The sequence below is a fragment of the Mustelus asterias genome, unplaced genomic scaffold (genome assembly GCF_964213995.1).
Source record: "Mustelus asterias unplaced genomic scaffold, sMusAst1.hap1.1 HAP1_SCAFFOLD_2557, whole genome shotgun sequence".
Taxonomy (NCBI): Eukaryota; Metazoa; Chordata; class Chondrichthyes; order Carcharhiniformes; family Triakidae; genus Mustelus; species Mustelus asterias.
In genome coordinates, this window is record NW_027592502.1 from 1 (window position 1) to 52,560 (window position 52,560).

The window sequence follows — 52,560 nt, forward strand, 5'->3', positions numbered from 1 at the left end:
CCTTGGCCAAATTCACATTGCAAATCCTATGATGCAGGCTGACATCATAAAGTACCTTGGACATTCTGCCCTGGATTCTAACATTCAGTGAGCGGTTAGACTGTGGAATTCGTCCCTTCTCCGAAAGCACTGGGGGCTGGGTCACTGAATTTATTCAACACTGAGGTTTCCTGTCGACAACAGAGACAACCGTTGTGGAGGACAGATAGGGCAGTGAGGTTGGGGCGATAAACAAATCTGCCAAGTCCATGTTGAATGGCGGGTCAGGCTCTTAGGGCGCAGGGGCATATCCCTGCCTCTATCCCATGCTCCTATGATTCGGCGTGTTCGTTGTTCCCCTTAACAACTCGATACCCGGATCACAGGATTCAATCAATCCTGAAGAAGGAATTAGGTTCGTGAAGAATCGCTGACTCAAATGTAATAACGGAGCTTTGCTTTGGTGCGCGGAATTGGGGAGGCGTTGGGGAGAGCTCAAGGGACAAAGTGAGTTGCAGAGGTTAGAAGTTTGAAATATTGGCGAGGAAAAATAATGAGGAACCAGATTCGAGTTCAAAAATCGGGTTGAAGCCCAGGAAATGAAGATTTTGCTTTTCCTGTGAAACATTTGCCAGTGCTCACACTCGTGCAAATTCCTGACCGGATGTTCAGGTGCGAAATTATCCCCAGCCTGTTGAATACTACATTAAGCACAATGATTCTGGAGTTGCACGTTCCCTGAACCGAAATATATTCCCGCCTGATTATTAACCAGCGAATTTAGGATTTAGAGCAAGTTTTTAGAGCAATCAAATGCAAAACAAATAACAGGCCAGGTGCCCTTGGGATTTATGTGTTTACGTCAGTTCAATCCAGAGAGCGGCGCGATTGCACGGGCCGAGGTTAGCATTGTTTTGCTGTAAGTAGCATCACATTGTCAATCCATTGTCGAGCAGTTTTCAGATATATCGGGGCAGCAGCTTTTTGTTAATGCTCGTCAGCTGACTGTCTGTGAATTGCTGATTAAAAGCCTTCACTAAAATGGGCAGAAAGTTGGGGATCGGGTTATTGAGTAACAGACTCTTGCTGCTTTACAGCACAGAAAGAGGCCGTTTGGCCCATCTTGTCTCTGCCGGCCATCAAGCACCTATTTATTCTTTTTTGACTTTCCAGCAATTGGCCTGTAGCCACCTCTGCTATGGCGTTTCAATAGTTCGTCTAAATGCCGAAATGTTGAGAGTTCCCCCGCCTCATCCACCCTTTCATGCAGTGAGTTTCCAGATTACCATCACCCTCTGGATGAAAACAGTTCTTCTCAAATCCCCCCTCAAGTTCCTTCTCCTTTTGTAGAATATTTCCTCTCCTTTTTATTGAACCCTCTACGAGGGGAAACATTTCATCCTATCAACCCAAACTATATCCTCCATCTGTGCTAATATGTTTCCTCAAGATCATATCAATAACTTCTTCAATCAACAATGCAACTCCACCATCTCTTCCTCTGGCGTTCCTTCCTAAACACCAACTACACCTCAATGCTTATTTCCCATTCTTGGTCACCTGGAGCATTGAGTCTGCAATATGAAATATATCATCTATCCGCATAGCGAATTCTTCCATGATATTTGGGTTGCTCCGCGCGTTCAGGTACAACACCTTAAGGTAAGCATTTTAACTTTTCTTGTCCCGTTCCTACATTTTTTACTGTGCCCTTATCTGTCTCTGGCTCTTGATTTATCTGCCTCTCACTGTTATTATTCTTGCTGTATTTTCCACTTGTTCTTGCTGACCCAACCTCTGAATAGTCACATAGGTTCCCATCCCCCTGCCAAATTGATTTAAAGCCTGGCCAATGACTCTATCAAGTACCTTCCAAGGTCAGCAGTCGCAGTCCTGCCCCGATGTAATCGATGTCTTTATCTAAAATGATCAGAGGGTAAAAATGAATTGAAAATGAACTTGTGTGTAATTTATAAGGAGCTCATTATGAGAAAGTATGGCATGGAGGGATTATGATTTCATCATAACTTCTTGTGGGTCAGAAAATAATGTCTGACATTCGGGGCACCCGAACTACGGAGTCATCTGAAGATGTCCTCACCTGGGCCCAGAGGTGCTCAGATGAGCATTCCAGGCTAATATCCCGGGATGTTCAATTTTGATGTTTTCCCTCTCAAGTCTCTGGTGGATTTGCGCTCTGCTGGGATAGATATTGAGTAATTTCATTCCAAAACGTGTAGGCGGCAGACAAGAATAGTAACAAAATATTGAAATTAACTACTTGCAATATTACTGTTCAGAGCTAAGGCTTAACAAACAGAAATATCGCATGTAACGAAATAGGGACCATCTCCAGGGCATTCCAATCATTACTCTACTGTTAGTTGGTAAAATAATTTATGAAGGAAACTGCACATATTCAAGACTGTCTAAATGAGGTAATATGATAGAAACCTGATACCGAGATAAATCGAGCCAAGATGCAAATACATTCCGTTTATGGAGATAGAATTGTAGCGAAATAGAATGAAAAATCTAATGGTTAAAAGCAAAGGCTTATTTTAACACGTATTTCAACATATTTCCTCCCTTCTGATGTTTGAACCCAATAAAGGAACAATGCTCTTTGCACATTGCTCTCTCTGGACGTTTATAGCCAAATAATAAAGACATTATATAGTGAGTAATAAAATAAGGAAAACATCAAATCTAACAACTGCATACTGTTTCTCTGTGGGGCTGAAAGTGCCGGGGGAGGTATCACTGTCAACAGGCACGCAAAATGACTGATTTTGTTTAATTTGATCAGTGAGTTATCAGAATAAGTTAATATAAATGAAAATATGAGTGATTCAGATCCAGCACTAAATTAGGGAGAAATGTGATGAGGAATTGTACTGAGCAGGCTGAAGTTCATGTTTATGACTCTGCTGTGTGGCAACCATTATCAAATTTTAACCTAGCGACATTGTGAAATATTTGACTTTCTGGTGCAGTCCTTATTCCTTGCCATTTGAAGCCCTCTGTGAAATTGGATAAGAAGTTTCTGAATCCTGTCACCAATTGAAACAGATTCACTGTAGTTAATGCTGAAAATGTCCGTTATTTTGAACATCGCTTAAATTTGGTGATTGAAAGGAAGTATGTTCCAAAACGAGAGTTTAGTTTTTCCTATCATCGGCCGTCTGAACCCAATAAATGTACATTGTTCTTTGAACCTTGTTCTCTCTAGAGTTGCCTCATTAAATAATAGATAAGTGATACAGTGGATAATAACATCTAACAACTGCTGACTATTTATCTGTGGGTCTTAAAGATTCTGTGGAAAATACTCTCTGTTATTCAGGCACACAGAACGAATGACTTCGTTTAAATTGATTCCGGATTTATTGAAATGATTCAGTAAGATTATACTGTTTAATTCAGACCCAGCTGGCATTAAGAGAAAGGTGTGGTGAGGAGTTGCACTGATCAGGCTGAAGGTCGTATTTATGACTGTGTGTAACTGACCTTCACCCAGGGTGTGTTTGATAAACGGTTGAATCCAATATACTAATTTGTTCAGACTTGCTGGAACCAGGAGCGGGAACGGCTGCTCAAGGTAAGAGCCCAGAATATTGTGACCACCTTTACATTGTTTTAATGTAGGGAATCTGAACAATCTCGAGTTTTGGTGCAGTAGTTCCATAGATTCATAGGTTAGAAAGTTCAAGGAGGTCAGTGTGCCTGTGTTAGCTCTCCGTAAGAACAATCCAGCCAGTCCCTCTGTCCCCTATTTGTCCATGTACCCCCTCATCCTTTCCTTCAATACTTCTTCGTTTCTGTTTAAACAAGGTGAAATGGGATATAAACGCTTCCCAATCCTTCGAGCAATGAGAACAGTTTATCTGTAGTTAATATTAAACTGTTCAGTGTTTGTAACATCTCGCGAAACCTTCTGTCGACCCCTCTTTTACATGTGCTGACAGTAATCATGCAACTGAGTTACTTTATCCATGGATGATTTTCCTATTTTTTTCTTTATTCTCTGTGAACCTCACAGCTTCACTCAATATTCCTACTTCAAGCCGAAACAAAGTTTCATAAATTTTCATCGTAACCTCCTGGGTCTGAGCATGTCAAGTCTGGCATGCAGTGTGGGGCCTCACATCCTGACTGTGAGATATCCAAAGATGTTCCTACAACAGGCCAGAGGTCCTTTAGTCAGGGTTGCACGACATTGCCCGAGAAGTTCAATTCTGAGGGCTCCCAGCAACTCTCCTGCGATAATACTGCCACTCCCTCTGGCGGATCTGTTCTCTCATGTGACACACACTGAGTGATTCCATTCCAAAAAATGAAACCAGCAGACAAAGCCAATTACCAAATATTGAGGCTGATTAGGTGCTATATTTCTGATCACATCTCAGGCTGTAAACAAAAAAAAAGCGCAGGTAACCAACTGGAGACGATTCTAAGACATTCTCCTCATTAATCTACTGAAGCTGGGAGAATAATCTATGATGGAAAATGCACAAGTTCAGGACAGTGGAATATGATAGGAGCCTGGGGACCGAGATTAATGGATCAACAATATCAATAAATAGCATTTACACGGATAGAATTGCAGCAAAATGGAGTGAAAATCTCGCGATTGAAAGCAAATATATTTCAGCGGTCGAGCTCAGTGTTTCCTATCCCCTAGTGTCTGAACCCCATAAAGCAACCATGTTTGAACTTTGAACTTTGCTCTCTTTGAAAGTTTATAGTCCAATAATAAAGACGTTACACAGTAGGTAATAAAAAGAGAAAAAAAACATCACAGCCAATAAATGTAGACTGTGTGTCTAAAAGAGCAGGGGAAATGTAATCACTATCAACAGGGAACAAAATGAACACCCTTGTCAAAATTGATCAGTGAATAATCAGAATAATTCAATTAAAATGATACGCCATTTAATTCGGATCCAGCTCTAAATAAAATTACAATGTGTTCATGGTTTGTGCTGATCAGGCTGAAGGTCTTGTTTATGACTGTAATATGTAATTAATCTTTACCCAGGGTGTGTTCGATAATCTGCTGTAAGCAGTACACTAATTTATCAGGACTCTCTGGAACCAGATTCAAGAACCGCAGCATAAGGTAAGAACCCAGAATATACTAACAACTATTACAGAGATTTAAGAAACATGAGCCTTTGTGGCATTTTACAGAGTGGTCCAGTAGATTTATTGAATGGTTAACAGCACTGAAGAACGTCAGCGAGCCTGTGCCGGACAGTGCAAGATCAATCCATCTGGCCCAAATATCCCGCCTTCCTTGTCACCCTGCTTCCTGCAAATCGATTTGTTTTCTTTGGAAGATATCGGCGAAATTGAGACAAAGATTTTTAATTCTTCCAGCAATAGTTACAGTTTCTCTTTACTTCGTCTAAACCGCTCAGAACTTTAAACATCTTTTGAAAACATTTCTCAATGCTGTTCTCCATGTTGCTATACTTACCAATGTAACTGAAGATCGCCATTTCTGCTACCATTTTTATCAACATTTTCTTCGCCTCTCTGAACCGGTTATGTTCTTTCTTTAGTACGTGTCCAATGTTCAACTCTTTCTTCCGGCTTAAGGCTGAACCAGTGTTTTAGGTTATCTTCATTCAATTCCGGCTCATACTTTTCGGGCTCTGAGATATCCGAATCGGGCAGAACCCAAAAAAAAGATGCTGGGGACACCACGGCCACGGCGCAGAGTTCCCCCGGTAAAACCTGTGTGACAATTGCCCGAGAAGTTCAATCTTTTATTGAGCCATCGCCCTGTGATGGAACCACCAGACAGTGTGATGTAAATTACGAACTTCCGATTGTTCAGACTGCCTTAAGTAGTCATCACTTAGACAAATTTAGAAGAATTAAATCCACTTCACACTTCGATGTAACTATATTACTGAGGCATCTATCGGTAACATGGTGATCGATAGATCGATAGATCCACAGGCCACCCATCAATATCGAATAACCCAATAGGAACAACGGACTGCCTTCTTGAAACCCCCACCCTCCTATCTGACTACTCATTGGCAATACATGGCATCCTGTCTTACCACCATGACGCTCTATGTTATTCCACACCTAACTTCCGAACATTTTGACTGTCCCTTCGATCCCCTCTGGCCAAACTCCCCTCGATCCCCTCTGGCCAAACTCCCCTCGATCCCCTCTGGCCAAACTCCCCTCGATCCCCTCTGGCCAAACTCCCCTCGATCCCCTCTGGCCAAACTCCCCTCGATCCCCTCTGGCCAAACTCCCCTCGATCCCCTCTGGCCAAACTCCCCTCGATCCCCTCTGGCCAAACTCCCCTCGATCCCCTCTGGCCAAACTCCCCTCGATCCCCTCTGGCCAAACTCCCCTCGATCCCCTCTGGCCAAACCCACATAACATCAGTTGCCCTCCCCCTGTCCCGACTTCAACACCACCAACATTCCACGGGATCCCACGGAAAACCACCTGATCTACAGAACACCTCTGACTGTGTCTTCCGTGCGGCCCCACCAGACCACGCCTGCCTACCCAGACCCTACGACGTGAGCTATTATGAGCCCCTCGAGTAAACCGCACCTCCCTTCCTCAGGACTACACAGTTATTACCCCCTAGTCAACTCGTCGCTGACTAAATGCCAGTGAGCTCCATTCACTTCTGACCACTATACCCACTGATCATCCAGACCATCTGAACATCCCATTGCAGCCCGCCTCCCCACTGACCACCCTCCAAACACTTGACTGCCCTACTGACTGGCCCGGCTGACAATCTGACCGATCTTCACCAAGTAACGAAGCCATTTAAAATATGACACCCCATAGCAACTTTTTTCACCATCTGACAACACCACGCTGAACACCTCCTATCCAAGCCTTCCACTGACCATCCCCCTGACCTCCCGTCCCCCTGGCAACTTCCTTGACCACCCAAAGGCCTAAAATTCCCCATGGGTCCCTCGCTACACTCCAACCCCATTCCCACCACGTGCCCTGTGCACTAACCTCTCGGAGTTCCATGGGACAAAATGATTTCCCTCTGCCACAGGATTAGCCCCTCCATCCAGAATAGGGCAACATACCTACCCCCCTCCCCCCACCAGCTGATGAATACAACGCCGCCTCGCTTGCAGCTCAGTGCACCCACCTACAACCACCCAACGTACCACAGAATTCCAGCCCATCTTCCTCAGCCGGGCCAACATCTCACTGACTATTCTGATAATGATTTTCCAATCATCACTAGAGATAGAGGAGCTAACTGAGGGCTGCAGGAGCGCAAACTTAGGATCATAGAATCATAGAACCCTACAGTGCATAAAAAGGCATTTGGCCCATCGAGTCTGCACCGACCACAATCCCACCCAGGCCCTACCCCCATATTTTTCCCGCTAATCCCTCTATCCTACGCATCTCAGGACACTAAGGGGAAATTTTAGCATGGCCAATCAACCTAACCCCGCACACCTTTGGACTGTGGGAGGAAACCGGAGCACCCGGAGGAAACCCACGCAGACACGAGGAGAATGTCCAAGTTCCACACAGACAGTGACCCAAGCCCGGAATCGAACCCGGGACCCTGGAGCTGTGAAGCAGCAGTGCTAACCACTGTGCTACCGTGCCGCCCCATTCCTTTTTTAAACACTTGAACTTTGTTCAATTGTTTTAAAAAGGTGTCGAGGGAAATGCCAAACAATTATAGGCCAGTTAGCCTTAAATTGGTGATGGGCAAATTATTGGAAATAATCCTGAGTGAGCGGATTAATTGTCATGTCGAAAGGCACGGACTTGTCAGGGATGGTCAACGTGCATTTGTCAAAGGAAGATCTTGCCTCACGAATTTCATTGAATTCTTTGAGGACATGACAAGAAGGGATGATGAAGGTAGTGCTGTGCATGTTGTGTAAATCGAACTTCGCCAGGCGTTTGACAAGGTCCCATACGGCAGATCGGTGAAAAGTGTTAAAACCCATGGGGTACAGTGTAATGTGGCAAATTGGATAAAACGTTCCACAGTGCTCGCTTTTGCGACCCCTTACAGTTTGTGTTACAGATTAACGATGTGGAAATGAACGTGGCGGATCGATTTGGAAATTTGCAGATGGCAAAAAGATTGGCAGTAGTGAATAGTGTAGAGGGTAGCTATAATTTCGAAATGATATAGATGGCTTGGTGGAGTAGGCGGTGAAGTGGCAGACGCATTTTAAAATGCAATTAGGGAGGTAAATCAGTTTTAGAGAATACACAATAAATGGGAATATATTAAGAGGAGTAGATGAGGTGAATGATCATGGTGTACAAGTACACTGGTGCCGAAATGCAGCAGTTCAAGTAGACAAGGTTGTAAAGAAGGCATAGGGAATGTTCTCCTTCATTGCCAGAGGTATGGAATACAAAAGTAAGGATGTAATGCTGGAATTGGACAAAATACTGATGAGGCCACAACTGAAATATAGCGTGCAGTTCTTGTCACCATATTACAGTAAGAACGTAATTGCTCTGGAATGAATGTAGAGGAGGTTTACCAGAATGTTGCCAGGGCTAGAACACTTGCTATGAGGAGAGATTAAACCGATTGTGATTATTTTCCTTGGAAAGTAGTAAACTAAACCCAAAAATGACCTGAGCTCGGACACATGATTGGGATCTGGAGCTTTTTCCTCCACAAATGATGAACGCTGCACTCTGATTTTGTGGCCTAGATATTCCACACTTTGTGTCTAGAAAATGCACCTGCTATGTTTCTGATGCAATGCTGCCTCTGAAGACTTCTAACACTTGATTCAGGGTGCTGAGGTGTTCCTCCTCAGTTTTCCCTGTAATTAGATGTCATGAAAATGAACTGCGACAGGAGGAAAACTTTGTCACAGATTATCCATTGTTCCCAGCACGGTTTGAAAACAGAAACTCCAGGCCTCCAGGTAATCACGTGTACGCACAGTATCATCATTTTTATGAACAGGGATATTTAATGCTCCCCAACCGAATGCACTCATCGAGTGTCTGCAAAGACTTGGAATCAAACTCTTCCCCCACTTTACCTTTCATGGTGTAGGGCCCTGTCCTGTACTTGAAAAAGCGAGGAGGATAGCCTGTGGATCAACGAGCACCTTCACTATAGAGCCACGCAATGTGCCCAGTTCATCAGAATATTTCTGAATGGCATCCTCTGTCACCTTTGTGTGCTTTATTTCATCCCAGTTCTACAGAATTTCACTGAGCCAGCCATGCCCTATAGATAAGGCTCCTTCCCTTTCACCACAAAAACTAGAGGACGCAACCTCAAAATAAGGGGGAGTCAGTTCAGGACAGAGTTGAGGAGGAACTTCTTCTCTCAGAGGGTAGTGAATCTCTGGAATTCACTGCCCATTGAAGCAGTGGAGGCTACCTCGTTAAATATGTTTAAGTCACAGGTAGATAGATTTCTGATCAATATGGGAATTAAGGATTATGGGGAGCGGGCGGGTAAGTGGAACTAAACCACTCTCAGATCAGCCATGATCTTATTGAATGGCGGGGCAGGCTCGAGGGGCTAGATGGCCTACTCCTGCTCCTATTTCTTATGTTCTTATGTATTAGTAAAGATCTCAACGCCCTGCTTCTGATTTTAATATTTACACCTGATCCTGACATTGATGTTATCCTCATTACAGAGTCTCCGAATCAGGCAAGGCCTGTCAATATCATGGCTGAAGGTTCAAACAGGGGAGAATATCCAACAGCTTCATCAAAAATGAGAATGGACACAGGTAGGATCACAAAAATACAAATATAATTTCTATCCTGTCTGCAGCTCAAACAGGGACTGAGTGGAAAGTGGGAGAGAGTGACCATCTAGAGCAGGTTTATCCAAGGTTCGGCCCGAGGGGGCTGCGTGTGACCCGCAAAGTTCCTCTACGTGGTCCCAGAGAAAGTTTCCAAATTGTTGTTAAGAAGCTGAGTTTCAATTCAGGATTCTGCTTGGAGCTGATTCTCCAATCAGAGGTAATTTCTCTCTCCCATTGCTGCTGATTTGTCGACTATTATACTGTGAATGGGAGAAACAAACCACGATTGGTGGTGCAGTGAACAGCGTGCTGAAGGCTAGTGTGAGAAAGAAGCAAAGGCATCTCTGGGTGGGGCAAACTGCAGTGGGACTGGATCTCCCCAACATTCGCTGCGAATAGACTGACCAGTGAGTGGGAGTGAGGCATTGATTGGTGGGGTGGGGAAGGTGGGAGTGAGGCACTGAGTGGAGGGGTGTGGGGGAGTGAGAGACTGAGGGGGGTGTGTGGGGGTGTGTAGGGGGTGTGAGTGCACTCTGTGCACTGTTTCAGAGCACATTTCCACTCCGTCTGACAAAGGAGCAGCGCTCCGAAAGCTTATGGTATTTGCTACCAAATATACCTGTTGGACTTTAACCTGGTGTTGTGAGACTTCTTCCTTTGGGCAAGCCAGTTCTGGATCCACAGGGCAGCAGCCCCTTGGATCCCATACCCTCTCACTTTTTCTAGAAGGCTTGCATGGGGGACCTTATCGAACGCCTTGCTAAAATCCATATAAACCACATCTACCGCTTTCCCTTCGTCAATGTGTTTAGTCACATTTTTGAAGAACTCCACCAGGCTCAGAAGGAATGATCTGCCTTTGACAAAGCCATGCTGAGTATTCTTGAGCATACTAAACCTCTCTAAATGCTCATAAGTCTTGTCCCTCAGGATCTTCTCCATCAGCTTACCAACCACTGAGGTTAGACTCACCGGTCGGTAATTTCCTGGGCTATCCCTCGTCCCCTTCTTGAAAATAGGAACCACATCCACAATACTCAAATCCTCCGGCACCTCTCCCATCTCCATCGACAATGCAAAGATCATTGCCAGAGGCTCTGCAATCTCTTCCCTCGCCTCCCACAGTAACCTGGGGTACATCCCATCCGGATCCGGCAACTTATCTATCTTGATGCCATTCAAAGATTCCAGCACAACCTCTTTGTTAAAGTCCACATGCTCAATCATTTCAGTCCACCGCAAGCCCGCAGTACATCCACCCAGGTCCTTCTCCTCCGTGAAAACCGAGGCAAAATACTCATTCAGCACCTCTGCCATTTCTACTGGTTCTGTACAGACTTTCCCGCCTTCACCTTTTATCGGCCCTATTCCCTCACGTCTCATCCTTTTACTCTTCACATATTTATAGAACGCCTTAGGGTTTTCCTTAATCCTACCTGCCAAGGCCTTCTCGTGACCCCTTCTGGCTCTCCTAATTTCCTTCTTTAGTCCCTTCCTACAAGCCGTATACTCATCTAGATCTGGAGATTGTTTTTGACCAGGGTAATCAAACATCCAGATTTTCTGCACTGTCCTATTTTTGAGCCCTGTATCTCTGGGTTGTCTCCTGCCAGGATGCTCTTTGTCCTGTAATTTTGTGTTTCCAATTCTGCACATGCGCTGTGTGTATTCGCACAGGCACAGCCTTTCTGGCTCTGACCCATCAAGAAGCAACCTGCCCCAGCAATTACAGGTTTGGTAGCCGCTCCCCTGCCCATTCCAATGCCAGAGGTATTTCCTTACCTCAGGGTTGGTCACCGTGACTTTGACTTGAAACTGAACTGGATTAGCCATGTAAATACAGGAGCAGTCAGATGTGGAGCATTCTTTGGAGAGTAAGTCATCTCCTGTCTCACCAAAGTCTACAATGTACAAGGCACAACTGGAAAATTTGCAATTTGTTTACTGTGGCTCCATGAACACTCGAAGCTCTACATCACCCAGGACAAAGTAGCTCAATTGATTGACACCACCCATCCATCACCTCATTCTCTTTGCCACCGATGCAAGTGATAGCAATATGCATCATTTACAGGGTGCATTTCATCACCTCACCGAGGCTCCTTCAACAACACTTTCCAAGCCCGAGACCTCTGCCACCCTAGAAGGACAAGGGCAGCAGATACATGGGGATACCATCATCTGGAAGTTGCCCTTTAATCCACACACCATTCTTACTTGGAACAATATTGCTGCTGCTTCACTTTTCCTGTATAGAAGTCTTGATATTCCCTACCCAGCAGTACTGTGTATATAGACAGCATGTAAATTGCAGCAGTTCAAGACGGTGTCTCACCAGCTTTCCAAAAACAATTAAGGATAGACAACAAATTCCGGCCTTGCCTGGAACCCTCACACCCAGTGAGCAATTTAAAAAATGTTGATTTTATATTTGAAATTGATGGACTCTTGTTAACCAAGGGTGGGTATGGATTTGGGGCAAAGATGATTGTTGTCAGGTCAAATATGCTTTCACTGAATGTTTCTGTGTTCCCAGAAGATGTTTGATAATGTGGCTCACAGGAGGCTTTAGTTGCTCTCTGTAAAGGGAAGTGTAACAACATGAATAGGAATTCATTGACAGAAATGTGTTTATTTTTCTCCATTTGTGTTTACAGATCCAAACTCCACAATTCCTCAGTTGCTGACAAAGTGTGATGATTACCAACTGTTCAAATTGACAAAATTCTACCGGGACAGACTAGAACAGGCGATGGAAGGAGGAGTGGATGGAGTCAGCTTAACGTTAACGTATGAGAGGATTTTCACCGGACAAGAGCATCGGGTAAGAGGGAGGGATAGAACAAAGAACAGTACTGCACAGGAACAGGCCCTTCGGCCCTCCAGGCCTACGCCGATCATGATATCTGCCGACACTAAAACAATATGCTCTTCGAGTCCAAATCCTTCCATTCCCATCCTATTCATGTATTCATCTAGATGCCCCTTAAATGCCGCTATCATACCTGCTCCCACCACCTCCCCGGGCAGCACGTTCCAGACATTCACCACCCTCTGTGTTAAAAAAAAACATCCCTCGCACAACTCCTCTGAACCTTTCCCTATACACCTTAAACCGGTGTCCCAAGTACTTGGCTTTTCTACCCGAGGAAAGAGCATCTGACTATACACTCTGTCAATGCCACTCATAATCTTGTAAACCTCGATCAGGTCACTCCTCAACCTCCGTCGTTCCAATGAGAGCAAACCGGGTTCATAGCTAATACCCTCCAGACCAGGCAACATCCTGGTAAACCTCTTCTCTACCCTCTCCAAAACATCCACATCCTTCTGGTAGTGTGGTGATCAGAATTGTACACAATATTCTAAATGAGGCCTAACTGAGGTTCTGTACAGCTGCAGCATGACCTGTCAATTTCTAAACTCAATGCCCTGACTGATGAAGACAAGCATGCCGTTTGCCTTCTTGACTACGTTGCCACTTTCAGTGATTGGTGGACATGAACGCCCAGATCTCTCTCCCTCTCAATACTCCGAAGGATTCTACCATTTGCTATATAATTCCTACCTGCTGGATCTTCCAAAATGAATTACCTCACATTTGTCCGGAATAAACTCCATCTGCCATTTCTCCACCCAAGTCTCCAAACGGTCTAGATTCATAGAATGAGTTACAGAATCCCTACAATACAGGAGGAGGCTATTCGGCCTATCGAGTCTGTACCAACCACAATGCCACCCAGGCACTATTCCCGTAACCCTATACGTTTACTTTGCTAATCCCCCTGACACGAGGGTCAATTTTAACATGGCCAATCAACCTAACCCGCACATCTTTGGACTGTGGGAGGAAACCGGAGCACCCGAAGGAAACCCACGCAGATCTAAGGAGAAAGTGAAAACTGCATCCAGACAGTGACCCAGGCTGTAATCATAGAATCATAGAGACGCAACACTGCAGAAAGAGGCCATCTGGCCCATCGAGTCTGCACCGACCACAATCCCACCCAGGCCCTACCCCCATATCCCGACATATTATCCCGCTAATCCCTCTAACCTACGCATCTCAGGACACTAAGGACAATTTTAGCATGGCCAATCAACCTAACTCGCACATATTTGGACTGTGGGAGGAAACCAGAGCACCCGGAGGGTCCCCACGCAGAAAAGAGGAGAATGTCCAAACTCCACACAGACAGTGACCCGAGCCGGGAATCGAACCTGGGTCCCTGCAGCAGTGAAGCAGCAGTGCTAACCACTGTGCTACCGTGCCACCCGGGAATCGAACCCAGGTCCCTGCAGCAGGGAAGCAGCAGTGCTAACCACTGTGCTACCGTGCCACCCGGGAATCGAACCCAGGTCCCTGCAGCAGTGAAGCAGCAGTGCCAACCACTGTGCTACCGTGCCACCCGGGAATCGAACCCATGTCCCTGCAGCAGGGATGCAGCAGTGCTAACCACTGTGCTACCGTGCCACCCGGGAATCGAACCTGGGTTCCTGGAGCTGTGAGGCAGCAGCAATATTCTATATTAAATGAGTTAATGAATTTGAAACTTTCCTTTGTAAACTCCAGTCTGAAATTCTCCATTGCTCTGACTCTGCACAGCCACTTCTTCAACATGTTTATCTCTCAACTATCTAACTCATCAATCCTCCCTACTGAGCTTTTATGACAGAAATAATTTGACAAATAACATTCTGTTTCTGACACTTGAGTTAATGAGTAGAAATGATTCAATGATTAGATTTTTCAGCATTATTATTGCTTCATTCTCCTGACGTAAATCAGCAGTCGGTGTTTGGATTAGTCAAATGTTAATTCATCAGCCAATTTTCATTTCAGGTTTTCCATTCTTCTATTTAACTAACGTAACAATCAGAATCATCCTGCCCTTGGCACCTGAGTTCTGACTCGCCACTGTTTTATTTACATACCGAGAGCAGGAGTCGGCTGTTCCGCCCCGCTGTTTAACAACATTGTGGCCGATTTGATAGTGAGCTCAAATCTGCATCTTGCCGATCCCTTATAAACTATCACCCCCCTTGCTTACCAAGAGTCCTTTTAACTCCGTCTTAGAATTGGTCCATGGCCTTTTCAGAAAGAGAGTTCCAAAGACGTATGACCTTTTCCTGGGGGAAAAAATGCCTCATCACCTCAGGATTTCGGAGTAAATCACAATGTGACGCAGCAGGAATTGAGAGAATAAAATGGATCATATTGTCAATCAATAACCAACCAGATGTCATGTTGGACTCTGAAGGACAGACAACTAATTATATTAAAATACTGCAGATTCTCAGTGATTCCTCACTCTCCTGGAAATATATTTTTGATTCTACTTTAGTTTATTCTAATTTCTTTATCGTTAATGGCTGGAATGAGGTGTGAAGTGAATTTTCAGTCCATGTTTATTATGGATCAGGACCCGGCCCAGTGACTGATTTCTGAGCTGAAAGCAACTGGGAAATCCCATCACTGAGCAGATCCTTTCCTTCTCATTCTCAGTGTTTATCTTTCACTCTGCGTCTCATTATTCTTCATTACTATTCTTCATAGAAAGTCACTGAGCTCGTGGATAAGGGAAACCGGGCGGACAGTTCCAAACTTCTCCTCAATCTGGTGATGGAAAAAGGATCTCGGGCTCGAAGGGTGATGTGGGAATCCTTTGTGAGAATGCGTCACGGAGTCCCAAAACTGGATAAAATACTGAAAGAAATACAGGAGCTTGGTACGGTAAAATCACACAGCGATTTTAATTTCCCATTTAAACACTGCCGGTGTTACTGATTTGATTTCATGAATTTATTTAAACAGGTTCTGATGCATTCGATGACATGAACATTACACAAGGTTTATCCAAATTGCCCAGACACCTGAAAGGTAAGGGATGAAATTGAGAATGTAAACCATTTCACTTCTGAGAATCAGAATGATTAATTACAGCCTTTGTTTAAGAGGTTGTCAAAAACCTGAGAATCAGAAAGTCAAAGGCTGGGATAACAGGGTTGAACATGATTGGGGTTTGTCATTGATCCTCAACTATGCAGAGATTCAAATTGCAATTCATAGAATTTTTCTTGCATTCTGTTAATACGTTGCTATGGCATCGTTTCACTTAATCAGCTGCTGATTTCTATTATTTCTGATGTCTTATACACTTTACAGAATCTTGCTACACTATGAATCTTATACAAACCTTATGCATGAATGGTCTGGATGGCAATAAAGAGTAGAGCCTTGAGCCAGAAGTTAAGGCTTGTCTACACTGGGGCGGCACGGTGGCAAAGTGGTTAGCACTGCTGCCTCAGAGTGCCAGGGACCTGGGTTCAATTCCGGCCTCAGGTGAATGTCTGTGTGGAGTTTACACGTTCTCCCCGTGTCTATGTGGAACACCTCTGGGTGCTCCGGTTTTCTCTCTCAGTCCGAAGATGCGCAGGTTAGGTGGATTGGCCATAGTAAATGTGTGGGGTTACGGGGATAGGGAGGGATACGGAGGCCTTGGTAAGATGCTGAATTGAAGAGTCGGTGCAGACTTGAATGGGCTCCGTCTGCACTGATGGGATTCTATGGATCTATGGAAATCATTCTAAACAAACACAAACTAAAATACTGAGCAGGAAAATCCCAGAAGGTCCATCAAACAAAGATAACAAGGGTTCAAGCATCATGGCGAAAGACATCTTCCACTGGTGCCTCCCAGTCCAAATCCTGCCACTAACAATGACCACACAATCTTCTTGTAGCAGCAAAAATAGAAATGCCCAGAGTTGATATGGAAAAATGCTGTGTTTAATATTCCCCTCTAATCCCTCAGCTGATTGTTTCCAATCGTGCAGATCACGTTGAACCATTGTTCCTCATATGCACTTCTCTTCCACATGATGCAGTCTCTGTGCCAGACAGGATTCGTCTGGCTCCCTCTTTAGAGTCAGCACAGCTACTCGAAACATCTTACAGAGGCTCATAGTTCTCTGGAGATAACGAAACGCTGAACATCCACTCTATTCCTGCATTTACATAGTTCAAACATGTGTTATCACGTCTCACACAATTTGATGACTGGAATCATCGATCAGAAGTGATTCTATACTCATTCCGACATTGATTAGACCTCTTTCAATTAGAGTTTGTATCTGTACTTCTTCAAAGTAAATAAACCATGTAGCTGAGCTTCGCAAAGTTGTTAACCATTTTTGTAGCTTTCGTCTGTGACTTTTCCACTCTATGTTGAGTGTGAGGTGATTCACTTTGGAAGGAGTAACAGGATTACAGAGTACTGGGCTAATGGTAAGATACTTGGTAGTGTGGATGAGCAGAGAGATGTGCACACTCTCCAGGTGTGATGTGAGCAGGAAAGTGTGCAGGCAAAATCATGTCATAGAAACATAGAAAGTAGGAGCAGGGGTAGACCATTCGGCCCTTCGAACCTGCTTTACCGTTCATTATGATCATGGTTGAACATTCAACTCATTAGCCTGATCCCATCTTCCCTGCAAATTGTTTGATCCCTCTAGCTCCTGGAGGTATAGATAAGTCTTTCTTGAAAACATACAATGTTTCAGCTTCAAGGTTTTTTGTAGTAGTCAATTTCATAGACTCATGACTCTTTGCATTTCTCTGCATTTCAGTCCGAAATAGTCTACCCTGTATCCTCAGACTGTGATCCTCATTCTGGAAATCCCCGCCATCGGGTACATACTACCTACGTCTATCCTGTCTAGTCCTATTAGAATTTAGGTTGCTATGAAATCCCTCCCTTATTCTTCCGAACTCCAGTGAATATAATCCTAACTGACTCAATCTTTCCTCATACGTCCTCATACCAGGAATCAGCCTGGTATACCTTCTCTGCACCCCGGCGGGGGCGGTGCCAGGTCGGCGGGGGCAGGGCCGGGTCAGCGGGGGTGGGGAACTCCCAGGAATCAGCCTGGTATACCTTCTCTGCACCTCCTTTATAGCAAGAACAACCTTCCTCAGATAAGGAGTCCAAAACTGCATGTAATATCCAGGTGTAATCTCACCGAGTCCCTGTAGTTGCAACAAGACATCACTGCTCCTGTGCTCGAATCCTCTTGGTATGAAGCCCAACACACCACTTGCCTTTTTACTGCCTTCTGCACCAGCATGTTTACCTTCAGTGACTGGTGTGCGATGACGCCCAGGTCTCGTTGTGCATCTCCCTTAAATCTATAGCCATTCAGATAGTAATCTGCCTTCCAGTTTTTGCTACCAAAGTGGCTAAGTTCACATTTGTCCACATGATACCGCATCTACCATGCATTTCCCCACTTAATCAGCTTCTCCATATGACATGGAAGCATCTCTGCATCCTTCACACAGCTCACCCACCTGCCCAGTTTTGTGTAGTCTGCACATTTGGAGATATTAGATTTAGTTCCCTCATCTAAATCATTAATATATATCATGAATAAGTGATGTTGTAGTAATTGGTATCAGCCTTTTAATTGATCACAACTTTATCTTTCAAGGAACTAGACCAAGTCACGGAGTTCTCTTAAACAACTGTTTTAATCATCTACTTAGTGAAGTCTCTGGAAAGTCACAGGTCACAGTCTGTAACTAGCCAGAATACAGAATTCCTAAATACAGAAGCAATTATAGCCTCAAATTCAATTCTAGGTAATTAGCATACACCAATCACATTTAGGAGTTACCTCAGTCCGCTCAGTTATTGATTAAGCTCACATCATTCAGAGATTAAAACCAATCACAGTCCCCTTAAGTGACTCGTCTTGGTGCTTATCTGTGAAAACTTTTATAAGAACTTTTTTTTCATAGCAGCTTGTGTGACATTAACCCTTTCAGTGGTGTCCCAGCACCGATCCGTGCGGTATCCCACTAGTCACAGTCTGCTATTTGGAAAAAGACCCAGTTATTGCGACTCTGTTTGCTCCCTGCCAGCTTATTTCCTGTCCATCTCAATACACTGCTCCCAAATCAATGTGTTGAATTTTACAGGCTCATCTCTTACCTGGGACCGTGTCAAAAGCCTTCTGAAAGTCCAAATAAATCACAACCATTTACTCACCTTCGTCACCTCTGCTAGTTGCTTCCAGGAAAAAATTCAAGTAGATTTGCCCGAGCAAGACTTCCACTTCATATATCCATGCTGACTGTCCAATCCTGCCACTGTTTTCAAGTGCTATTAATGAACTATAGCACTTTCCCCACTACCAATAGAATGTTCCAGAAAACTATTCCGTATACACTCCAGGAACTCCTACTCAACGTTATTGTGTCTGATTTCACTAGGCCAGTCTATATGCAGATTAAAATCACCCACAATTACTGATGTTCCTTTAGCACATGCGTCACTAATTTCCCTTTAAATGCCATCCTCAGCCTCATCACTACAGTTTGTGGGTCTATCTACAATCCCCATTAAAGTTTTCATAAGTTCATAAGATATAGGAGCAGAGTTAGGCCATTCCGCCCATCCAGTACGCTCTAACGTTCGATCATGCTCCTTATCCTCATTTTCATGCCTTCTTCCCATAATCCTTCACTCCCTTACCAATTAAAGATCTGTCTAACTCCTTAAATGTACTCACTGTCCCAGCATCCACTGCACTTTCGGGTAGTGAATTCCACAGATTCACAACCCTTTGGGAGAAGGAGTTTCTCCTCAACTTTGTTTTCAATTTGCTGCCCCTCATCCTAAGACTATGACCTCTCATCCGAGAATGCCCCACCAGCAGAAGCATCCACTCCATGTCTACTTTATCAATACCTTTTATCATCTTGAACAGCTCCAATTTGATCTCCCCTCAATCTTATAAATTCCAGAGAGTATAGCTGAATCTATTTTAAATCTCTCTTCATACAACAAACCCCTCATTACTGGAATCAATCTCGTGAACCTCCTCTGAACTGCCTCCAATGCCACGACATCTTTCCTCAAATACGGGGACCAAAACTGTGCACAATACTCCAGGTGCGGCCTCACCAATGCCTTGTATAATTGCAACAACTTCCTTACCTTCATATTCTATTTCATTCACTTTCTTTATTATCTGCTGTACCTGTATGCTAGTTTTCTGTGACTCCGATCCCTCAGCACCGGAACACCCCGAAGTCTCTCCCCATTTAAATACTAAGTCGCCTTCCTATTTTTGTGACCAAAGTGCATGACCTCACACTTTTCCAAGTTAAACTTTTGTAACCTCTGAGCCTTTTCAGCACGACCCATGCGGATTACACATCATCAGAGCTAATATTCTACCTCATTATTTACCCAATTTCCTCTTTAACCAGCAAACCAGCTCTATCATCTTTTCCTTTTTGACTCTCCTTCCTAGATAGTGAACACCACTGGGTGTCCCATCGCTTGTCAATCTGCAGTCATTCCCGACGACATCACACCTGTTTGCATCTATTTGCACGATTAATTCATCCACTTTATTTCAAATTTTCTGTGCGTTAAAGCACAAAGTTTTTTTGTCAATTGTCCCGTTCCCACTGTGTGTTCATTGTGGCACTGTTTGATTTTGGCCCTTGGTTTATCTGCCTATCACTTTTCTTATTCCCCTTACTGTCTTTTTTTAACTGTCCATGAAAAATGTTTGACTCTAGAACGTGGGAGGCAACGTATCATCCAGGAATTTTGTCTGTGACCACAGAAGGGCCTATCTATTTCTCTTACAATTGAATCCCCGATAACGATTGCATTCCCATACTTTTTTCTCCTCCTCTATGCAGCAGGGCCAACCCTGGTGCAACAGATTTGTCTGTTGCTGCTTTCCCCTGAGAGGTCATTTCCAAAGCGGTATACCTGATTTGCAGGGGAGTGGCTACAGGAGATTCCTGCACTGCCTGCCTAGTCCTCCTGATCTGCCTGGTCGTCACCCATTCCCTTCCTGTCTGTTGAGACTTACCTTGCGGTGTCACCACCTGTCCATAAGTGCAATGCTCAATACTTGTGGATGCTCCATAGTGTCCCAGCCGACCTCCAGCTCTAAAACATGGGCTTCCAGCAGCTGGAGACACTTGCTGCACACGTGTGCTTCCTACATGGAACACGAGGAGCGCACCACAGCTTTGAGATCTCCTGCCATGACCTAGCCCTTTACCTTTTGAAAGATATCAAAAATTAAATAATATCAATTACTCTACATCGCTTCTTCCCGGTTCCTTGTTCCTGCATAATGGCAGGGACAAACGAGAAACCACAAAATAAAGACTTTAAAAACCATAAGTGATAAAACCAATAAAAACGTACCCGATCATACTTACCCAATCGGCTGCTTCCCCTGGCCCCGCACCATTTTTGAATCCTGATGTCAACACAGCATCTCCAAACTCCAAGCTAGTGTTCAAATTTCTCACTGCACTCTTTGCTGTATATTTAACCTTCTCTTGATGCTGCTGACTGTCTGTCCCAGTGACCCAGTGTCTTCCTCTCGCACTCTCCTCGAGGTGCTGCTGACTGTCTGTCCCAGTGTCCCACTCTCTCCCTCTTCTTTAGGTGCTGCTGACTGTCCCAGTATTCCAGTGTTCCCCCCTCTCACTCTTCTCTGGGTGCTGTTGAATGTCTGTGCCAGTGTCGTCCTCTACCGCTCTCCTCTAGGTTCTGTTGTCTGTCTCAGTATCCCAGCGTTCTCTTCTCACACTCTCTCCCCTAAGGTCTATTGAATGTCTGTCCCGGTGTCCTCTGCTCTCACTCTCCTATAGCTACTGCTTCTTTATCTAATATTGATTGGTTCTGTGAATGTAACCCAATGTCGTGTTACCTTTAGCTACAGATTCTCAACATTGATCACAGACCTCCAGTGATATGTGTACGCTGGCACTGAGATCTTCTTCTGTCTCTGTGTCTCAATATCTTTCACACAAAGAATCCGTCTGTTCAATATTAGCTCGACCACTATGTATGAGATACATCTATCTTAATATGTTGTTTTGTGAATCTGTGGAATTGGCGACCCTGAAGTGCTGGGGCAGTGAGTAAATTTAAGGAGGAATGAGACATATTTTTAATTGGTAATGGGGAGAAGGCTGGAAAATTGAGATAAGGAGCATTTCAGCCATGATCGAATGGCGAAGCAGACTAGATGGGCTGAATGGCCAATTTCTGCTCCTATATGTTATTAACTTATGAACAATGTGTGCCCACTGCTATCACAGATCTAAACTTTTCTTTATCTCACTGCCTTCTACCATGTAAACCATTGTATTGTCGGCATCTGCAAACTTACTGTAGACATCACGTTAATGCTGCAAGCCCCGAGTTCATATGTTAAACCTTGCTCAGCTCTTGAATATCAGACTGTGAGGAGTAGAGAATCCCGGGCTAACATTTTTAATAAAACTATGGATGTGGAAATCTGTAAAAACAAAAAAAAAGTGTGATAGACTTAGTTTTGGCAGTACCTGGAGAAAGAACGATAGTTAACATTTTGAGTCCAATGTGACTGAGTTCTGAGGGAGCGCCATATGGAATCAAAATGATAATTACTGTCTCCATGGATGCTGATCTTATCCAATATTTTCTGTTCAGATCATTTGTGACATGTCTTCAAGCCAAACTACATCTAGTCCACTAAGTTTTAGTTGCAATATTGAAGACGATTCCTGAAGCAGAGTTTCAAATTTCCACTGATATAACAACATTCTTTGGTGAGGAAACCTATCAACGGCTTTCTAAAAGTCTAGGGTGACAATGTCCACCGTATTTCCATCATTTATGATTCTACTCACTTCCTCAAACTCCAGCAAGTTGGACCTTTTTCAGTTCTTCTGTGAATTTCTAATGGTCTCTTCCCTTTCCCAGTGATCATAAGGAAAACTTTATATTATCCCTTGCAATGTCCACTTGGTTACGGACGTCTGGCTGGTCGACTTGCAGTTCCCGAGCTCTGATTTTCCCCACGTTGGGGCTAAACTTGGAAGTTTATTGTGAATTTCTAATGTTTCATAAAGAATAGCTCTTAATATCCCTTCCAGTATCTTCCCAATAACAGTGGTCAGGCTGAGAGGCCTGTATTTCCGGGGCTCTGATTTGTTCCATTTTGAACTGTAGGGAAAATGGTAAAGAAATGAGGGACATTGGGGGCGATTCTCCCAAAATTGTTCTATGTGCTGAATTGGCGGGAGACTGGTATAAATGACGATTGTTTTTTCAGTGGGAGTACAAACTCTAATCTCCCACAGTCTGTGCAATGCAGAGGTCACAAGCGTGAATCTCATTAAAGGTTTGGGGGGTGGGGCCTATTCACACCAGAGGCTGACAGTTCCTGACCTCTGCGCATGCGCAGTGGCCCCGAGCTGTCAGCCTGCAGTTTGCTGGCCAGCCACGGGACCCTGTAGTGCTGCCCCTTGGGTCCAACGCCCCTAACGGCCCCCCCAACTTCCCAGGCCAGCCCCGACCCTCTCCCGTCCCGGAGCACCGCGATCTTCTCCGGATCTCTCTCTCTCTCTCTCTTACCCACCCCCCCCCCCACCAATGGGAGGTAGACACCCTAATCCCGCCCAGCAGACGCCCCCCACCACCAAAGAAAGCAGACACCCCGCCCATGGAGGCCACCTAGGCCCTGCCCCCTTGGCACTGCCCCATGCCTGGTTCTTAGTGCCAAGGTGCACCATGGGCATGGGCACTTTGCCCATTAGGCAGTGCCGGGAGCACAGTCTGGCCCTGCCACAGTGTCCATACCCAGGGGGGAACAACCTGAACCCACCAAACCCCCTGAGGGGCCCCAATTGCACCCCTCCCTTCACTCCAGCGGGGTCTCCTGTTAGTTCCCTGAAACTGGGGAGCGAATCTGAACGGCACTGGAGTGAAATTGCACTGACGGGAGTGCGAGATGTTGCGGGTCCGAAGGCTTCAGTTCCAGGCCCGCTAATAACTTTAAAATAAGTTTAAAATAGATTAAAATCTCGTACCTGCTGTTCCCACTGGTTTCCAGCGTGGTCCCCACTGTGCTGGATATCCGGCACTCGGAGATGCGTGCGCATCGGGAATGCATGCTTGAATCCCACAAATCGGCCCACAAGCGATTGTCCCGGCCCGCCGCACTAAAGATTTAGAGCGTTGGGATGGGAGAATCGCCCCCAATAATCTTTACCGTATCACAGAACAGATTGAGAGGTCAGACAACCTTTGATAAAAATGATGATACTACAGGTGTTCACACAATTGAACATTAATCTGAAGAATGTCTCTGAGGAAAAGGGAGTATTTAGGCTTAATACAAAATTACTGGTTAGTTTCCTAATGGTCGTTAAAGAGAGCACATTACTCTACTGAAAGGATAATCCCTTAATTCAGGGGTTTCCTTCAAACCCAATGTAAGAACGAAGATAAATACATTTTCAATTTCCCAAAACGAGGTGATAGGAAACAAGAAACATAATTAACCATGAATTATAATTATTGTTAAACAGTTCAAATGAACTGTGAATGTTTCCTGGTTTCATATTACACTTAGTAAAGTAGCTCCTTGTTCTTTTTCTTGTAGCCATCATGGCAGAATGGTTATCAAAACACAGTTAATGTATCTATATGTACAACTGCTGAAACATAGTTATTGATTACTGAAATACACTACATCAAAGGGGTGGGTATTCTTTGAGTTCTCTGTCTGAAGGCAGGTTGGAACCACGGCTGAATGATCTCCGGCACGGATAAGGCAAGGAGTGAGGTCCGGAATTTGCCCCAGATACAACGGGGACCGGACCCCGTGCTGCTGACACAATATGGCCCACAATCTGACCAACTGAGCCAACCGGCTCCCCAGTAACATGGGTGACCAGGCAACAGCCTGATAGAATAGGAGAACTTTCAATGTTCAAAGCTGTTGGTATTCCAATGTTCACACAGTATGAAAGGGAACCTGTTGAAGGAGGGATGCAGTCACAGTGAGACTCCTGAACAATTACAATCTCTCCGTCTCCCATTCATATCCAATATCCCATTTACCATTTCTGCAGCAGATTGGGAACACCGACTCGTTCACAGACTAATGGACTCAAAAATTGTCTATCATGTAACCATGATCCTTGCAGACTCCCAGTGAGGTGTCTGTATTAAGGGCAGGTTGGAAAGCATTAACCATCAGAGAGGAAACATCACCTTCATAAAATGGAAATTTATGGAAATATTAGAGTTAAGTCACGATCTGAAACTTTAATTGAAAATTGGTGCTTGTGAAGCGAGGTTTCCAATAACTTAATTTCAATTCCTGCACAAACCTTGACTGACACTGTAAAGTAAGTCTAACAATTCAGCAAAGATGGTATTTTAATGCAACTAACAGTTCTCTCTGTTCTCATTGAAGATCTCCAACAGAAACACAAGGAGACACTCCGGGTACAAACTGAAACACTGAGAGTGAACACTATCCTCATAAAGGAGAAGGTTAAGATTTTCCAGCTGGTTGATCGATACGCTGAGCTAACGGTGATTTCTACTGTTCGAGATCGGACACTTGTCGAACATGAACTGCTGGCAAGAGGCCGAGACCATGAAGAATGGAGAGAGAAAGATCTCCGGAGAGAACTGGAAAAAATCCGAACTGATCAATTGTTCCAGAGCAGCTTTTCCCAGACGGGCAGTTTGCTGCAAAGAATTAGGAGATTATTCCACCAATCCCATTCAAGATCCAAATCTGGGAGTTCAGCAGCAATGAGTGGAGTGCCGGGAATTGGAAAAACAACAATGGTACAAAAGATTGTTTATGACTGGGCCACTGGGAAAATATACCCACACTTTCAATTTGTTTTCAGTTTTAAATTCCGGGATTTGAACACTATTAACTGTAGAATAAACCTGAGGAATCTGATATTGGATCAGTATCCTTACTTTGGGAATATTCTGGGAGAGCTCTGGAAGAACCCAGAGGGATTACTGTTTATATTCGATGGTTTGGATGAATTCAAGGACAGTATTGATTTTGCTGACAATCGGAGAAATACAAAACCTCAGTCCATGTGCACAGATCCCGAATTCCGGTGTGAAGTGTCTGACATTGTGTACAGTTTAATACAGCACAAGCTGCTCCCTGGATGTTCAGTGTTAGTGACCAGCCGCCCCACTGCATTACATTTATTGGAAAAGGCTGACATCAGTGTCTGGGCTGAAATCCTGGGATTTGTTGGTGATGAACGGAAGGAATATTTCAACAAGTTTTTTGAAGATCAGACGGTGGCAGCAGCTGTTTTCAAACACGTGGAGGAGAACGAGATCCTGTACACCATGTGTTACAACCCTTCCTACTGCTGGATCCTCGGTCTGTCACTGGGTCCCTTCTTTACACAAAGAGACAGGAAACAGCAGCAAGTTCCCAAAACCATCACCCAACTATATTCCTACTATATTTACAACATTCTGAAAAACCATGGCCGAGAGATTGAAAACCCCCGTGATGTGTTACTGAAGCTTGGTGAGATGGCCTTCACAGGAGTCTCCAAGAAGAAGATTGTGTTTAGAAATGGAGATTTGATTGAGTACAATCTACAACCTTCCCAGTTCCTGTCTGGGTTCCTGATGGAACTTTTGGAGAGAGATGATTCTGCCCAGAGTGTGGTTTATACATTCCCACACCTCACCATCCAAGAGTTTGTAGCTGCACTCACACAATTCCTGACTCCAGATCCTGGGGAGATCGTGAAACTCCTCCGTGAAGCCCACAGTGAGGAAGATGGGCGATTTGAGATATTTCTCCGTTTTGTTGCTGGTCTGTCCTCCCCACAGTCAGCTCGACCCCTGGTGGAGTTTCTGGGTCCATTTCTTCATCAAACAACCTGCCGAGTGATTGACTGGGTGAAGGAGAAGGTTGAAGGGCAGATTAGAGACACACAGACTGAAACTGGGAAGAGGAAGCTCCTGAACACATTCTACTACCTGTTTGAGACTCAGAATAAAGCACTGGCTCGGAACACAGTGGGATCTATGGAAAAACTTTCATTTCGCGGATTGCGACTGACCCCGATTGACTGTGCGGTCCTGTCTCATGTCATTGGACTCTGTGATACAATAAAACACCTCGATCTGGAGCGATGCAACATTCAGTGTGAAGGGCTCCAGCGGCTGGGACCCGTTCTGCACAAGTGTCAGGAGTTGAGGTAACTGTTTGGTCTCAGAGCGGATATTTTCATTGTTGAGAAGCCATTTCCTTTGTTCTAATAAAACAGAGGCATGTTCATTCGAGGACATCAAGAGAGAAACAATGTCCAATGGTCACAAAGTGTGGGAGAATGGCACAAAGTAATAATGCTCATTTGAGAGCAGATGCAGATATGATGGGCCGATTGGCCTTCTTCTGAACCTGTAATAAATCTAGATTCTCTGATAAAACTACATCGTTTCAAGAAGGCAGATTCTCGTGGAATAGGCGTGGGCAATAAATGTTGGCATAACCAGCGATGCCCACGTTCCTTGAATGAATAAAAACATTATTGGGATGAATTTTAAATAATTAGAGCTGTAAAGGCCTCCCTCCAAAATCTGAAAAAGGATCATTCCCTCTCCCAACAGAAACCATCTGATTCTGTACGATGCGATACAGAAATTAGTTTCTCTTGTTCGGTACAGCTTACAGTTTGTGTTTAATTATGATCAGGATTATTTTACTGCGCTCTCCCTGTGTTATGTATTACAGTCGGTGTGTGTTATATTGGGACAATGTCCCTTTATAAGTCACGTGATCACTGGTGACATCATCAGTTCGGGTTGCTTTCTGAATGCCTGCGTTGCGCTGCCTCTACTGGCAGCCTCTGTGAACTCCGTCTTGCTTCTTGGATTAACTGGTTGTAACTGAAACTCAGAGCTTCTATCATTCATTGTGGGCCTCTGAATAGAAGCAACCATTTCTTTAAACCTCTATAACTCTTACAACGTCGTAAACCTTAAATTAAAATGTAGGGACAGTTTAAATTGAAACCAAAAACCCGCAAGCAGGCAGCTTTGTTTAACGTGAAGTGAAATTAAAGTTTTGGCCCTTTCTGAGCTCACAAGCACAGAAACACAAATTAAACTTAAACTCATGAATTACTGTGTAACACCCACAAACACAAGTTATTACATAACAGTAAGCCCAAGATGCTGTATTCTTTATTAATTGCTACCTACACTTGCCCTGCCAATGGCAATGATCGATGCACACATGTGTTCAGTCCCTCTGATCCTGCAATCCGTTAACAATTCTACCGATTATTTTATATTGCTTCCTCATGTGCATGTTTCCTGAAAGTATCACCTCACCCGTCTCTGCATTGAACTTAATCTACCATCTATCTGTACACTGCACCATAGTCTGTTTTTCAGTCCCAAGCTCTTCTCACAGTTTACAATGCCTCAAATTGTTCTGTGATCAACAAACTTTGAAATTTTCCTCGAGACTGCAAACCATAGAAACCCTACAGTGCAGGAAGAGGCCATTCGGCCCATCGAGTCTGCACCGACCACAATCCCACCCAGGCCCTACCCCCATATCCCTACATGTTTTACCCTCTAATCCCTGTAACCTACACATCTCAGGACACTAACGAGCAATTTTAGCATGGCCAATCAACCTAACCCGCACATCTTTAGACTGGGAGGAAACCGGAGCACCCGGAGGAAACCCACTCAGACACGAGGAGAATGTGCAAACTCCACACACACAGTGACCCAAGCCGGGAATCGAACCCAGGTCCCTGGAGCTGTGAAGCAGCAGTGCTAACCACTGTGCTACCGTGCCACCCAAACACCTAGATCATTCAGATATATCAGGGAAAAGCAAGGATCCCAATACCAACTGCTTGGGTTCTCCATTACCGACATCCTCCAGCCTTAAAAATATCCATTACTCTTTGTTCATCCAATTTTGTATCCACGTTGCTACTTTCCCATTTATTTTATGAGCTTATGCCACAAGTCTGTTGTGTCACTGCATCAGATGATTTTTGAATATCCATGTACACCACATCAACAGCAGAACCATCATTGACCCTTTCAGTTGCTTCCTCCAGTTCACAGCAATATAAAGCCAGTCGAAAACGGCATTTTTTTTTTTACCAACCAATGAATTTAGTTTCCTCTGTGTCGCTATTAGATTCACCATTTCCCTTTTGAACTCAGTGTGGGTCGACCCAGCGTAATTAAATGATCAACTGACCCTCCAACCCTCAGCTGAGCTGAACACCAGTGCTCCCGTCTGGAGCCACAGACTTGACTCAATTGGATTGACTCACTATTTAAGGTTGTGGTTACAGGCTCCTGGCCCTCTCTTCATCCACTGCAACAAACTGAGATAGCTGGGAATTAAACCTGTATCAACTGCTTAGAAAGCAACTATGCTGACCATTATATCATTGTCATCATTACATCACAGGGGTAAGTTTTTCACTCACAGGATGGTGGGTGCGTGGAATCGGCTGCCGGTAGTGGTGGTGGAAGTGGATTCGATTGAGTCTTTTAAGAGACTTTTGGATAGGTTCATGGAGGTTAGTAAGATAGAGGGTTATCGATGAGCCGAGAATGTAAGGAAATTGTTCGGCGCAACTTGCGGGCCGAAGGGCCTGTTTGTGCTGTAGCTTTTCTATGTTCTAATGTAGTGTTACAGTCACAGCTGGGGTGTAGAGAAAGATCAACTTGGGTGAGGTATCGTATCGTAACTTGAATCTTAACTTGCTAAGTTTCTGACACAAAAATAGATCCAGCTATTTTTCCTGCTGAACATTAATCTGAATTTAATGTGTTTCTCACTTTCTCCATTTAGTCTGGGTCGCAATAAAGTGGGAGATTCAGGAGTGAAACTACTGTCTGCGGCTCTGAGGAATCCAGAATGTAAAATACAGAAACTGCAGTAAGTATCAGACTGTGTGAGATTGTGTTAATAATCAGTGGATGGTCTGACACTGTAAATTATTATCAGTGTCAGTAATCGTGTCATTAATAACCGTTCCACATCATTCCTGTCAGTATTCGTGTTAAACACCACGGATTCGCTCTGATTCCTGAAATCTTTCTCTCTCTGATCTCCAGTTTGGAGAGTAACAGCCTCAGATATTCTCACCTCTGCTCTCAGTACAAACCAGTCAGTGATGTGTCTGAACCTGAGTTACAATAAACTGCGAGATTCAGGAGTGAAAGATTTAACTAATCATTTATAATTATTCTCAAAACCATTCATGAAAATAAAAAAGATGGACAAAACGATTAAATGTTTATAGAATTCCCCGATATGGCTGGTCGCATGTTCAATTCAGTATAATTTGTCATTCAGATTATAGATGTTTATGTCTGTCGGCTTCTCAGTTTGATTAAACATAGAAAACTGCAGTATATCGGTGAGGCAGATTACAAACGACATTGAATTCTGATGAGTTTTATCCCGAGGGATCCACTCTCAAATTTACGTTAAACGGAGCTTAAGGAGCATCTGAAAAGAGAATGCAGAGATGGAGGTGGGGAGGGTTATGAAGAGAATTCCAGAGCTTACAGCCCAGCAGTTCAAGGCACAGCTCAGCTGGCAATGGCAATAATCACAGTGCAGAATAGTCTGAATGATGTCCCTATTAATAATGGACATTGTTTTTAAGAACACAAATAATGATACAAAATATACCATTGCTGTCAGTAGTTTTGTTATTAAAAACACGATCCGCTATGAGTAGACACATACTGAGCTTGGGAGCAAAGTAAGAAGACCATGAAATAAAAGAGACAAAGGCAGCCTGGACATGAAGTTATCTGAGTGACAGGAAATAGGCAGGAGAGGTGATCTCTACTTTTTCATTTATGGGAAGCTGACAGTGGCGTTCCCCAGAAACCAGTACTGTGTTACTACGACTAATTTTCTTTACATATACTGCCAAATGAGACTTGGGTTTATCTAAAGATGAGATGTGAAGCTCCAGCACACGGCCACCAGACCACAGAGCGGACGCAGCATATGATAGACCGAGCTCAATCACACCAAAACCAATGGATCAGATCAGAGATCTGCAGTGTTGCCATATCCAGTCCGAAATAGTGTTACACATGCCACAAATGGTGGATATGCCGCTTACATGAGGTGACACGGTGGCACAGTGGTCAGCACTGCTGCCTCACAGCACCAGGGACCAGGGTTCAATTCCGGCCTTGGGTGACTTGTGTGGAGTTTGCACGTTCTCCCAGTGTCTGTGTGGGTTTCCTCTGGGTACTCCAATTTTCTCCCACAGGCCAAAGATGTGCAGGTTCGGTTGATTGGCTATGCTAAGTTGTCCCTAGGTGTCTCAGGGTGTGTAGGTAAGGGGATTAGTGGACCATATATGTGGAGTTACAGAGATAGGGCCTGGATATGATATTCTTTCAAAGAATTGGTGAAGACTCGATGGGCCAAAGGGCCTCCTTCGACACTGTGGGAATTCTATGATTCTATAAACATGCCACAAGAATTCCATCATTACTGATGAGGGAACCCAGAGCATCAGTGCCATCTTCAGCCAGAAGTGCTGAGTAGAATGATTAATCTCGGCCTCCTCCTGAGGTCCCCAACATTACAGATGACAATTTGATTCACTGCATGTGAGGTAAAGAAATGACTGAAGGCACTGCATACTGCAAACTCTGTCAGCCTGGCTGTACTCCAGCAATGGTACTGAAGAATTGTGCTCCATAACTAGCCATTCCCCTGGCCAAGCTGTTCCAGTACAGCTACAACACTGGATCTACCGGACAATGTGGGAAAAAACAGGGCAAATCCAATCTGATGAATTGCTGCTCCATCAGTCTGCTCTTGAACGTCAGAAAAGTGTCATCCTTCCAGTACCTCATGAACATCACTGCAGGAGTTCCTGAGGGTGATGTCCAAAGCCCAACCACCTTCAATTGCTTTATCAATGTCCTGCCTTCCATTATAATGTCAGTAGTGAGGATGCTCACTAATGATTGCACAATGCTCAGTACTGTTCACAATTCCTCAGAGACTGAAGCAGTCCATGCCCATAAACAGCAAGACCTGAACAAAACAGAAAATGGTGGAAAGGCTCAGCATGTCTGACAGCTTCTGTGGAGAGAGAACAGCTAACCCTTCGAATCTGGATGACTCTTCGACAGAGCTAGCGTCTTAAGCTCTGAAGAACTTTCAGGCTTAACCTGATAAATGGCAAGTAATGTTTCACTGCACAAATGCCAGGCAAGGACCATCTCCAACAGACGGGAATCTAACCATATTCCCTTTACATTGAATGGCAGCACCATCGCTGAATCCTCGACCATCAACATTCTGAGTGGTGGGGGCGCACTGGGACCATTGAACAGACACTGAACTGTAAACACTATGGCTCCAAGGGCAGATCACAGTCTGGGAATTCGGAGATGAGGAACTCGCCTCCTGTCTCCCAAATTTTTGCCCACCATCTCCAAGGCACAAGTCAGCAGTGTGATGGAATCCGCTCATCTTGCTGGATTGTCTGCAGCTTCAAAAACACAGAAGAAGCTCATCCATGGAAAATGAGCCCACTGGATCAGCTGGCCATTCACCAAACTAAACATTGGCTGTCTCTACCACTGACGCACAGTGGCAGTATTTTACCACATACAAGGTGGAATGTAGCAGCTCACCAAGGTTCCTGAGCCAGCATCACCCAAACAGGCACTATCCATCACTGAGATGGCCAAGGATATCAGAAGGATGGGACACCAACCAGCTTCAGATTTCTTTCCAAACCACACACCATTCTGACTTGGAATATATTGCTTTTCCATCACTGATGCGGGATCATAATCCCGGATGTCCCTTCCTAATGGTTTTGTACCAGATGCTCTGCAGAATTTAAGAAGATGGCTCACCACCTCCTTCTCAAAGGCAATTGGGGATGGGCTGCAAGTGTTGGCATTGCCAGTGATACCATCATCCCATGAAAGAATTAATAAAGACAAGCGCTACCCACTGTAGAGGTGGGTAATTGTGCCTGTGTGTAACCCAAACACAGTCACGGAAGAGAGAAAAAACAGCTGCGACAGGACAAATAGTGTGACCATTGCACAGGCCAGAGGAATTCTAAAGATAGATCTGGTGGAACTATTTAATATACTCAGCGAGGGTCTCAAATGTCCAGGTGTTGTGCTGTGTTCCATACAACCTGGATCTAGAGTGGAGAAGCTTTGAAGAAAGTGTGATGCAATACAATGTTGACCAGATGCTTCATGATGAGGAACCCCATGGACCACAGGCCAGGGACATGGGATATGTGTCAGGGAGGATGGAGATTCAGTAATGCAGACATGTTTTCCAAGAACCTTGACTCACACAGCCATTCAGTGTAATAAATCTTCACCATCTCCAGCACTGTTGCTGTTTCTGTGAATGTTTTATAATTTCCCTGGAGCCGTCACGACATGAAACAAAGGTATTGGAATTGTATTGACCTGATTCAGTGCTGTATTTCCCATCTCACATTCCCAGTGAACTGTTAAAGACCCAGTAATATGGTGAAGGATTTTTTTAGTGGTGCTCCATCTCTGAATTTACTCAAAATACAGACATAACAAAGTGACCAGTAATAACAAAGTATAATCCTGTGAAACCCAAGGAAGCAACCCCACCATGACAACCACCGGCATCCCCGCACTTTCCGCTGAGCTGCAGGCAGCATCTTACCTCTCTCCTCTCCTCTGGGAATTTTGATGACCGTGGCCTTTGTCCTCGGATTTCCTGAGTCCTGGAAGGATCCGGCCAACTGCGGGTCCTCTGCACAGATGCTGGAGTTGTCTCTGTCATCATAGCTTCGTGAGGTGCTTGTGTCACAGTCGGAGCAGAAGGGGACCCACTGCCCACACCAGGGGCATCCTGAGAGGAGCTCCCGAATACTGCAGGCAGCCGCTCCTCTATCCATTCAGGGCAAACTGGACCCTCCCTGCTCAGCTGGGGAGGTCCTGGCAGTTACTCCAGCCACATTTTCCCACCCCTCCTGCAGCCCGTGTTCCACAGAGCTCATGGAGGTGGTGAGAACATGCAGGTTCATGTGTATTTCCTGTGGGTGATAGGCTGGATGTGACTCTCCATGAAGATCACCAATCTCTCTGTGGAGGATGCTATTTGTGCTCAGACCTGAGACATGGTAACACTGCTGGCCTGGATTGACTCCTCCATCCTTTGTGTATGGATACACACAGCCTTTGGAAACTCCACCAAATGTTAAAGTATCCTACGCTGCAGCTCCAGTATCTGCTGCATTGTTAAAGACTCCAGTCACATTTCATCTTCCTGAAGCTGACAATGACCTGTCCCCTCGAGAGTGTGAGTGAACTCAGCTATTCCTGCCTCCATCAGCTGCTCGGGTTTGTGTGTGCTCTCCTGTGCTGCCAGATTGTAACCCCTTTGCTAATCGTGAGAGACATTATCTGCTCTGGCGGACGTTATAGAGTATAATGTGACAATCCATCCTCTGACCCCTCCCCATCTTCAGAGCTACACGCCTGTCTCCCGCTCACCGCAGCTGTTGATTTGTGAGAGAGTGAAGAATGTTAGAGGGTAATACACATTCCAACATGTCCTGCAGACTGTTCCTAAACCAGAGCTCAATGTGACCAATGGAAGACACACAAGCACCAGGTTTTGGACTCAGCAGCAGAGTCTCTCCTGTGCCCATCCATTCACTCACTCACTCTCTCTGGATCCACAACCCATCTCACCATCAGCGATTGCCCACCCAGCCTCCAGGTCTCCCAGCTCCAGCACTGCATCTTCCATTGGCATAAGGATGACACAATCCAGACACTGTCACTCTTGGCTCCTTCTCTGATGGGTGAGTATCAATGGAAATTTATGTTCTTGTAGAAGAGGGCACACAGCGTCAAAGACACACACAAACCTGACGCTAATTTAGACTGCCCATCATGGGACCACCAGGATGGTCACTCAGTGTTGGCAGTGCAGCAGCCATCTCTGACTGACTCTTTACTCAGAGAGCGGTTGGGGTGTGGAATGGACTGCCTGCTGTCATAGTGAAGTCGGACACTTTAGGAACTTTCAAGCGGTTATTGGATAGGCAGATGGAGCACACTAGAATGATAGGGAGTGGGATAGCTTGATCTTGGTTTTGGACAAAGCTCGGCACAACATCGTGGGCCGAAGGGTCTGTACTGTGCTGTACTGTTCTATGTCCTATGTTCCATGTAACCCTTCACAGAGAGGCTGACATGTTCCTGAAGATTGATGCTGCTGTCTGGACATTGCCAGTGTCTGGGTGGAGATGGTCTTTCCACAATTTCTCTTTCATCCTTATTCACATATCAGCCTGTAGGCTTAACGCTCACCTTGTCAGAACATATCAGATTATTCATCTTTTGCCTCATTGCAGCCACTGCTCAGACCCTTGGCAGTGTCTATCCAGACTTGCTTGGGTTGATGTGACAGGTCTCCTTCTCCAGTCCTGAGGGAACAGAACCTCCCTCCAAACCGAAATAGCCTTGAGAATTTCCAGGGAAGTGTCAGCGAATTGGGTTGAATCTGCCTTCTGCCATTTCAGCTCTTTGTTCATTAACCAGGGCTCCCTCACTGCTCCCTTCAGAGCCTTTAAAAGCGCTGCTGGCTGCCTTTAAATCTGGTGCTAGGTTTGCCTGAATTGTGCTGTCCCCTGCAGCCAGTGGTTAAGCTCTGCAATGCACAGGGATTTGGGGGAAGGTGGGGGAATGCCACTTAGTGAATTGCTCATTCGGAGAGTCAGTGCAGACACGATGGGCCGAGTGGCCTCCTTCTGCTCTCTAACAATACTGTGATTCTGCCTGTGCTGCCTGAGTGGGCGGATTTCCTGAACCTGTCAGACATTTACTGTGCCCGTTCTGGCTCTGTGTGGAGTTGGTTAGTTCAGTTGGTTCGGTGTCTCCAGCGTGATGTAGAATGACGCTGTTGTTGAGGGTTTGGTTCTCGTACTGGCTGTGGGGTTAATGGAGTCCCAACTCTTTCCATATCCCCACGTTTACTAAGTTGTATCCCTGAAGCGACATGTACCAAATTGTGTCTCTTTCTATTGGAGAGATTTCATTGGGGACTGTGGCTACTAACACTGTCCACACGGCAACATCACCAACTTCCAGTTCAAATATCGATAACATTTTCAACCACTGTCTCCACAGAATTCTTACAGAGCACAATGAGGCCATTTGGCCCATCGTGTCTGCACCAGCTCACCAAATTGACATTCGAAATTCGTGTCATTCTCCAGCCTTTTTGTCGTGTCCATTTTCGTAGCTCATTGCCTATCTTCAAAATATCATCTAATTCCTTTTTGACTGCTTCGATGCAGCTGACCTCCACCACACTTCCCGGCTGTGAATTCCAGACCCGAACCACTGGCAGTGTGAGAAAGGTTTCTGTCGCATCATCTTCAACCCCACCACACACTCCATTCCTGAGCCCCAGTTAGAATACTCACTGTCTCCATCTCCTGGTGTCCCTGTCTAACTGCACTCAGTTAGAATACTCACTGTCTCCATCTCCTGGTGTCTCTGTCTAACTGCACTCAGTTACCCCCCTCACTGTCTCCATCTCCTGGTGTCCCTCTAACTGCACTCAGTTACAATACTCACTGTCTCCATCTCCTGGTGTCTCTGTCTAACTGCACTCAGTTAGAATACTCACTGTCTCCATCTCCTGGTGTCCCTGTCTAACTGCACTCAGTTAGAATACTCACTGTCTCCATCTCCTGGTGTCTCGGTCTAACTGCACTCAGTTAGAATACTCACTGTCTCCATCTCCTGGTGTCCCTGTCTAACTGCACTCAGTTAGAATACTCACTGTCTCCATCTCCTGGTGTCTCTGTCTAACTGCACTCAGTTAGAATACTCACTGTCTCCATCTCCTGGTGTCTGTCTAACTGCACTCAGTTACCTGCCTCACTGTCTCCATCTCCTGGTGTCCCTGTCTAACTGCACTCAGTTACCCCCCTCACTGTCTCCATCTCCTGGTGTCTCTGTCTAACTGCACTCAGTTACCCCCCTCACTGTCTCCATCTCCTGGTGTCTCTGTCTAACTGCACTCAGTTAGAATACTCACTGTCTCCATCTCCTGGTGTCTCTGTCTAACTGCACTCAGTTACCCCCCTCACTGTCTCCATCTCCTGGTGTCTCTGTCTAACTGCACTCAGTTAGAATACTCACTGTCTCCATCTCCTGGTGTCTCTATCTAACTGCACTCAGTTAGAATACTCACTGTCTCCATCTCCTGGTGTCTCTGTCTAACTGCACTCAGTTACCCCCCTCACTGTCTCCATCTCCTGGTGTCTCTGTCTAACTGCACTCAGTTAGAATACTCATTGAATGTCCCGCGCTGTACATTATTATTGGTAATGATATTATCCTTAAAAACACTGGATTTACCCTGATTCCTGTTATTTTTCTCTCTCTGATCTCCAGTCTGTCTGGTAACGATCTCACCGATTCTTCTGCCGAGGACCTGGCCTCTGCTCTCAGTACAAACCGCTCACTGATAGATCTGGATCTGGGTTTCAATAAACTGGGAGATTCAGGAGTGAAACTGCTGTCTGTGCCTCTGAGGAATCCGGACTGTATAATACAGAAACTGTAGTAAGTAGCAGACTGTGTGAGATTGTGTTTATAATAACTGAATATTCAACAATATAATTTCACCACTGGTATTTGTATAAAAAACACTGCCCATTACTATTGGCATCAGTTATGAATAAGGAAAACTGCTTTTCCTCTGACTCCTGTTGCTTCTCTCTCTGATCCCTGAGCAATGGGATGTCAGTCCCACAGATCCTTATGTTGAGGGAGTGGGGGAATAATGTTATGGTTCACCCTCTGAGGTCCAGTCATTGGCAACTGCAAACTGTATTGAATTTCTACCTTCGGGTGTGCTGACTCTCAGAATCCCCAACCTGATCCAATCACATGACTTCATATTATAAGAGCCGACAGCTTTGACAAATCAACAGAAAAGGCAATGAGGGACAATTCGCCTGGGAGCAAAGGTCGCCAGTCACAAATCTGATAGGTTTGTGGTCACAGCACAGCTGAAGTAACGTATATAGTTTTGGTCACCTTATGAACGTATTTTATAAACATTTGAGAAAATGTTGGCTTGAGTCTTTCATGGCATGCCAGGCTTATCTTATGAAAAAATATAGAAATTATTCGTCCTATACTCACTGCAAATGGGACGAACCACGGCTGATCATGGTCGGCAGGGTGGTAGAGCTGTTAGCACTGCTGACTCAGAGCGCCAGAGACCCGTGTCAATTCCGGCCTTGGGTGACAGATTGTGTGGAGTTTGCATGTACTCTCCGTGTCTGCGCAGGTTTCCTTCAGTTACTCCAGTTTCCTCCCACATGCCAAAGATGTGCACGCTAGTTTGAGCGGCGATGGTAAATTGACACTTCATGTCAGGGGGATTTGCAGAGTTAATATGTAGGGTTACTGTTATAGGGCCTGGGCGGGATTGTTGTTAGTGAAGGATTGATGGGCCGAATGGCCCACAGCTTGTCTGGACTTGCAGATTCTCACTGGCTGTCCTGTCTGGAGACAATACACATCTCTTTAACCTGTGCTTAATGCTCCCTCCACTCACACTGTTTGTACCTTTAAGACTTGATTATCTGTAAAGACTACATTCCAGTCATTATTCTGTAAATTGAGTTTGTGTCTCTGTATGCCCTGTTTGTGAGCATTTCTACACTCCACCTGACGAAGGGGCAGCGCTCCGAAAGCTAGTGGCATTTGCTACCAAATAAACCTGTTGGACTTTAACCTTGTGTTGTTAAACTTCTGACTGTTCCTAACCCAGAGCTCCATGTGACCAATGGAAGACACACAAGCACCAGGTTTTGGACTCAGCAGCAGAGTCTCTCCTGTGCCCATCCATTCACTCACTCACTCTCTCTGGATCCACAACCCATCTCACCATCAGCGATTGCCCACCCAGCCTCCAGGTCTCCCAGCTCCAGCACTGCATCTTCCATTGGCATAAGGATGACACAATCCAGACACTGTCACTCTTGGCTCCTTCTCTGACCCTGTGTGCCCTCTTCTAAAGCACATAAATTTCCATTGATACTCACCCATCAAAGACACACACAAGCCTATGGTGCTGCCAGACTGCCCATCATGGGACCACCAGGATGGTCACTCAGTGTCGGCAGTGCAGCAGTCATCTCTGACTGACCGGAACCCTTCACAGAGAGGCTGACATGTTCCTGAAGATTGATGCTGCTGCCTGGACTTGCCAGTGTCTGGGTGGAGATGTTCTTTCCACCATTCCTCTTTCATCCTTATTCACATATCAGCCTGTAAGTTTAACACTCTCCTTGTCAGAACATATCAGGTTATTGATCCTTTTGCCTCACTGCAGCCACGTGCTGCCTGCTCTGGCCCTCGGCAGTTTCTATCCAGACTTGCTTGGGTTGGTGTGACAGGTCTCCTCCTCCACTCCTGAGGGAACAGAGCCTCCCTCCAAACCGATATAACCTTGAGAATTTCCAGGGAAGTGTAAGCGAATTGGGTTTAATCTGCCTTCTGCCATTTCAGCTCTTTGTTCATTAACCAGGGCTCCCTCACTGCTCCCTTCAGAGCCTTTAAAAGTGCCGCTGGCTGCCTTTAAATCTGGTGCCAGCTTTGCCTGAATGGGGTCTTCCCCTGCAGCCAGTGGTTAAGCTCTGGAATGCACAGGGTTTTGGGGGAAGGTGGGGGGATGACACTTAGTGCTTTTCTCAGTCGGAGAGTCAGTGCAGACACAATGGGCCGAATGGCCTCCACCTGCTCTGTAACAATTCTGTGATTCTGCCTGTGCTGCCTGAGTGCACGGATTTCCCGAACCTGTCAGATATTAATGTGCCTGTTTGGTTATATGTGGAGTTGGTTAGTTCATTTGGTTTGGTGTTTAGAGTGTGATGTAGAATGATGCTAAATCTGAGGGTTTGGTCCTCTTACCGGCTGTGGGGTTCATGGAATCCCATCTCCTCCCATTGCCGCACGTTTATTAAATTGTATCCCTGAAGCTACATGTAACTAATTGTCTCTCTTTCTATTGGAGAGAAACACAAAGAACAAAGAAAATTACAGCACAGGAACAGGCCCTTCGGCCCTCCAAGACTGCACCCACCATGCTGCCTGACTTAACTAATACCCCCTACCCTTCCGGGGACCATATCCCTCTATTCCCATCCTATTCATGTACTTGTCAAGACGCCCCTTAAACGTCACCACCATATCTGCTTCTACTACCTCCCCCAGCAACGAGTTCCAGGCGCCCACTACTCTGTGTAAAAAATCTGCCTCGTACATCTCCTTTAAACCTTGCCCCTCGCACCTTAAACCTGTGCCCCCCTAGCAATTGACTCTTCTACCCTGTGAAAAAGCTTCCGACTATCCACTCTGTCCATGCCTCTCATAATCTTGTCGACCTATATCAGGTCTCCCCTCAACCTCCGTCGCTCCAGTGAGAACAAACCAAGTTTCTCCAACCTCTCCTCATAGCTAATGCCCTCCAGACCAGGCAACATCCTGGTCAATCTTTTCTGTACCCTCTCCAAAGCCTCCACATCCTTCTGGTAGAGTGGCGACCAGAATTGAACACTATATTCCAAGTGCGGCCGAACGAAGGTTCTATAAAGCTGCAACATGACTTGCCAATTTTTAAACTCAGTGCCCCGGCCGATGAAGGCAAGCGTGCCGTATGACTTCTTGACTACCTTCTCCACCTGCATTGCCACTTTCAGTGATCTGTGGACCTGTACACCCAGATCCCTCTGCCTATCAGTATTAACATTTTATTGAGGACTATGGCGACTAACACTGTCCACACGGCAACATCACCAACTTCCAGCTGAAATATCGATACATTTCCAACCATTATCTTCACAGAATTCTTACGGTGCCCAATGAGGCCATTTGGCCCATCGTGTCTGCACCAGCTCACCAAATTAGCATTAGGAATTTGAGTCATTCTCCAGCGTTTTTCTCGTATCCCCGCTCATTCTTTATATTCAAAAAATCATCTAATTCCTTTTTGACTGCTTCGATGCAGCCGACCTCCACCACACTTCCTGGCTGTGAATTCCAGACCCGAACCACTGGCAGTGTGAGAAAGGTTTCTGTCGCATCATCTTCAACCCCACCACACACTCCATTCCTGAGCCACTGACCATCCCATGTCCCTCCCTGTGACTCAGGGTAAAGACATGGGAATCCTGTGCTCTTCCCTTTCCCCATCATCCTTTTTGTCATTTAATCAGTCTGGCACTTCCATTTTGTTCTTTCCTTGTCACCCGCCCATCCCCAGCTCCCTGTCACTTAAAACAATTTAATTCACCGCTATTTCCAATTTCTAAGTTTCGCGAATTGAACTGAAACTAAATCTGTTTCTATCTTCACAGATATTGCCTGACCTGATGAGAGTCTCCAACATATTTATTCATATTTCAGATTTACAGCATCAATAGAATTTTGCCTTCTGTATGAACTGAAGTTGTGTTTCTTGAATGTCCCGCGCTGTACATTATTATTGTTAATCATCTTATTCTTAAAAACACTGTGGATTTACCCTGATTCCTGTTATTTTTTTCTCTGATCTCCAGTCTCCGTGGTAACGATCTCACTGATTCTTGTGCCGAGGACCTGGCCTCTGCTCTCAGTACAAACCGCTCACTGATAGATCTGAATCTGGGTTACAATTACCTGGGAGATTCAGGAGTGAAACTGCTGTCTGGGGCTCTGAGGAATCCGGACTGTAAAATACAGAAACTGCAGTAAGTAGCAGACTGTGTGAGATTGTGTTTATAATAACTGAATATTCAACAATATAATTTCACCACTGGTATTTGTATAAAAAACACTGCCCGTTACTATTGGCGTCAGTTATGAATAAGGAAAACTGCTTTTCCTCTGACTCCTGTTGCTTCTCTCTCTGATCCCTGAGCAATGGGATGTCAGTCGAACAGTACAGCACAGAACAGGCCCTTCGGCCCACGATGTTGTGCCGAGCTTTATCTGAAATCAAGATCAAGCTATCCCACTTCCTATCATCCTGGTGTGCTCCATGTGCCTATCCAATAACCGCTTAAATGTTCCTAAATTGTCTGACTCCACTATCACTGCAGGCAGTCCATTCCACACCCCAACCACTCTCTGCGTAAAGAACCTACCTCTGATATCCTTCCTGTATCTCTCACCACGAACCCTATAGTTATGCCCCCTTGTAATAGCTCCATCCACCCGAGGAAATAGTCTTTGAACGTTCACTCTATCTATCCCCTTCATCATTTTATAAACCTCTATTAAGTCTCCCCTCAGCCTCCTCCGCTCCAGAGAGAACAGCCCTAGCTCCCTCAACCTTTCCTCATAAGACCTACCCTCCAAACCAGGCAGCATCCTGGTAAATCTCCCCTGCACTCTTTCCAGCGCTTCCACATCCTTCTCATAGTGAGGTGACCAGAACTGCACACAATATTCCAAATGCGGTCTCACCAAGGTCCTGTACAGTTGCAGCATAACCCCACGGCTCTTAAACTCCAACACCCTGTTAATAAAAGCTAACACACTATAGGCCTTCTTCACAGCTCTATCCATTGAGTGGCAACCTTTAGAGATCTGTGGATATGGACCCCAAGATCTCTCTGTTCCTCCACAGTCTTCAGAACCCTACCTTTGACCCTGTAATCCACATTTAAATTAGTCCTACCAAAATGAATCACCTCACATTTATCAGGGTTAAACTCCATTTGCCATTTTTCAGCCCAGCTTTGCATCCTATCTATGTCTCTTTGCAGCCTACAACAGCCCTCCACCTCATCCACTACTCCACCAATCTTGGTGTCATCAGCAAATTTACTGATCCACCCTTCAGCCCCCTCCTCTAAGTCATTAATAAAAATCACAAAGAGCAGAAGACCAAGCACTGATCCCTGCGGCACTCCGCTAGCAACCTGCCTCCAATCCGAAAATTTTCCATCCACCACCACCCTCTGTCTTCGATCAGACAGCCAGTTACCTATCCAATCGGCCAACTTTCCCTCTATCCCACACCTCCTCACTTTCATCATAAGCCGACCATGGGGGACCTTATCAAACGCCTTACTAAAATCCATGTATATGACATCAACTGCCCTACCTTCATCAACACATAAGAACATATGAAATAGGAGCAGGAGTAGGCCATCTGGCCCTTCGAGCCTGCCCCGCCATTCAACAAGATCATGGCTGATCTGAAGCGAATCAGTTCCACTTACCCGCCTGCTCCCCATATCCCCTAATTCCCTTATCGATCAGAAAACTATCTACCCGTGATTTAAACATATTCAACGAGGAAGCCTCCACCACTTCAATGGGCAGAGAATTCCAGAGATTCACTACCCTCTGAGAGAAGAAGTTCCCCCTCAACTCTGTTCTGAACCGGCCCCCCCTTATTTTGAGGCTGTGCCCTCTAGTTCTGGTTTCCCTTCTAAGTGGAAAGAATCTCTCCACCTCTACCCTATCCAGCCCCTTCATTATCTTATATGTCTCTATAAAATCACCCCTCATCCTTCTAAACTCCAACGAGTACAGACCCAATCTGTTTAATCTCTCCTCATAAGCCACACCCCTCATCTCCGGTATCAACCTGGTGAACCTTCTCTGCACTCCCTCCAAGGCCAATATATCCTTTCGCAAATAAGGGGACCAAAACTGCACACAGTACTCCAGTTGCGGCCTCACCAGTGCCTTGTACAGTTGCAGCAAGACCTCCCTGCTTTTATATTCTATCCCCCTCGCGATAAAGGTAACACACTTAGTTACCTCCTCAAAAAATTCTATCGAATTTGTGAGGCACGACTTGCCCTTCACGAATCCGTGCTGACTATCCCGGATTAATCCGCATCTTTCGAAATGGTCGTAAATCCCATCTCTAAGGACCTTTTCCATCAATTTACCAACGACCGAAGTAAGACTAACCGGTCTATAATTACCAGGGTCATTTCTATTCCCTTTCTTAAACAGAGGAACAACATTCGCCACTCTCCAGTCCTCTGGCACCATCCCCGTGGACAGTGAGGACCCAAAGATCAAAGCCAAAGGCTCTGCAATCTCATCCCTTGCCTCCCAAAGAATCCTAGGATACATTTCATCAGGCCCAGGGGACTTATCGACCTTAGTTTAAACCCCCCTGAAGAGCCGTAACAAATTTCCCTCCCTCAGTCCCACAACTTCTTATGTTGAGGGAGTGGGGGAATAATGTTATGGTTAACCCTCTGAGGTCCTCTCCTCCTCCTCAGATGTGCACAGCTCTCCGCGGACGCAACATCCATTGATTAGTGTAACGGGGGAGAGTGAGTGGATGACAGTAAATGGAGGACAGAACATGGTGGTGGAGTCTCGCTATTAGTAACAGATGTCAGTACAGCAGCGAGAGCTGAACTTAGTTCCAATGATCAAGATGCAGAATCAGTTTGGGTAGAGATAAGAATTAACAAAGTTAAAAGATCACTTGTGGGAATCATTTATAGGCCCCGAACAATGTTCAGAATCTCCGACACAGGACACAGGAATATTAATGGGGTCTTGTAAAAACATTCTGCAATAATCACGGGTGATTTTAACATTCATGTACAAAGAAGAACAAAGAGCCATGCAGCACAGTAACAGGCCCTTCGACCCACCAAGCCTGCGGCGACTCCTCATTCTTATTCAGACCCAGTACTTATTGCTCATACGCAGCTTCTATTCCTCTATTCATCTCCCGTTCATGTTTCTATCAAGATAAACCTTGAACATTGGGAACGTGCCTGCTTCCGTCAACTTCACTGGCTGTGCATTCGAGGCACCCACCACCCCCTGTGAAAACTTGTCCCGCACGTCTCCTCTAAACTTTCCCCCTCTTGCCTTCAAACTGTCCCGTCTTGTAGTTGACCTTTCTACCCTGGGGAAAAGACTCCAACTATCAACCGTATATCTGCCTCTATCAGGTCGCCCCTCAGCCTCCGTCTTTCCAGGGAAAACAATCCGAGTTTATTCAACTTCTCTTCATACCTTAACCAGACCGGGCAACATCCTTGTAAACCTTCTTTACACCTTCTCCAAAGCAGCCACATTCTTCTGGTTGTCTGGCGATCAGCACTGCACGCAATATTCCATGTTGGGCCTAACTAAAGTTTCATACAGCTGTAACATAACTTGCCAACTTTTATACCTGATGCCCTGGCCAATGAAGCAAGCATGCTGCATGCCTTGTTGACCAAGTTATCCACCTGTGTTACCACTTTCAGGGATCAGTGGACAAGTACGCACAGATCCATCTGTATGTCAATGCTCCTGTTATTTTTTTCAGACAGGGAAGGCTGGGGGACGACCATGTGGAGTTGTATCAAATTATAGAAATAAACCTTTCCCCTTTGTTTTCGGAGACAATAACCAGGGGCATAGCTTTAAGGCATTGGGCAGGAGTTTCAGAGGAGAATTGAAGATGACACAGTGGTTAGCATTGCTGCCTCACAACGTCAGGGACCTTTGTTTAATTCTGGCCTCGGGTGACTGCCTGTGTGGAGCTTGCATGTTCCCCCCGTGTGTGCGTGTTTCCGTCAGGTACTCTGGTTTCCTCCCACAGTCCAAAGATGTGCAGGTTAGGTGGATCGACCATGCTAAATTATCATTTCGTGTCCAAAGATATGTAGTTTCAGTGGATTTGCCATGATAAATGTCCAGTGATAAGCAGTTGTGTGGGCCTGGCTTTTTCGGAGAGTCAGTGCAGAGTCGATGGGGCGATTGGGCACCTTCTGCACAGTGGGGATTCTATGGTTCTGTGGAAAAGTTTTTTCACCCAGAGGGTGGTGGGAATCTGGATCTCACTGTCTGAAAGGGCGATGGAGTCAGGAACACTCGCAACATTTAAGAAGCATTCAGACAAGCACTTGAAATGCCGCAGCAGACAAGGCTATGGAGCAAGTGCTGGTAATGGGTTAGAATAGATTGGTGCTTGATGGCTGACACAGACACGATGGGCCGAAGGGCCCATGTCACTTAAAACAATTTATTTCATTGCGATTTCCAATTTCTAAGTTTCGCGAATTGAACTGAAACTAAATCTGTTTCTATCTTCACAGATATTGCCTGACCCGATGAGAGTTTCCAACATATTTTATTCATATTTCAGATTTACAGCATCAGTAGAATTTTGCCTTCTGTATCAACTGAAGTTGTGTTTCTTGAATGTCCCGCGCTGTACATTATTATTGTTAATGACCTTATTCTCAAAAACACTGTGGATTTACCCTGATTTCTGTTATTTTTCTCTCTCTGATCTCCAGTCTGAATGATAACGATCTCACAGATTCTTGTGCCAAGGACCTGGCCTCTGCTCTCAGTACAAACCGCTCACTGATAGATCTGAATCTGAGTGAGAATAAACTGGGAGATTCCGGTGTGAAACTGCTGTCTGTGGCTCTGAGGAATCCGGACTGTAAAATACAGAAACTGGAGTAAGTAGCAGACTGTGTGAGATTGTGTTTATAATAACTGAATATTCAACAATATAATTTCACCACTGGTATTTGTATCAAAAACACTGCCCGTTACTATTGGCGTCAGTTATGAATAAGGAAAACTGCTTTTCCTCTGACTCCTGTTGCTTCTCTCTCTGATCTCTGAGCAATGGGATGTCAGTCCCACAAATCCTTATGTTGAGGGAGTGGGGGAATAATGTTATGGTTCACCCTCTGAGGTTCTCTCCTCCTCCTCAGATGTGCACAGCTCTCCCCGGGCACAGCATCCATTGATTAGTGAAAGGGGGGAGAGTGAGTGGATGACAGTAAATGGAGGACAGAACATGGTGGTGGAGTCTCACTGTTAGTAACAGATGTCAGTACAGCAGCGAGAGCTGAACTTAGTTCCAATGATCAAGAAGCAGAATCAGTTTGGGGAGGGATAAGAATTAACAAAGTTAAAAGATCACTTGTGGGAATCTTTTATAGGCCCCTAACAATATTCAGAATCTCCGACACAGGAATATTAATGGGGTCCTGTAAAAACATTCTTCAATAATCACGGGTGATTTTAACATTCATGTACAAAGAAGAACAAAGAGCCATGCAGCACAGTAACAGGCCCTTCGGCCCACCAAGCCTGCGGCGACTCCTCATTCTTATTCAGACCCAGTACTTATTGTTCAGACGCAGCTTCTATTCCTCTGTTCATCTCCCGTTCATGTTTCTATCAAGATAAACCTTGAACATTGGGAACGTGCCTGCTTCCGTCAACTTCACTGGCTGTGCATTCGAGGCACCCACCACTCTCTATGTGAAAACGTTCCCTGCACGTCTCCTCTAAACTTTCCCCCTCTTGCCTTCAAACTGTCCCGTCTTGTAGTTGACCTTTCCACCCTGGGGAAAAGACTCCAACTATCAACCATATATCTGCCTCTATCAGGTCACCCCTCAGCCTCCGTCTTTCCAATGAAAACAATCCGAGTTTCTTCAACTTCTCTTCATACCTTAACCAGACCAGGCAACATCCTTGTAAACCTTCTTTGCACCTTCTCCAAAGCAGCCACATCCTTCTGGTTGTCTGACGATCAGCACTGCACGCAATATTCCATGTTGGGCCCAACTAAAGTTGAATACAGCTGTAACATAACTTGCCAACTTTTATACTTGATGCCCTGGCCAATGAAGCAAGCATGCTGCATGCCTTGTTGACCAAGTTATCCACCTGTGTTACCACTTTCAGGGATCAGTGGACAAGTACACACAGATCCATCTGTATGTCAATGCTCCTGTTATTGTTTTCAGACAGGGAAGGCTGGGGGATGACCATGTGGAGTTGTATCAAATTATAGAAATAAACCTTTCCCCTTCGTTTTAGGAGACAATAACCAGGGGCATAGCTTTAAGGCATTGGGGAGGAGTTTCAGAGGAGAATTGAAGATGGCACAGTGGTTAGCACTGCTGCCTCAAAACGTCAGGGACCTTTGTTTAATTCTGGCCTCGGGTGACTGCCTGTGTGGAGCTTGCATGTTCACCCCATGTGTGCGTGTTTCCGTCAGGTACTCTGGTTTCCTCCCACAGTCCAAAGATGTGTAGGTTAGGTGGATCGACCATGCTAAATTATCATTTCATGTCCTAAGATGTGTAGTTTCAGTGGATTTGCCATGATAAATGTCCAGTGATAAGCAGTTGTGTGGGCCTGGCTTTTTTGGAGAGTCAGTGCAGAGTCGATGGGGCGATTGGGCACCTTCTGCAGAGTGGGGATTCTATGGTTCTGTGGAAAAGTATTTTCACCCAGAGGGTGGTGGGAATCTGGATCTCACTGTCTGAAAGGGCGGTGGAGTCAGGAACACTCGCAACATTTAAGAAGCATTCAGACAAGCACTTGAAATGCCGCAGCAGACAAGGCTATGGAGCAAGTGCTGGAAATGGGTTAGAATAGATTGCTGCTTGATGGCTGACACAGACACGATGGGCCGAAGGGCCTCTTTCTGTGCTGAAAACCTCTATAAAGGCCCAGGGGTTGGAAGTTATGAACCAGAACCTGAATTTTCACTGATTCCTGTGATTTCTCTCTCTCTGATCCCAATGCAGTGGAATGTCAATCACATTGATTTTTGTGCCCTGGGTGTAGGGGAATAATGTGACGGTGACTGAGGACCCGTTCACATGCTTACAGGGGGACACACGTCACCCAGTCACACAGCCCTTGATTTGTGAGGAAGAGTAAAGAGTGAATGGAGGCAATTGTTAAGATGCAGACCAGAAACTCCAAGGTGTTTTGTGAAGTTATAAGGAGAGGCTAATAGATTGGGACTTTTTTCCTTGGAGCGGAGGAGGCTGAGGGGTGACCTTATAGAGGTCTATAAAATAATGAGGGGCACAGATCAGCTCGTTAGTCAATATCTTTTCCCAAAGGTAGGGGAGTCTAAAACTCCTATCAACTGAAGTTGTGTTTCTTGAATGTCCCGCGCTGTACATTATTATTGTTAATGATCTTATTCTTAAAAACACTGTGGATTTACCCTGATTCCTGTTATTTTTCTCTCTCTGATCTCCAGTCTCCGTGGTAACAATCTCACCGATTCTTGTGCCGAGGATCTGGCCTCTGCTCTCAGTACAAACCGCTCACTGATAGATCTGTATCTGGGTTCCAATAACCTGGGAGATTCCGGAGTGAAACTGCTGTCTGTGGCTCTGAGGAATCCGGAATGTAAAATACAGAAACTGCAGTAAGTAGCAGACTGTGTGAGATTGTGTTTATAATAACTGAATATTCAACAATATAATTTCACCACTGGTATTTGTATAAAAAACACTGCCCATTACTATTGGCGTCAGTTATGAATAAGGAAAACTGCTTTTCCTCTGCCAGCCGTTAATTGTCCGCCTCTGACAATATCACCTTCATAACTCTGCCTATCCTGCCCACACGGACACACCACCCATTTCCAATCCCCATGCTGGGACTTCAGAGCTTCTGGTAAAATCACAGCCATTATCTTCAACCTCACCACAAACTGCATTCCCAAACCACTGACCATCCCATGTCCCTCCCGAGCCACTCCGAGTAAGGACATGGGGATCCTGTGATTGTGGTCCTGTCCCATCATCACTTTTATCATTTAATCACTCCTGTAATTCCAGTTTGTCCTTTCTTTGTTTCTTCCCCAGCCACCCACCGCTGTCACTTCAAACCTGTCAATTCACTGCCCGTTCCCAGTTCCAATGGAAGCTCAAACTTTACCCCTGTTTCTCTCTTCACATGTATTTAGCGAACCTGCTGAGCATTTCCAGTTTATTTATATTTCATTTTCAGCATTGAGTATTTCCTCATTCTACAGAAATGCAGGTTGTGTTTTTGGAATGTCTGATACAATACATTAATATTGTTATTAACAGTATTATTTAAAACACTGGGGATTGAGCCTGATTCCTGTTATTCCTCTCTCTGGTCTCCAGTCTGTATAATAACGCTCTCACAGATTCTTGTGCCGAGGATCTCGCCTCCGCTCTCAGTACAAACCAGTCACTGAGGATTCTGTACCTGGAATCAAACTCCTTCACAGATCAATCTGTCCCTGCTCTCCGCCGCCTCATACTGACCTGCAGGAGTCTGGAGGAGATCAGGTGAGTGTTTGTGTGAATTTTTAGTGTAACAGTTAAAATATAAATGGATTTAAAATATAAATGGGCCTGAATCTTCCAAGCAGCAACAATGGTAAGCAGATTGCCGGTATGTTTAAAAATTCTCCCAACCTGAAACTGCTGCATTTTTCTCCCAGAATCTTCGGCACTGCGACCCTGGGAGCTCCATCAGAGCAGACAAGAGTCGGGGAAGAGAGAGCACACACCCTATTTACAGCACAGTGACCCCGGGGAGCTCCACCAGAGTAGAGTCGGGGAAGAGAGAGCACGCACCCTATTTACAGCACAGTGACCCCGGCGATCTCCATCAGAGCAGAGTCGAGTCGTAGAGCAAGCACACCTTATTTGCAGCACAGTGACCCCGGGGAGCTCCATAAGTGTTAGTTGATTGTGGGAGTGAATGGGTTGATGTGTCGCTGGATGAATGGTTAGTCAGGGAGCTGGGGAGAGGTTCAAGGATTAGTTCTGGGTGTCGGTAGGGTGGTCGAGTTGTGTTGGGTTGGAGGGTTAATCAGCAGTTTGGATGGTGGCTGGGAGTTGGTAATGTTGTTGGGTGTCCAGTTAGATTTGGTCGGGGGTTGGGATTGGTTAATAGCTTTGGAGAGTAGTGGGTTGGGGTTGCTTCTTGAGTAATCAGTTTAAGTCAGAGATATAGTCAAGAATGTATTCATGAGGCGACTGCATACAGCACTTGGGGCGAACAGGATCAAAGGTTATGGGGAGAAAGCAGGATTAGGCTTTTGAGTTGGATGATCAGCCATGATTGTGATGGATGGTGGAGTAGGCTTAAAGGGCCAAATGGCCGCCTCCTGCTCCTATCTTCCATGTTTCTATGTCAGGTCAGGAGAGGTTGGGACGGATGAGGCCAAGTTGGGAGGTTTAGTCAGATTTGTTCAAGGGCTAGTGGGAGGTAGTCGGGCGGGAGGGGAGGTAGAGATGATTTACGGGAGTGATAGCCTGTCAGGGGGAGATACCAGCAGCAGCCAGGCCTGTGACACCACAGCTGGTTCTGCTGTGGGACAGGGTCGGGCAAAGAGCAAGCGAGCAGCAGTAATAGGGGACTCGCTAGTTAGAGGCACAGACAGGCGTTTCTGTGGCCGCAATCGAGACTCCAGGATGGTGTGTTGCCTCCCTGGTGCCAGGGCCAAGGACGTCTCTGAGCGATTGCAGGACATTCTGAAGGGGGAGGGTGAGCAGCCAGAGGTCGTTGTACATATTGGTACCAACGACATAGGTAGGAAAAGGGATGAGGTCCTGAAATGTGAATACAGAGAGTTAGGCAGAAGGCTAAAGTGCAGAACCTCGAAGGTAGTAATTTCAGGACTACTATCGGTACCACGTGCTAGTGAGAGTAGGAATAGGAGGATTAGGCAGATGAATGACTGGCTTGAGAGCTGGTGCAGGGGGCAGGGATATAGATTTTTGGATCATTGGGATCTTTTCTGGGGAAGGGCTGATCTGTTCAAGAGGGATGGGTTACATTTGAACTGGAGGGGGACTAACATCCTGGCGGGAGATTTGCTCGAGCAGCTCGAGAGGGTTTAAACTAGTTTGGCAGGGGGGTGGGATCCAAAGCAGGAGGGAGACAAAACAGAAGTTTGAGGACAGCACGGAAGTTAAAGAGAGCACATTAATTAGTAAAGGCAGTGTCAGTAATCCTAGTACCAGACAGATCAGACAGAAGCAAGACAGAGAGCAAGGAAAGTCCAGATTAAACTGCATTTATTCCAAGGCAAGAGGCCTGACGGGCAAGGCAGATGAACTCAGGGCATTGATGGGTACATGGGACTGGGATATTAGAGCAATTACTGAAACATGGCTAAGGGAGGGACAGGACTGGCAGCTCAATGTTCCAGGGTACAGATGCTACAGGAAAGATAGAACAGGGGGTAAGAGGAGGGGGAGTTGCACTTTTGATTAGGGAAAGCATCACGGCCGTACTGAGAGGGGATATATCCGAGGGTTCGGCCACTGAGTCTATATGGGTAGAACTGAGAAATAAGAAGGGGGAAATCACTTTGATAGGGTTGTACTATAGGCCCCCAAATAGTCAGCGGGAAATTGAGGAGCAAATATGTAAGGAGATTACAGATAGCTCCAAGAAAAATAGGGCGGTAATAGTCGGAGATTTTAATTTTCCCAACATTGACTGGGACAGCCATAGTATTAGAGGGTTGGATGGAGAGAAATTTGTTGAGTGTATTCAGTAGGAATTTCTCATTCAGTATGTGGATGGCCCGACTAGAGAGGGGGCAAAACTTGACCTCCTCTTGGGAAATAAGGAAGGGCAGGTGACAGGAGTGTTAGTGAGGGATCACTTTGGGACCAGTGACCATAATTCTATTAGTTTTAAGATAGCTATGGAGAATGATAGGTCTGTCCCAAAAGTTAATATTCTAAACTGGGACAAGGGCAATTTTGATGGTATCAGGCAGGAACTTTCAAAAGTTAATTGGGGGAGTCTGTGGGAAGGAAGAGGGACGTCTGGTAAGTGGGAGGCTTTCAAAAGTGTGTTAACCAGGGTTCAGGGTGAACACATTCCTCTGAGAGTGAAGGGCAAGGCTGGCAGAAGTCGGGAACCCTGGATGACTCGGGATATTGAGGCCCTGGTCAAGAAGAATAAAGAGCCACATGACGTGCATAGGCAGCTGGGATCAAGTGAATCTCTTGAAGAGTATAGGGGGTGTAAGAGTAGAGTTCAGAGAGAAATCAGGAGGGCATAAAGGGGACATGAGATTGTTTTGGCAGATAAGGCAAAGG

The 52,560-nt window shown here is 45.4% G+C and overlaps 1 protein-coding gene across 1 annotated transcript; it reads left to right on the plus strand.

The window, feature by feature from the left end:
* Positions 1-5,675: 5,675 nt before the first annotated feature.
* On the plus strand, positions 5,676-41,448 carry LOC144489801 (NACHT, LRR and PYD domains-containing protein 3-like; the record flags this gene model as incomplete). Its single annotated transcript, XM_078207650.1, has 11 exons — positions 5,676-5,714; positions 7,665-7,875; positions 9,645-9,740; positions 11,436-11,528; positions 12,416-12,582; positions 15,316-15,487; positions 15,574-15,639; positions 25,053-26,838; positions 29,475-29,561; positions 37,100-37,270; positions 41,278-41,448. Coding segments are annotated over exons 1-11 (3,059 nt in total), but the record flags the coding sequence as incomplete, so codon positions are not given.
* Positions 41,449-52,560: the final 11,112 nt, after the last annotated feature.